This window comes from Zootoca vivipara, chromosome 5 (genome assembly GCF_963506605.1).
Source record: "Zootoca vivipara chromosome 5, rZooViv1.1, whole genome shotgun sequence".
NCBI lineage: Eukaryota > Metazoa > Chordata > Lepidosauria > Squamata > Lacertidae > Zootoca > Zootoca vivipara.
In genome coordinates, this window is record NC_083280.1 from 2,308,705 (window position 1) to 2,379,060 (window position 70,356).

General features: G+C 48.8%; 2 protein-coding genes across 7 annotated transcripts in view; both read left to right on the forward strand.

The window, feature by feature from the left end:
• The window catches only part of OSTN (osteocrin), a 17,973-nt gene extending 15,804 nt beyond the window's left edge, over window positions 1-2,169 (forward strand). For all 4 annotated transcript variants that reach the window (XM_060274263.1, XM_035134080.2, XM_060274262.1 and 1 more), the window contains exon 5: window positions 639-2,169. In XM_060274263.1, the coding sequence (XP_060130246.1) occupies window positions 639-751 (113 nt within the window). In that variant the 3' untranslated portion in view covers window positions 752-2,169. The remainder of the gene's footprint in view (window positions 1-638) is intronic.
• A 9,412-nt stretch (window positions 2,170-11,581) lies between these two features.
• CCDC50 (coiled-coil domain containing 50) lies at window positions 11,582-58,882 on the forward strand. 3 transcript variants are annotated; one of them, XM_035133032.2, is made up of 12 exons: window positions 11,583-12,056; window positions 27,377-27,439; window positions 27,712-27,841; window positions 29,571-29,661; window positions 31,350-31,467; window positions 34,763-35,560; window positions 39,019-39,137; window positions 42,404-42,448; window positions 45,281-45,385; window positions 46,438-46,517; window positions 47,219-47,319; window positions 49,799-58,743. In XM_035133032.2, exons 1-12 carry the CDS (start codon window positions 12,008-12,010, stop codon window positions 49,816-49,818), a joined length of 1,719 nt encoding a protein of 572 aa, XP_034988923.2. In that variant the 5' UTR covers window positions 11,583-12,007; the 3' UTR covers window positions 49,819-58,743. The 3 variants fall into 3 exon arrangements, with proteins under 3 accessions (XP_034988924.2, XP_034988923.2, XP_034988925.2); XM_035133033.2 differs by lacking the exon at window positions 47,219-47,319 and having other exon boundaries at window positions 11,582-12,056; window positions 49,799-58,882; XM_035133034.2 differs by lacking the exon at window positions 34,763-35,560 and having other exon boundaries at window positions 11,592-12,056; window positions 49,799-58,742.
• Window positions 58,883-70,356: the final 11,474 nt, after the last annotated feature.

Below are 70,356 nucleotides of genomic sequence, written 5' to 3' on the forward strand. Positions count from 1 at the left end.
AGCGCCTAGGGCCTGGCAAGGGGGGAGGCTCTCACACACCTTCCCTTCTTTGCCCTGGGGAGGGGACTCATAGAATCATAGAAGTGTAGAGTTGGAGGGGACCCCAAGTGTCATCTAGTCCAACCCCCTGCGATGCGGGAATCTCAGCTAAAGCATCCATGACAGATGGCCATCCATATTGCAGGGCACACCCACAGCCAAGAGGGGGCCTCAAACTTCCTTATTCCAGCTTGAAAAGCTCTAACTAGGAGGGCTTTACAATGGGGACATCTTGGTTGACCCCCATGAGAACAGAATGGTGGACCAGATGTGCCTTGGGCCTGATGAGAGCATCAGAAGAGCCTGGCTGGATCAGGCCCATCATCCAACCAGTCCAGGATCCTGTTCTCAGCAGTGGTCGACCTGGGCACCAGAGCCCTCTTTGAGTATTTTTGGTTTCTCGCAAGGGGACAATGACAATAAAGACAATAAAGATATCTTATCTTATTATCTTATCTTATCTTATCTTATCTTATCTCTTCTTGCCTCTTGTGGCTTCCAGCAACAGCTGTTCAAGCTGTTCAGAAGCTCTTTGATCCAACTACAAGGCTCCTCTTATGGGTTTCTTCCCCCCCTCCCCCATGATTTTTCCCCTACAGGTTTGCCCGCCCTTGTGGACGCCCTCCTCAGAACATCTCCCACTGCAAAAGGCACTTCCGCGAGTCCCACCACCACGCCCAGTGACTTTGCAATTCAGAAACAGGCCTCTTAAAAGAAAAAACAGAAGAAACATGCCTCCAGTTCTCGTTATAGCAGGATCTGCCCACTAGGCCAGACTTCCTTCCAGCTGACGCTCTGCTCTCCTGAATAAGGGAACAGAAAGTGTTTTGGTTTTTTTGTCTGCGTGTTTGTTTATATGTATATAACAATTTCATCTGCATGCCACTTTTTTTATTAAAAAATAACGACTTTGGGGAGTCTGTCAACCTAATAAGGGCTATTAGAATGCTGTGCAGCAAAATAGCAAGGTGGTGTTGTTGACTCTCGAGCAGCATTAATAAGTGACGCTTCTTATTTCCACACACACACACACACACACACACAAATCCCCTTTTCACCTGGTTCCTGGTTCTCCATCTCAGGTCAGCTCAGGACCTCTGCTAAAGTTAGCACCCATCCCCATCATTACGATCCGAGTGCAACTTCTTGGCTGGCATTTCCTACCTAAAGTTCTCCCCTTCTGGGTCCTGCTGATGGGGATTTTCTCATGTGGAGCCAGCCAAAAATGCTTCTGAGCAGCAATGGCAGGCCATCACGTGAAGAGGAGCCTGCTGGATCAGGCCAAGAGCTCCTTGAGTCCAGCATTGTCTTCTCCCAGGGGCCAACCAGATGCCTGTGGGGAACCTGCAAGCAGGATCTGACCCCAAGAGCCCTCTCTCCTCCTGCGGTTTCCAGCAGCTGGTACCCAGATGCCATCAATAGCTCTCTCCTCCCCCATGAATTCATCTCATCCTATTTTAAATTGATCCAAGTTGGTGACCATATCACTGCCTTGTGGGGGAGAGAGAGAGAGAAACTGCCCCCACAGCAAGACTGCAGCCTCTCTCGCTAGCTCTCAGCCATGTTCTCATTCTCCGCTTCCCCTCCCCTCTCCTTAGAATCATAGAATTGTAGCGTTGGGAGGGGGACCCACCCGGTCATCTAGTCCAACCCCCTGCAGTGCAGGAATCGCAGATAACTCACTCCTTAAAGCTGCCTTATGTGGGCACACAGACCATCACTGATTCTTCCAACTCTGAAGGGTCTCTTTTGGTTCGACGCTGGAGACTGAAGCTTGGGGCCTTCTGCATGCAGAGCAGGTGTCCTGTGACTCTTCTTTCCAAATGGTGGCATAATGCCGCACCAGTTTCCTCAGCTTAGAAGTATTGCTTCCTGAAACATCGTATTTTCTCTTGGTCTGCCTTCATTATTTTAACCACTGAAATCTTACATGTTACAAATGGAAAAAGAAACTGGGTGTTTGGGGAACGATAATTCTCTGTCCTTGTTACTGAGTCTCTCTCTCTCCCTCTCTCTACGAGAATAGCTCTATATTTTCCTGACTTATGTGCTTGGAGATGGTCCTTGTTCTAGAGCGATGGAAGAGCTGGATAAACTCCGTCATGTTGAAATAAAGTATAATGTGTCATATGTGGCTGGCTATCCTTCTTCCTTCTCCATATTAGCTATGTTTATAACACAACATCATTTAGGACAGGGGTGTCCAAACTTTTTTCAACGAGGGCCAGATTGGATGAAGTGAACATGCATGAGGGCTGAACATTTGAAGAGAAGAGTTTGGATTTGATATCCCGCTTTATCACTACCCGAAGGAGTCTCAAAGCGGCTAACAATCTCCTTTCCCCTCCTCCCCCAGAACAAACACTCTGTGAGGTGAGTGAGGCTGAGAGACTTCAAAGAAGGGTGACTAGCCCAAGGTCACCCAGCAGCTGCATGTGGAGGAGCGGAGACACGAACCCGGTTCCCCAGATTACGAGTCTACTGCTCTTAACCACTACACCACACTGGCTCTCATTTTGCCTGACATTATTTGATTGTTCCCCCAAAGTGGTTGACCTTTTCCCCTTTTTTTAGGATTGAAGTTCTTGAGCATTTTTTAGGATTGTTCCCCCAAAGTTGTTGAGCTTTTTTTTAGGACAGTGCAGGGTCTCCACAATCCTTGCGAAATGCCTTTTGGAATAGCGAAAACTATTTCAAAGAGCGGAAACCACGGGCAGGAGTGAGAGAGGAACAACGGGTGGCTCCTGAGGAAGGGTGCAGCAAGAGCAGTGGCGCCCAAGCGGCCAATCACGCAGCGCCAGCGCCGGAGACGCAACAATCACAGCCTGCCCTGCCTGCCTCTAACCTTCCTTGGCGGAGCGTTGGAGAGCGAGCAGAGCAGCAGGCAAGTGCTCGGGGGGCCACAACAGATTGATTCTTCCAAATTGCCTGTGGGACCGGTTTAAACCAGGCCCCGGGCCACAAGTAATAATAATAATAATACTGTAATAATAATTTATTATTTATACCCTGCCCATCTGTCTGGGTTTCCCCAGCCACTCTGGGCAGCTTCCAACAGAAAAATAAAATAAAATAATTGATTAAACATTAAAAGCATCCCCTGGGCCGGACTTTGGACATGCCTGACTTAGGACAACAGTCCTGGGAGGGAAGGCAACAATTCAGCAAAGCAAAGGGTCCAGCTGTTAGGATTCCTGCTCCGTGTTTGCAGTCATGAGATTGTTGTCTATCACATGACGGGGTGTGTTTTCATTCCACAGTGTGGGAAGTGATGGAGACCGGCTGTTTGTGTTACTGTGTTCCGCATGGGCGTAGGCAGGGGGGCAGGAGGGGGCAATTGCCCCCCCTAGAAGCAAAAGGCTGAGCGGGGGGAATCATCTAGTCCAGGCATGTCCAACAGGTAGATCCCTGGACGTCTGCGGTAGATCACTGGTAGATCACTTGCTCCCCCCAAAGAAGCTGAACAACTGTGGCTGCATTAAAAAAAAGATCAACATCTTTGCCCTGCACCCCTAAAATGACCTGAACCACAAAAAACAGGGCTTTCCTTCCTTAAAAAAAAAAGCTCAACGTCGCTTTCTTCCCTAAAGAAGCTCTTTTACAAATTTTATGTGAACCCCCCAAAACAGGGCTTTCCTTCTTTAAAAAAAAAGCTCCACAACTTTGACCTGAACCCCAAAAAGGGGGTAGATCACTGCCACTTTTTAAACTCTGTGAGTAGATCGCAGTCTCTTGGAAGTTGGCCACCCCTGATTCTAGTCTGTTCAATCCAATGCCTAAGCCAATACCACTCACATGCTGTAACCAATAAAGTTGTGGCCTTTTCCCACCCATTAACTTAAATACATTGTGTCCTTGTGTCTTTATTTCCTCAAGTAGGTGGCGGGTTCTCGAGTCACAAGCAGGGTTCAAGCACAAGAGCATCTTCTCCCCTCTTGCAGTTTCCAGCCACTGGTACCCAGAAGCATTCCAGCAGCCACTGGTCGCCTTCTCTTCCGTGAATTTCTCCAGTCGTCTTTCACAACCATCTGTTTGCGTGGCTGTCGCTGCCTCTTGCAGGAGCAGCTTCCCATAGCTGAACAGGGCTCCGCATCTTGAGAACAGATGTTCCAAGCTCCTTGCATGGGGAGCGTTTTGCAGGACACCCGCCACTCGCATCATAATATGGCTCCAGGAGTTGTGGCGCAACAGAAGAATTAGAAAAAAAGAAGAATTAGGGAGGGGGAGAGAGAAGAACGCCTGGCATTGCAACCTTTCTTTGGGTTTCATTCTGCCTTCAAGGTGGGCCAGGGAATCAAGTCTCAGGGGCGGTCCTGAGATATTTAAAGAAAATGCTCGTGGTTCGCCACAAAACCTATGGAGAATAGTTGATCTTGGGAGCCATCGAGAGGGGAAATCATTCTGAGGTGTCCCAGCTGGTTGTCTTCCACAACCACACACACAACACAATACAACAAAACACAGGCAGAAGATGGAGGCTTCCCCTCCAGCTGGATCTGTGTCTCTTTCCTTCTGGGTGACATCTTCAGGAGGCCTTTGATGGTTCAGCAGAGCCGGGAGCTACACTCCAAGAATTATTGCCTGAATAAAATTCAAAGTCCTCCAGGCTCTCTGGAACATGAGAAGACCAACTCTCCCCTCCTGTGGTTTCCAACCACTGGGTTTCAGGAGCATGGCTGCCTCCGACTGTGGAGGAAGAGAAGAGACCATAGATGTTTTGGATGCCAGCTTCCTTCCGCCCCAGCCAGGACAGTTCTCATTCAAAACATCTGAAGGGCACCAGGTTGGCAAAGGTTGCCACAGATCACACTAGAATTCAGATGACAAAGCACTTGACAGATATGACCGACTGATTTTGTGACAATGTTGCTCAAGATGATTCTCAAATGAAGTAGTATCTCAAATAAAGTAGACCCTGAAGTGTAAACATCCTTTATTTTTATGACCATGGCAAAAACAACCACCCACAAATCCCAATAAATCACCTTCAAAAACTGATTTAGCTTTTATTCACTCCCACATCTCTGGTGGCACCCAGTTCCATAGGATGCTATTTTCTTAGCCTCTGACTTTAAACTGCATGTATTTCACTTTGCCAGGGGATGCTCCTCCAACCCAATCTCTTTAGATCTGGCATCGCTGTGCTCAGCTGCTGTGCTCAAACATGTAATCTGAACTGCATGGCACTTGTGGGCTGCCAATATCTCTCTCCCTAACCCCGGTGCCATCCTAGCTAATTTGCCATAGGGATTTCCCCCCAACTTATAAAAGGAGGTGACAATAATCTGCCAAAGGTAATAAAGCAGGCATCTGTGTGAAGCCAGCCAAGAGCCCATTGATTGGTTTTGAAATGTATCACAGCGAAACAGAATACTCTTTATCATTAGAAAGGCTGGAGAGCAGCTCTCAAATGACAAAGGCTTGACTGTTCGGAGCAGAAACAAAAGAAAACAGACAACACTTGGGCTGATTGTAATCTGACCGAGGTGCATTTCGGAAACGGTGAACACAGTTTAACACCCCTGCCAATGTTGAGAGTGGATATTCCCATCATGCCCTTCTGTGTGAACTTCTCTGGAATAGCTGGCAGAAACCTTAGCCCCAACCAACACGGAGAATGTAGAACTCAGATATCTGCTCTGAAATTCAGGTTCTGATACATTTTGGAAGCTCAAATGAATATCTGAAGAAGTATATCTGAAGAATATCTGAAGAATATCTGAATATCTCAAATGGTATCTGAAGAAGTGTGCATGCACACGAAAGCTCATACCAAAATATAAACTTAGTTGGTCTTTAAGGTGCTACTGAAGGATTTTTTTATTTTGGAAGCTGTGAGGTTTCACATCCATAAATGGTCATTTGCACCTTTGATAGCTAAGCTGTTTCTGAGAAATTTCAGGGCCCTCTGTATTGTTCCAGGCCATCCCAACCTCTGTGAGATGAGATGCGCCAGTAAGCCCAATAGGAAAGACGGCTCTGTAGGTAAGCCACTGGCCTGTTCCAGCAAGCTCTTCCTATGCTCTGCCCTCTTCTAAGAGTCAAACTGTTTCCCTGCTTCTGGGGCATTTAAAGACTTTTGAACATGTTGGTGTGTTAATAAACTAGGAGAGATTCCAAAGGAAGAAACAGCCCAGTTAGAAAGCAAGATCTCTAAAGAAGAAATTCTTGAGGCCATAAAACAAGGTAAGAATGGAAAAGCCCCTGGACCAGATGGTCTGCCAATGAGATGCTATAAGAAAATGTGTGAACAGATAGTAGGACACATTAAGGATGTAATGAACAACATAATGGCTTTGGGACAAATACCAAGGTCATGGGAAGAGGCCTTTATCACCCTGATCCCAAAACAAGGCACAGATCTAACCAATGTCAAAAACTATAGACCTATGTCCTTGTTGAACGAGGACTACAAGCTGTTCGCAAAAATACTGGCCCAGAGGTTGAAAAGCACCCATAATAAACAAATTCATACAGACCAGGCAGGATTTTGCCAGGCCATCAACTGAAAGATAACATGAGAAATATAATCAACATACTACAGGCATCCCCAAACTTTGGCCCTCCAGATGTTTTGGACTACAATTCCCATCATCCCTGACCACTGGTCCTCTTAGCTAGGGATCATGGGAGTTGTAGACCAAAACATCTGGAGGGCCGCAGTTTGGGGAGCGTCCACTGTATATCCATTCCTGTAAAATGCTTCTGGTTTTTTAACAAAGGTTATTATTAACATTTTTTTATAACCTTACATTGCCAACAGATATGATAAAACGTACCCTCTACTTCTTTACATTTCCAACACTTGTTTTCTTTTCTTTTATACATTTTTCTAATTTGTTGTTGTTGTTTAGTCGTTTAGTCGTGTCCGACTCTTCGTGACCCCATGGACCATAGCACGCCAGGCACTCCTGTCTTGCACTGCCTCCCGCAGTTTGGTCAAACTCATGTTCGTAGCTTCGAGAACACTGTCCAACCATCTCGTCCTCTGTCGTCCCCTTCTCCTAGTGCCCTCCATCTTTCCCAACATCAGGGTCTTTTCCAGGGAGTCTTCTCTTCTCATGAGGTGGCCAAAGTATTGGAGCCTCAGCTTCACGATCTGTCCTTCCAGTGAGCACTCAGGGCTGATTTCCTTCAGAATGGATAGGTTTGATCTTCTTGCAGTCCATGGGACTCTCAAGAGTCTCCTCCAGCACCATAATTCAAAAGCATCAATTCTTCGGCGATCAGCCTTCTTTATGGTCCAGCTCTCACTTCCATACATCACTACTGGGAAAACCATAGCTTTAACTATACGGACCTTTGTAGGCAAGTTGATGTCTCTGCTTTTTAAGATGCTGTCTAGGTTTGTCATTGCTTTTCTCCCAAGAAGCAGGCGTCTTTTAATTTTGTGACTGCTGTCACCATCTGCAGTGATCAAGGAGCCCAAGAAAGTAAAATCTCTCACTGCCTCCATTTCTTCCCCTTCTATTCGCCAGGAGGTGATGGGACCAGTGGCCATGATCTTGGTTTTTTTGATGTTGAGCTTCAGACCATATTTTGCGCTCTCCTCTTTCACCCTCATTAAAAGGTTCTTTAATTCCTCCTCACTTTTCTAATTTAACTGGTGTTAATTACCATCTGTACATCATTTTTATATAATTCTCTTTAAGTGCAGTACAGGCCGTAAATTTCATATCATTTCCCCATAATCTTTCCCAATCTGTCATCTGAACGTTATGTTCCACATCTCCAGCATTTATCCGATTCAGTCTTATACATCTTAGCAAGCCTACTCAGAGTTAAATACCATCTGTGAATCATTTTCAGGTAGTTCTCCTTCAAAGAATAACACGCTGTAAATTTAAAGTCACTTTTCCAGAATTTCCCCCAATAGTTAGCTGATTTCTAACTTTGTATAGTTTTGCTTGTATGATTTTATGCAGAACTGGGTTTTTTTTAAAAAAAAACCAAAAAAAAAAAACCGAACGGTGGTATATATATAGATTTGAGTTCTGGAGCTTCCCACTCCCTTTCCTTCAATTCATGAAATTGAATTAAATTAATTTATGAGATTCCTGCACTGCAAGTGACTTGGGGTCGCTCCCAACTCTACAATGCTATCATTCTTTGAAATTAGTAAATATATCCCTACCCCGGCCCCCCCAAAAGGCAACTCACGAGTCCGTGTGAAATGCAACAGGCAAGGCGTCAACCAAACCTCCCTAGGTCTCTTAGTAAGCAAATGAGCAACATGCACGACAATATTAGCACTTTGTATGCAGAAAATGGCAAAGATGGATCTATTCTAAGTAACATGGGGATGTTGAGCTGCAGAAGCCATGGCTGTAAGAGGTAGCAAGTTATAATTAAGATGCATTGGAATTTAGAGACTCAATTTTGCAGAGGCTTGAGAACGATGCATAAAAATTTGGCCTGCATGAGGAATAAACATTGTCCGACCTTTAATTTAAAAATAATGATGTTTAACTTGACAAGGCATCCTGACTGATAATTAAAGTGAAGGAAAGACCCCAAACAGATTTTGGCTATTTGGTCAGAATCATAGAATGATAGAGTCGGAAGGGACCCCCAAGGGCCATCTAGCTCAACCCCCTAAAATGCAGGAATCTCAGCTCCAACATGCATGTTCCTTAGGGATGTTGCTTTGAAAGCTTAGCCTTGCAGAGAGACTTCCCCCGCTTAACCTGCCTGCCTGCAATTGAGCAGAAACCCACATAAAGGCTGCATGACTCTCTTCTTGTGACCTGGTAAAAGCTTGCCTCCTCCCACCAGCCTGCGAATCCAGCTCCTTGGGGAAATGAATTTTGAGAAGTTCTGCGCAGGCCTGGAGGAGGAGGAGGAGGCAATATAGAATTATAGAACTGTAGAGTCGGAAGGGACCCAATGGTCATCTGGTCCAACCCCCTGCCATGCAGGTGTCTCGGCTAAAGCATCTCTGACCAGCGCGGTCTTTAGCATATGCGCTGCCGGGGTACAAAGATCCGCCCAGCGATCTCAAATTTAGTTTAGCCCCCAAATTAACTTTTATTATGCTTATGTCAGACACCACACTTAAGCCTTGTTTACGAAAGAAGGGAGGGAAACGAAACAAACTTTTTTATTTGCTCATTTCTTTACAATACACTTATACTTAAGTATACAACACCACCACACTTAAACTTATAAGTATTGTTTAGGCACCAACTCAGGAGAAACATCAGTCGTGTCAAAGGTGTCGCCGACTCACCACGCTGCCTCAAAGCATCTCAATACAATACGTAACATAATATTTTGATGTACGAGTTAATGTCGTGTGCACAGCGCCGTTGAGAATGACAAGCGCCACCGCTGGCGCACCACATCTTTGGTAAATGAGTGCACAAAGTCGAAAGTCCTTTAGTGAAAAGTAGGTATACATTTCGGTAATACCTAGGTATATACGTATTTTGTTTTTCTAGCTTGATCAAAATTATTTATTATTTCATAACAGGTAGATAGTTAAGAGCTTAGGTGGCTTCAGTGGCGGGCGCTGGGCGCGCCCCCCCCGGAAATCAGCGCCTGGGTGCCCCACACCCCTTGCACCCCTGTCCCTGATCGATGGCCATCCAACCTCTGCTTAGAAACCTCCAAGGAAGGAGAGTCCGCCACCTTGGATGGTAGCTCTGGGATGGTAGCTCTGGGAGAGAATCCTGCCTGTAACCCTGGACAACTGCTGCCCACCTGTGGCCAATACTGAGGCAGGTGACCCAAATTTCTAACTCACAAGTTTTTCCTCCTTCAGGTTTTTCTCCCTGTCATACGACTAGAACGGGGGACACCAACGCAGCCAAATGTTGGGAGATTCAGGGCAGATCAAAGAAAGGACACTTTCATACGGCGCAGAGTTAAACTGTGGAACTCCCTCCCACAAGATGAAATGAAGGCCACCAACCAGGATGGCTTAAAAAGAGGAATAGACAAATTCAGGGAGGAGGAGAGGGCTATTAGCCAGCCTGGCTCTGCCTCCACAGTTGGAGGCAGCAGCGGTGCTTCTGAATCCCAGGTGCTGAAAACTATGGGAGGGGAGGGTGGTCCTGTGTTCGGATCCTGAATGCTGGTTTCCTTTTGGGGCATCTGGTTGGCCCCTGTGAGAACAGGATGCTGGACTAGGCAGGCAGCCATTGGCCTGATCCATCAGTTCTTCTCTCTTTTGCTGTTTTCTCCTCAGGGTCTGTTCCTTTTTGGGCTCCAGGGCAGGGAGAAGATGCCTTTTGGCAGGAAGGTGTCAGGTTGTGTGAAACAGCCCCACATTTTTACTTCCGTTGCAGCCCAGGGCTATTATAAGGCCAGCAAGTTGTGGCCAACGCAGACGGAGAACCTGCCATCTCAACTCCTTAAGAGCAGCCCCAGAAACCACAAAAGCCTCCTCCTGTCATTTGGCAAACCACCTAATCATGCCCTTGGTTTGGCTTATTATGGGGTTACCAGGATAGCAGAGGCTGCGATGAAGAAGACTCCTGGGCGGAGGGAGAGGAGCTCCCTTTCCCAATGCTCTCTTCACATACGGCTCCAAGTCTTTTCCCAGGTGGGATTACAAAGTTGGTTGGGTAGGTGGGGAAACCTCTGGGAAGGAGGGAGGGCATCCCCACGACAGCCAGCGCCACCAGCCTGGAGGGCTTTGAAAGAGGGCAAATTCATGGAGGAGGAGAGGGCTATGGGTGGCTCCCAGCCAGCGTTGCTCTGCCCTGCCTCCCCTGCTTTTGAATCCCAGTTGCTGGAAACACTAGGAGGGCAGAGCGTCCCTCTCTCTCTTTCTTTGATAAATATATTTGGTTTTCCAAATTAAATTTTTACAATTACATATTCAACATACATCATAAAAACAAGATTCCAAAGAAACTTCTGGACTTCCCTCCTTCACTTTCTGGGTCCTATTGTTAATCATTTCCTCCGGCATCTTTTATAAAAAATCTTTTACATCCCCATTATATCCAAAATTCACCATTAAACTACCAAGTGTTATTCCAATCCTACTAATGATTTTAACTGTTTACAATGATTTTTGAAATACAATAAATTTTGGTCACACGCACCCCCTGACCCTGCAGTGTGGGTGCTGAGCCCCCACAACAAAATTTTTATGGGTGCTCAGGCACCCAGAGAACCCCTATAGCTGGCGCCCTTGCCACTGGGGCATCTAGTTGGCCACAGTGGGAACAGGATGCTGGAATAGATGGGGGCATGGGAATCTATGGGGGGGGCAGAACACCAGCTAGTTATTTTTAATGATTTATTGGATAGCAACCCCCCCCCAAAGGATATCAGGAGGTGATTGTTGTGGGGGAGACCTTCAGAGCTGAAACAGGTGTGCCACTTTGGACTGGAGATGCAAAGAAACGCCCCTTCCCCAGGGATCAGAGTGCAAATCTTGCGGCGCGCACTGAAGCGGCTGAGAAAACGCACGGGCGGTTTTTAGGGAAAAAAAGAAAAAGAAAAACAACCCACAATAATGGAAGCTCTCAAACTACACTTCCCAGAATTCCGCGGGGAAGGCTGAGCAGGAGGAGGCGGAGAAAGGGAAAGTGGCGCTACCCACTTTCTTCGGGTTCGAGCGTTGCTATTTTCTTTCTTTTTTGCAACCTTTGCAGCGGAGCCGAGGAGGTTGCGCGCGCGCGGACGGGCTGCTGGCTCCCCCGAAGCTCCTGGGCGGGGAGAGTCGGAGGCCACGATCCCCACCGCCGGGCTTCCCCCGGGCTTGCCTGGGAGTAAGCTGCCCCTTCCAGTGGGCGGGCAGGGCGCGAGCGGGGGCGCGCAGGACACCTCCTCCCCCCCGAAGGGAAAAAAAAGCTCCGGCGTCTTGCTGCCGGGGGATCGGGCCCTCCGGCTCGCGCAGCGAGGCGGCGGAGGGCCGGGTGGGGGCTCGGCCCCTTCCCCGGCGGGGGCGGCGGCCACAGCAGCTGGGGGGGGGGGGCGCCGGGAAGAGGATCCGCCGCCGCCCGAAGCCAACATGGCTGAGATCAGCATCGACCAGTCCAAGCTGCCGGGAGTCAAGGAAGGTAGGCGGGGAAGAAGGGGCGGCCGGGGGGGGGGACCCCTTGGCAAGACTCGAGGGGGGGTCGTTGGGGCGGAAGGGAGACCCTTTTGCGAGACGGGGGGGGGAGAGGGAGAGGAGACCCCTTTGCCAGACACCGGGAATTTGGGGGGGGGGGTCCGAGGGAAGGAAGGGGACACCCTTGGAAGACTTGGGGAGGGGGCGTTGGGTGGGAGGGAGACTCTTTTGCAAGAGACCCGGGGGGGGGGAGGTCCGAGGGAAGGAAGGAGACCTTTCTGCAAGACGGGGGGGGCGATGGGGAGAAAGGAGACCCTTTTGCGAGACTTGGGGAGGGGTCGTTGGGTCTCCCCCTTCTGCGAGATAGGAGTGCGTGAGAGGGAGACTTTTGCAAGACGGGGGGGCGGCGGCGGCGTGGGGGAGACCCTTTTGCGACCCTCGAAGATGGGGAGGGAGGGAGACCCCTTTGCGAGACTGGGGCGAGGGGAGGGAGGTCTCTTTGCAAGACCCTGGGCGGGGCGGGAGGGAGGAGACCCCTTTGCGAGACTCGGGGGGGGCGTTTCCTTTTGGGGGGGCGGCCGAGAATGCCTGCAGCGCGAAGGTGCCTTTGCGTGGCCTCCGCGGCGCCCCCTTTACGGATCTCGGGGGTCTAAACCTTTCTCCCTTCTGCGGGGGAGGCGCTGGGGGGGGGGGTTCTACCGCCGGTGGGTCTCTCTGCAGGATGCACCCCCGTAGAGCAGAAGGCCTGGAGGGCCGGATCGGGGCTCTGGCGGGCCGGGTCTGCCTGGCGCCGCGCCCCGTGGCGAAAGGCGGGGAACACGGGGAGCCCCTTTCACACGTGCCACGGATCTCCCGGGCAGTTGGAGACCTGGGAAGCTTCCCCCGATTTGGGTCGCTCTAGTCCTGTGCTGCCTGCTCTGGCCGGCAGCAGCGGCTCTCTCCGGAGCTCCCTCCACCCCAGCCCTGCCGCCAGAGGCTGGGGTGCCCTGGCCCCCCAAATAAAGCCAGATTCTAGTCCTCATGAATCTGGACAAAGGGTTGATCTGCGTAGGAAGCTGCTTTCCCCTGGCCTGTCTTGGGTGCCCTTGGGGCATTCAACCCGGCACCTCCTTCTGCATGCTAAGCAGCTGCTGTAACCGCTGAGCTGGGTGTGCCTGGGGGGTAAAGGGCAGAAGGCCCCACTGACCCCCTGCCGCCCCAAGCTGCTACTTTTCTCCATGCAGGGATTTTTCTGCGTTCGTTTCTGCCCATAAGGCCCACTTCCTTTGTGCCTCGGGGCAGAAGGGAAGAGCCCTTCCCCTCCACTCCAGACAAAAAGGGGCGGGGGACAAAAGAATGGTAGAATCGTATAATTAGAAGGGATCCAAAGGGTCCTCTAGTCCACCCCCTGCAGAGGATGCATCTTTTAAAACTGGACTTGACCTCAGATTCAACCCCCCCCCATTTATATCCCAGTCTCTTTTCCTCCAAGGAGCTCAGGGTGACATAATAATAATAATAATAATAATAATAATAATAATAATAATAATAATACATGGTTCTCTCCCTCCTCATTTAATTGCTGCACAACAACCCTGTGAGGTAGGTCAGGCTGAGAGACGGTGACTGGCCCAAGCTCTCCCAGTGAGCTTCATGGCCAGTGGGGATTTGAACCTTGGTCCTAGTCCAACGCTCTAACCACTACACCACACTCTGGCTCTTTAAGTACTTGATTTTTTTTTAAAAAAAATAAACTTGTGTGGATCTCTCAAATTAATTGTAGCACATTTTTATTGATAAAAACATATCTGACTAACCTTTCAGACCTTGCAGCTGTGCTTTTAGCTCCTTTCTGGCTTTTATAGTTTATCATTTTATTCTCTGCGTTATCCTCCCTTTTTTGCGAGCTGCCTCTTCGCTTTGGGTTGGGAAATAGGGTTTAAATGCAGGGGTTTGTTTTTTTAAGGTGTGTGGATTTTTTTTCTATCACGGAATCATAAAATTGTAGAGCTGGCAGGGATCCCCAGGGGTCATCCATCCCACCCCCTGCAAAACAGGAAATGTTGGAGCCTATCTCCTGGCTCGGGTGAGCCGCCCTCTGTCCTGCTTCTGGCCTGGGGCTGTCACAGAGGAGCAAATAAAGGCTTTTCTACTCTTCCAAATACTCTGGGATGGGATGTGTGTTATTCTTTATTATTATCATTTATTAAATAATATATATACCGCCCTGCACCTGGAAGCAGGTGTTGGCAATGCGGTGTTTGTGGGCACAACCTCCCCCCCCCCACGGTGCCCACAGATCCTTTGACCCACAACCCCCTTTAACACCCTGCTTGCTCAAGAAATAAGGGTAATTATTTTTTCTCCCTTGAACAGGAAGAAAGGGCTAAAGGAGGAGGCTGGAAAAAACGAACCTCTTTTCAGGTCCATGTGCGCAGGTTCTACCCAGATCTCTTAGGAAAGTGAAGCATTTGTGTTCTCTCTGCGCCTCTTTCTCTGCGTGGAAGAGCTGATCCCGAGGAGGGATTAGGGAAGGATCCAGGGGGGTGGCACCCTCAGCCGGTGCTCCAAAACCCAGATGCGCCCACAGCCCCCCACCCCAAGTTGGCCACTCCTGTTGCAAGGAAGCATATACCCAGGAACCCGTGATGTAGGTTGGCCGCACTGCCGTGCCAGAGCTTAGTGTTAGAAATTAGCCGGGTGCCAGGTGTGTTTTGCTACTGGAACGGGTCCAGCTGCGACTACGGCGACATATCTGGGCACCAGGTTGGCGACCACAGTTTAAAAAACCTCTGCCTTCGACCGTAGTTAATACCATTTCCACTGTGTGTCTCGCCTTCTTGCACGCTGGGAGAAGTGAATTGTTGCAAGAGCAAGCTACAGTTAGGCGATGAGATCGTAGGATCATGGAATTGCAGGATTTTAGCGTCGGGAGGGACCCCCCAGGGTCAGCTAGTCCAACCCCCTAGCGAACAGACATTCCGTTGTGGCGACTGAGAGCTAGATTTAAGGTGCCAGTTGGTATCTAGCTTATATATCTTGAGTTTCTAACATGGCTCAGAAATGAGCCCTGCCGAGTTGCCCTGGCTTTACTCCAAGGTAAACGTGGGCAGGATCGCAGCCTTTACCAAATCAAGCTCAAATTATGATCCAAGAGGGACATTTTCTCTCCCCACCCCAAGCACCTGGCATTGTTATTTCAGTTTGTGCGAACTGGTGAAATGAGGTGCTTTGTTGGTGATCACTGTAGAAATGAATGTGCATTGATGAGTTCCGGTTAATTGCTTTGGAGTTCAAGGTTGGGGCAGAGTCTCTGGCATAAATTTTGTTGCCACAGGACAAATGGACTCGACCCTTTTGTGGGTGACGAGGGCTGAATTTGTGGTGGATGTTGCGGAGAGTTTTCTAATGTCCATTTCTAATGTCACACAAAGGGGTTTTCCGCCCGGCAGACCCTGCTGTGGCACAATCCTTGATGCGACTCACTTCCACGTGGCACATTTTTCAAATAAGAACATCGGAGGTCCCTGTTGGATTGGGCCAATGGCCCAAACATCTAGTCCAGCTCTTGCAATGGCCGACCAGATGCCTCAAAGGGAAACCCGCAAGCAGGATTTGAACTCAAGAACAACTCTCCAGCAAGTGGCATTCAGAAGCATTGCTGCCTGTAACCCTGGAGGCAGAGCAGTCCTCTTTTAAAGGCTTCCAAGTTGGTGGCCATCACTGCCTCCTGCGGGAGGGAGTTCCACAGATCAACGAAATTTGCCAGGTGCATTTTGCACCTGCCTATGGGCCATTTGTAACCAAGTGAAGATGCCCCTGATGTGTCCATGGATCTGGGCTCTCCGGACACACTAGCAACACATCCTGCTTTGCCTTTTGAGTGGCAATTTGAAGGATGGAAGTTAGTGGGGATGGTAAGTTTAATGACTCATGGGAGCTCATTTTTTGATGACAAACATGCCTGGTAATAGTAATAATAATAATAATAATAATAATAATAATTTGCCAGGCAATGTGTTCTGGTTTCATGCACCTTCGTTTGTAACGGTTTCGGCCCAATAAATAAAAATAATGGTGTTCATAGAATTGTAACGTTACTTGGAAGGGACCCCCGAGGGTCATCTAGTCCAACCCCCTGCAAGGCAGGATTCTCAGCTAAAGCATCCAAGATAGATGGCCACCCAAGCTCTGCCTAAAAGCCTCCAAGAAAGGAGAGTCTGCCACCTCTCAAGGGAGACTGCTAGGTTCCCACGCAGTTGGTGTTGCTGGGGAGCAGGGACCAAAACAGTGAGCAGCGACTGAAGAAATCCCTGGTTGAAATACCACGTCACCGTGAGCGCATCTGGTGGCCATAAAGGCAAGTCAGTTTCAGGTCTCCATCCCTCCCGCCATAGCCGCAATATGGCGGCAACCCTGCTGGCCTGCACTGCAGGGTTGTTGTGGATGAATGGGAAGGTGGCCTTTAAATGCTTTGAGCCCCCTGCAGATTTCTGTATTATTTTTTCCACTTGTTTGTAATAGCTTTTATACGGGTTTATTATGTGGATGCAGGTAATTTTATTCTGAACCCTCTCAAAAAATCTGGTCCATGCAATTTGCATGGGGAACTGGAGAAAGCCTAGAGATTCTACTAGAAGGGAAATGAAAGTGTTTGCTCTGCATGGTCAAATGGAGTCCCTGTTGCCCTTTTTGGTTTGCAAGACAGACCACTTCTCTGGGTCTTCCTTTTCAGCCCCACCAAACTCTCTGGCAGTTGGGATAGCTCAGTCTGTAGAGCACGAGAAAAATTAAACTCAGGGTCGTGGGTTCTAGCCCCATGTTGGGCAAAAGATTCCTGCATTGCAGGGGGTTGGACTGGATGACCCTTGGGGTCCCTTCCAACTCTACAATCCTATGATTCTATGAAATACGCCCTAGATGAGGAAGTTGAAGTAAACGGTGTGCATCCCTTGTGGCAGTTGTGGATGTTGTTGATTAATAGAAAGAACTGAGGATCTGGGTTAAAAAACGACTCTTTGTTCTTGAAAGGTTAGTTTTTAACTCCAGACAAATATTCTAACTGCAGCCTCATCCCTATTTACTCAGAAGTATCCTGTGCTGTTTGTGTTGGGGCTAGGTTAAGTGTGGGCTGGAGGGGGGCAGCCTCCCTCCAGAGCAATCTTCTATATTAAAATAACTTCTCAAAAGGAAGCCTCGTTGTTTTCCAGCTTGAAAAGAAGATTGGACAAATTCGTGGAGGGAGAGAGGGCTACGAATGGCTGCTGGCCACAATGGCAGCAATGCTTCTAAATGCCAGTTGCTGGAAACAGCAGGGAGGGAAGAGGGCTCTTGTGTTCGAATCCTGCAAGAGCAGAGTGCTGGACTAGGTGGGCCATTGGCCTGATCCAAGCAGGCTTTTGTTGCACCCCGGGAACAGAATTGCAACCTTCATTTTGCTTGCGGACCAAGAGGAGAGTTAGGCCTTTTGTTTGCAATTTTCCTCCCCACAGCCAGCCTCCTGAAAGAGACTTGAAGCCTCCGGATTTTCTTTTCAGGCCAGAGATTGCAGGAGGGGGGGGGCTTGCCTATTATCCTCTGGTGCTTCTCTTTCAAAGGCCGGCTGTTGTCTGCCCTGAAAGCGGGGAGGGGGCTTGCGCAGAGGGACCCCTGGGACTCCCCCAGGGAGCGTGCAGAGCTCAGGCCGCTCCTTGATCTTAACCTCCTGTACATCACTATCCTGCCTTGCTACAAAGAACCAGGGACTCCCTTTCATGCTGCGATGATCGAGAGAGATGTCTTCTCGCTGTTGCTGAGCTGTGGGAAAAGGGCCAAGGGGCGGGGCGGGTTGCCTTTGAAGGTGGGATGGGGAGAGGGAGGCAGGATGGATTTCCCCACTGCTGGGGGGCGGCGGCTGGCGGCTTGGATTTCCACCTGCACAAAAATGGCATTTGAGGTGCCCGTATGTTAAAGCCAAAGTGTGTAAAGGGAAGCATCTCAGCTGAGATCTTTTTTAAAAAAACAGGAGAAAGGATAGGGTTAGGCTAAAATAATGCGTGGCATGCAATAAGTGGACACACAAAGTTTTTCTCCCCTTGGCCTGACATTAGCACTTGTGGACATTCGGTTGAAGCTGAATATCAGCATATTCAGGACAAGCAACGAGAAGCCCTTCTTTATGCATCACATTGTTAAACTGTGGAACTCCCTCCTGCGGGAGGCAGCGATGGGCTCCAAGCTAGAGGGTTTTTGAAGGAGGGTTAGATCCGCGGAGGAGGGGGCTTTCGATGGCTACTGCGGCTGTTACTCTGCCTCCACAATCAGAGGCAGAAGTGCTTCTGAAGACCAGATGCTGGAAACTAAGGGGGCGGGTGAGAGGGCTCTTGCGTTCGAATCCTGCTTGCAGGTTTGCCCCAGGGCATCTGCTTGATTGCTGCAAGAACAGGATGCTGGACTAGAGGGGCCATTGGCCTGATCCAGCAGACTCTTCTTACGTTCTTATATTAAGGGTGAATGTCCCCAATGGGGGAAATGCAAGAGCAATTCAGAATTCACTGTATTGCAGCATTCAGCTCAGAAAGAGAGTAGATTTCTCTCTCTCTCTCTCTCTCTCTCTCTCTCACACACACACACACACACACACATGAGCTCTAGAAACTCCCTTTCTCCTCCTGCCAGAACACTTTCCCAGATCTCCCTTAGTTATTTACCTAGCCACTCCCAGCAGCAGAAGTGCGGTATTGGTGAAACTGCCTTTGCAATTGCGAGAGGAAGAGAGAGCGAACCAGGAAAGGGCACTTTCCCTGGACGGAGGTTTGCACACAGGTGGTGCTTCTGCATTTTGCAGCAGCTGTGTGAATGGGTGCATGTGCTGCCTGGCCAGCTGGCCTGCTGCTGGTCCCCTTCTTTGCTTTCTCTCGAACCCGCTTCCTGCTCAAAAGCACCTGCAGTAAAACTCAGCCAGGGCAACAGCTCACCAAGCGCCCAGAAGCTGGCTAGGGCTGCTTTTAAAAGTGGTGGTTCTGGGGGAGGCTTCCACAAAGCCACCGCTTTTTGCAATTTAGTGATGGTCAGTCGTCTCAGGATTGGGTTCCATTGAGGGCAAGCAAAGCTGATGTAGGCAGCTCGGGCAAAGACATTTAACACAAGAGGGCAGATGAATCTCAGCTGGAGTTGTGATCAAAGTTTCGCTTCCATCGAAGCGAGTTTGGGGGTTCTCTGCAGCGAGATGCTCTCAAAGTTTTGCTCATTCCTGAATTCTTGGCCCTGGATCAAGCCCGTGTCTTTGCCTCGCTTTAATCAGTGGTTCTCAAAGTGGGTGGTACCATCCCCCTAGGGAGGGCAGTGGGGTTACCTGGGAGGGTGCTAAGAGGCATGGGGCAGCAAGGGGGCACTGGAGGTGCAAATGGCATAGCAGACCTAGAAAAACCGTTACCACTGCATCAAGTTTGTCGATTTTGTTGAATTAAACTGAATAGCTTGAATTGGACTTGGAATAAATGTGCCATGAATTGTTACTGTTCTGAATAATATATTGTGTTATTACTTTCCTTAGTGGGTTGTGCAAACCACTATTTTGAATTGTGCTTTTTATAGGATCAAGAGGGCTGAATTTTTGAACTTATGGAAAACTCTCCTCCAGAATAGCAACTGCCTTGTGCCATTTTTATGGGGCTGGGGGAAGTGACTGGCTCAGGTGTTCTCATGGATTGAAATTGTGCGTTTGTTTCGCAAAAAATATGCACTAGTTGATTGTAGGAAAAAAGCAGTTTACAGAAAGATAAAAGGAAGAAAAATATATCGAGAGAGATTTTCAGCATCGGTTTGAAACGTAACAGAAAGTTTAAATGCTAAATCCATACCAACTTTCTAAGCACCTGGTTTTTAGCAGGCGCTGAAGAGAGTACCATAAATGCAGCTGCCTGCTTGGTATCAAGGGGCAGGGAGTTCCAAAGTGCACAAAAAAACCAGCTGAGTTTCTACAAACCGAGACAGTGCATGAAACCTCTGCAAGGCGAAAAGGCAGTGCAACCTGGGCTGTGGGTCTGGCCGTCTTGGGGACGGAGGGGGCCGCATCTGTTGACACGTCAAGAGCCATTGAATCGGAGCGTGGAGAACGGGGCACCGTCGCCAGGGCAACCTGCACACGCTGGCTGCGGCCAATCCTGGCCGATTGTCTGTGGCGCGGCGCCAGCCCTCTTTCCCTGCCTTTGGGTAAAGGTCACTCAAGTCATTCTTAATGGGGCTGAAAGACGGGGCAGCGACTGCTGCCTTTGGTTGGGTTATTGTTGTGTTTGCTCGTTCTTCTTAGCCGTCCTTTGGCTGGGAGGTCTGTGACGTCTGCCAGAGCACGAAGACCTCCTTTGTCCAGGCTCTTGAAGATGGCATGGGGTGGGGGGTTCGCCCGGGGGCGGGCGGGCAGGGAAAGCAAGCTCCCTCCCCCAGCCGTTTGCAAGCTTGCATTGCCGTTCCCTCTTTGCTTCATGCTCAGAAACTTCCCCACCCGCAAAGGATTGCCAAACCTTGGAAGACCTTTAATCTCCATTATCTGGACGGCTGGTATTTGAGGCTTTGGCAAAGCGCCCTTCTTGGGTGCGCTGAAATACAGGGCCAGATTTAGGTCTGATGCGTCCCTAAGCTCCTGAAGGTCATGGGGCCCTTGATACGTCCAGCTGTCCTTTGTCAACAACAAATGGTCGCTGTTTTTTGTGTTGAATAGATGCTAGATGGTCATTGATGGACCTCATAGGTATCTCAAGCCATTTGCACATGCAGAATGTAGGCACCCTATATATAGAAAGGAGCAAACCAGGGATATTTGAGGGAGTAGGCTAGCAGGCGGGGCCCATGACTTACATCATAGGAGCCCACACAACACAAAACACTGTTTCTGCATGTAGCTTTTATTTGATTTGTTGTTTATCTTATATTTTGGAAATGTACATCCAGGTTGTTTTTCCTTTAATTTTTTTTGGGGCCCCCAAGAGAGTGGGGCCCTCAGCTAGAGCTTGTTTAGCTTATACATAAATCTGGCACTATGTCTATATGGTATGGTTTTATTTCTCATACAAATATTGCGGCACATGGGAGCTCAGCTTCCTGCATGGCAGAGGGTTGGACTAGATGGCCCCTGGGGGCCCCCTTCCAACTCTGCTATTCTTTGGCAGAGCAGTACTGAACCTGGGACTTTTCCGAAACATAGCCCACCCTGAACTTCTTTTTTCCATCCCATTCTCTTTGCTTTCGATGCTCCCAATTGTTCTCAGCCAGCTGAGGATTTAGCGGCCGGCTCTCTCCCGAATCCCAAAAAGGGGCCACCAAGCAACTCAAGGATGTTCCTGACCACTCCTTTTAAAAAATGCTATTGATTTTTCAACAGGCGTAAGAAAAAGAGGTCAGAAAAGGCCAATCTCTAGGCGGGCTGTCTCTGAATCAAGTGACTCAGTTTCTCAATATTTCTTCTTTTAAGTTCTCAAACCTCTTAACCCGGCTCAAGGTTGTCATCTGAACTAGCCAGATGTTTACTTGAGAATCGATCACAGTCAGTCCATCCTTTGGAAAACAAGTCTTGCCCCCAAATGGCAACTAGACATTCCGTTTTGGCAACTGCAACCTTGCTTTAAGGAGCCACTGGGCCCCCAGCTTTGTATATCTGAGTTTCTATCCCTGGCCACAGCTAGCTGGGTTTCATGGAGGAGAAGACACTCAATGGCTGCTAGGCAGGGTGGCTGTGCTCTGCCGCCACAGCTGGAAACTGCAGGAGGGGAGAGGGGGTCTCCGGTTCAAATCCTGCTTGAGGATTTCCCACTGAGTCATCACTTTGGCCACTGGGAGAACAGGATGCTGGCTCCCCTTATGGCCTTGGGTTATGGCAACTTTCCGCAACCTGGGATGGCCAGGAGCACCTGGAACGCACCAAGTTGGGGTGCGTGATTTGGGATAAAGATGTTTCAGGGGCTCCTCCACAACATCCTGTGGTCCGTTGCTGGAATGTTGGTGCCTGTTTCTAAGCGCTCCTCTGTTTTGAAGAACTGGAGCTTAAAATTAACAGGCATTTCCTGCAGGCACATTTTTTCCTTTTGGTAAATATCCAGACCGGAGTCAAGCCGAGAGCCTTGAGCCGCACATTCCCTTCACCGAGTGAAGCCACAAATCCATGACTCTTGTTTTTGCTTTGGCTGTTCCCAGAAAGCACCCCAGGTCCCTGTATTCCCTGCATTTCATCTCCCGCAAGGTTTATTCTTTTCTGGGCCTGCCAATAACATGTTTTGTTGAGGCAAGCCCTGCGTTGTTTCACCTCTTTTTAGCTACTGTTGATTTTAGTGATCTTTGGAGTGTTTTTACGCCCCTCTTTTTGTCATGATGAGTATTTAAATATTTTGCTTTCCATTTTTGTGAATGGCTGGGAGGTTTTCTCGCATTCAAGCCTGTGTTTCAGGGGGTTGGGCTGGATGACCCTCGGGGTCCCTTCCAGCTGTTCTTCTTCAGTCACACCAGAGGGGACAAGGAGCCACTGGCAACCCTCTCCCCTCCACGGTCTTTTAATCTAGCCAAGCCTAGTCTCCAAATATGCCGACTCTGGGAGGTGGCTGGGAAGCACTGTGGCCGACCCGACTTTCTAGACTGCTTCCAAGAGTGCATCTGGAAATGAAATCAGCGCACATCTGATACCCTAGTTTTCAAGTTGCAAAAGTGGCTTTAAAAATGGACGAAGGAGTAAAGAGCACGTTTTGCTGAATTGGCATTATAAAAGGATGGTTTCCACATCACTGTTAAAACTTAAGACCCAGACGACTGAAAGGCAACATGATAGAAGTAGATAGAGGAAAAATTTCCTCATGCTCTCCTGACACCATAACTGACACCATACCTTGTAGACATCTAACGGAGCTGAATGTTGGGACATATTTTCAAAAAAGGACTTCTTCATGCAGCACGGTTAATCTACGGAACTCCCTCCCGCAGGAGGCAGGGATGGCCACCAACTTGGATGGCTTGAAAAGAGGATGAGACAAATTTGTGGGGAAGGCGAGGGCTACCAGGAAGAATGACTCTGGCCTGCCCTCCAAAAGCTGGAGGTAGTGATGCTTCTGAATCCCAGTTGCCAGGAATGGCAAGGCAGGAGAGTGTTGGTCTGGTGCTCAAATCCTGATGGCTGGTTTCCCACAGGCGTCTGGTTGTGAGAACAGGACGCTGGCCTGGACGGGTCCCTCCTCCCCCTTCCCCAAAAGCAACAAACAGTCCCTGGTGCCTCCTTGCACATCCTTCTGCGCTGCTTCTCCCCAGGGAGGGAGGAGCGTAAGCAGCCAAGGAAGGGGCGTGTGCAGGGAAGAGGAGGACAAAAGGCCTGGAAGGGCATGAGAGAAGGCAAAGGGCAGGAGGAGAAAGAAAAAGCTGCAGCTCTCTCTCCTTCCTGCCTCTTGCCTGCCTGTCACCCCACAGGCCTTTTTCTCCTTAAAGATGTGCGAGGGGGCTTCTCGGAGATCCGCACTTTGCAAAGTTCATGCCAGCTCTTGATAGCAGCTGCCAAGGGGGTGGGGGGGGTGGGCTCTGCACTGCCGCTGTGAAGCAGGAATAGGGAAGGCATCCGATTAGGCAAAATAACAGCCCTTGCCCTTGCATCACAGGAGAGATCTGTAGCCGGGGCTATAAATTCTCTGCCCAGACACGCCTCTGTGCCGTTCTTCATCAAGCATCAGTTTGCAGATTTCCTGCAGGCTCTGTCTCCCAGTGCACAGATTCTCCTGTTGTTTGTGCATCCTTTGCCTGTTGATCTTGTTGCCGCAAAAGGCTGTAGCTCAGAGGGGGACCATCTACATTGCAGGCAGAACGTCCCAGATTCAGATCCCAGGAGCCTCTTCAGGCAGAGAAACCCGGGAAGAACGGTTGCTGGTCAGAATAGAAAATAATGAACTGGACAGACATAAGAGGAGACGGTTGGATCAGGCCAGTGGTTCACCTAGTCTGGCATCCTGTTCTCACAGTGGCCAGCCTTATGGGAAACCCACAAACAGGGTTCGGGCACAACAGCAATTCTCTCCCCTCCTGCAGTTTCCAGCAAAGAGTACTCAGAAACATCACGGCCTCCGGGGTTCGAAATTAGCAGGGCGCCAGGTGCATTTTGCGCCTAAAGGTTCTCCATTTGTGAGCACCTCCAAAAGTCTGGGTGCACCTGGCTGGCACTTGAGGATTAATGAAATCTATGTGATTTGAAGCCTCAAAGTATATGTCAAGGATAGGTAATATGTTAAGGAGTTTAACAATGAAGAGTAGAGTGTTTTGAAAACTGAAGTGTGGTACAGCGGTACCTCGGTTCTCGAACGCAATCCGTTCCGGAAGACTGTTCGAGTTCCGAAACGTTCGAAATCCGAGGTGCAAAGGGCTGCCTGCAAATTCAGTGGAGAAAATTGAGAAACACGCAGCGGAAGCCGTTCAACTTCCGAGGTGCGTTTGAAAGGGGAAGCATTTACTGGATTTTTTGGTGTTCGGGTTCCAAAACGTTCGTCAATGAAGACGTTCGAGAACCGAGGTACCACTGTGCCAATATTTTTATTGTCAAAACCAAATTAAACATGTATTAACGATTTCTGCTAAAAGTGTGTCACTCATGTGAATTGGAGATTAAATCACGCTCATCAAAATAATAAATAAAAGGTTTGCTGACAAACCCCCCAAGTGATGGCGACTAGACATTCTGTTTTGCCACTCACAACTTCAGGTCTCAGGAGCCATTTGGCTCCTAGCTTTACTATCCCAGTTTCTTTCTTTCCCCCCCTTTTCCCTTTTAAAATGCTTTATTGAACTTTAAAAAGAAAACGATCCCAGTTTCTAACACTGTCTGCCTCCGACTGTGGAGGTAGAGCATAGTCGTCAGTATCCCTCTCCGCCTCCATGAATTTGTCTTTTGAAGCCATCCAGTTGCTGGTCATCACCGTCTCCTGTGGGAGGGAGTTCCACAGTTTAACTGCATGAATCTTCCAACGCCCGGTTTCATTAGACGTCAGCCTGTTCTAGTGTTAGGAGACAAGGTTGAAAAAGTTTTCGTTCTCCACTTTCTCCAGACCATTTGGAGACTCTCGCAGATCCTGTTCTGGTGCTTTAATTTTTAAGGGACAATTACAGACATCCTAGGACGTAAGCCCCAAAGCCAATGTCTGGAAGCTGCCCGTCTGGTCACCAGATCCAGGATTGCAAAAATGTGGGCAACTTCCTTTTGGTGCGCCATCGCTGGTGTGGCGTTTCATTCAAGCTGTTCCTTCTCTTGGCCTCCTGTGTGTTTGTTTTCATTTTATTTTCAAAATACGGGGGGGGGGGGGGAACCCAGTGGAACGCTTCTCTTTGAAGCTGCGTGAGGCATCGGATCCCCTGGGGTGCCTTTTCTTCTTTTTTTGATAACAATTTATTAATTTTCAAAAAAGATAACATCAAAAGTAAGCATAAAAACAACAATATGTAATGAAAAAGGGGGAAAACCCCATCATAATCAAAAAAATTAAACCATAATTTTTGCTTGACTTCCCTCCCCTCCCCCTCTTGGTTTCATACTTGTTCACGCACGTCCTTATAACCTTATAATCTTAATAATCCAATTTTTAAACCTTGTTCATCTTAATACAAGTGAGTTTTAACCTGGTTTGCCTTTTCAAAACTGCCCATGGACAGAAGGCAGTCTACAAAATCTGAGGGGGACATTTAAAATCACAGAATTGCAGAGTTGGAAGGGGTCCCCAAGGGTCATCTAGTCCAACCCCCTGCAGTGCTGGAATCACAGCTAAATAACCCCTGACAATTGGCCACCCAACCTCTGCTTTAAACCCTCCAAGCAAGGGGAGGCCACCACTGTCTGAGGGCCTTTCTACTACTGCTGGACAGCTCTTACCCTCAGAAAGTCCTTCCTGGTGTTTAGCCAGAATCTCCTTTCTTATAACTTACAGATTCATAGAATCGTAGATTTTGAAGGGACCCCAGAGGTCATCTAGTCCAACCTCCTGCAATCCCAATCAACCAACTTGAAGCTATGGGTTCGAGTCCTACCCTCCGGAGCAGGAGAAAACAAGCTTGCTCCCTCTTCCATGGGACAGCCCTTGAGATATTTGAAGATGGCTATCGTATCTCCTCTCAGCCTCCTCTTTTCCAGGCTAAACATCCCTAGCTCCCTCAACCGTTCCTCATCTGGCCTCCCCTGCACACCTTCCAGCTTGCCGATACCCTTCTTAAACTGCGACACTTTTTGGTGGTGGTTCCGTTTTCAAGAGATGAGCCTTGGTCTAAATATGTGCCAAGGGCAAATCGGTGCTCCTTTTGCTTAGATTTCAGTCACTCAAGAATCAACTTTTGCCCCTGGTTCCTCGAAATGGCTCTGCATGTTCCGCTTTGCGACTTCCTTGCGGTGTTTGTGGGAAGTGGAGATTTGTGCATTGCAAGGGGACACTGCCTGTTCCCTCTTTCTGCAGTTCCTACTTCCTTGTGTCTTGGTTTTTTGTGTTTTTTTGAATAAATTTTTATTAGGTTTTACAATTTAATATTCAACACATTTGACGCATAAAAAACAAACAAAAAACAGCGAAATTCCCCCCACCCCGTGACTTCCCTCAACTTCCCCTTCTGGTTCTTTAAATATATGCTACTTTTGCTTAATTTTATCTTACTTTCTATGATTTTTATTTTTTTGCTAAACGCTCTTATATTGTTATCATTTTTATACCAAATTTTCTTTCAAATTACACCTTACACTTAATTAATTTCCATATTGTTGTTTCTTAACCGTGAGCTTATTTTCTTAATTGTAAACATTTACTCAAACCCTACTTGTGAATCCAATTCTTTACACTGTTTCTGTAGCTACAGCATAAATGCTTCCCAGTCTTTTTAAAAGTCTCTATTGCCATTGTCTCCGTAAGTTTCGCCATTTCTGCGTATTCCATAAGTTTAACTTGCCGTTCTTCCTTCGCTGGTATCTTATCGTCCTTCCATTTTTAGGGCTAGTAATACCCTAGCCACTTTTATGGCAGACGTAATTGAATTCTTCCGCTCTTTTGGCAATTCCTGTCCTATAACACCTAGCAAGAAAGCTTCTGGCTTTTTAAGAAAAGTTATCTTAAACATCTTCTTCAGTTTATTATAAATCATTTCCCAATAGTTTTTGATTACTTTGCAGCTCCACCACCTATGATAAAACCTTCTAACTCTTTACATTTCCAGCACTTACTAGAGTTTGTTGTGTACAGTTTTGTAAGTCTAACAGGAGTCATAGACCATTGTCTTCCTTGTGCCTTTGGAAGACGTTCTGGGCTCTGGGACGATAACCGAGGCTTCGGTCAGAAGGGTTGGCCTCCTCCCTCACTTTCTCCGTTCTCTCTTTTCTTTCAGTGTGCCGAGATTTTGCCGTCCTCGAGGATCACACTCTGGCCCACAGCCTGCAAGAACAGGAAAGTACGTCTTGCCTGGCGGGTGAAGCTGGGTTCCGCAATGTGCATTTAACTGTTACCGTTCTGAATGTCCTCGTGTTTTGGTCTTCCTTGGTGGGCCACGCAGACTGCTTTTCTGGGGTGCGGTTGGGGGCACAAGGTGTGGAAACCACAAGGATTTCCTCCACCCTTCGGAAGGGGCTAGCAAGAGAGTGGGGTCCCCCTTGGGCCGCAGCCAAGAGGGTGTTTTGGTCCCGCAGCCGAATTAAATATGCCCGATCCTGTGCCCTCTTGCAGTTGAGCATCATTTGGCAACCAATGTGCAGCGCAACCGCCTGGTGCAGTATGACTTGCAGATGGCCAAGCAGCTGCAGGAAGAGGAGGACCGCAAGGCCCGAGCCCGGATCCAGGAGCGGCACAAAGACCTGTGAGTGTGCGGGATGGGGGGGGGCGTCTTGCCTCTGGGCTGCCCCCTCCCTGGTTTAGCTGGGCAGAACCAAGCGGGGCCCGTTGCTCTGCCTCCACTCGCTCCCCACTGCCCCGAAAACTCTGCCGCAGTTCGGCTTTCCCAACCTGGTGCCCTCCAGACTGCAATTCCCATCTGTGCCTATTTAGTTCAGAGAAAAGGGGTGACATGATAGAAGTTTATAAAAGCATTTATGTCACAGATAAAGAGGATAGTTAACACTAGAACTTGTGGACATAGAATTGTGGAGTTTGCAGAGATGCCAACGGTCATCTAGATCAAGGCCCCCCAAACTTGGGTCTCCAGCTGTTTTGGACTACAACTCCCATCATCCACTGCTTCTATGTAGGGATGATGGGAGTTGTAGTCCAAAAACAGTTGGAGAGCCAAATTTGGGGGATCCTGATCCAGTCCAACCCCCTGCAACATAGAAATCTCATCTGAATGAGAAGATTCCACCTAAACATTAGGAAGAACTTCCTGACAGTAAGAGCTGTTCGGCAGTGGAATTTGCTGCCAAGGAGTGTGGTGGAGTCTCCTTCTTTGGAGGTCTTTAAGCAGAGGCTTGACAGGCATATGTCAAGAATGCTTTGATGGTGTTTCCTGCTTGGCAGGGGGTTGGACTGGATGGCCCTTGTGGTCTCTTCCAACTCTATGATTCTATGAATCTCTTCTTGTGAAAGTTAACGTTTGACAATTCAGGGCAGGGAAGAGAAAGTCCTTCACGCAGCACGTAGTTAAACTGTGGAACTCCCTTCTACAGGAATCAGGGATGGCCACCAACTTGGATGGCTTTAAAAGAGGATTAGATGAATTCCTGGAGGAGGAGAGGGTTATCGATGGCTACTAGCCAGTGATGCTTCTGAAAGAGGTTCACATAAAGTGAAATGATCTCTCTAACTCGGCCTTCCCCAACCTGGTGCTCTTCAGGCATTGCATGGGGCAGGGGTGCTGATGGGCACAACAGAAGAAGCGCTTCCTGGATCTGGCCAACAGCCCCTCCAGTCCAGCCTCTGTTCTCACAGCAGCCAACCAGATGTTTGTGGTGGACCAGCAAACAGGATTCGAACACAAGAGCAATACTCCTGCCTCCTGGGGATTCCAGCAACTCGAATTCAGAAGCATCGCTGCCTCCAACTCCACTCCATAGTTTAACTATAAGCCAAAACAGTGTTTCGCGACGTTTTTCCGACCGTGGCCCCCTTCCAACCTTGTTTCCTTCCTATTTTGTCCATAGATAGAACAGGTTTTATTTACAGTCAAACCTCGGTTGTCGAACGTAATCCGTTCTAGAAGCCTGTTCGACTTCCGAAATGTTAGACAACCGAGGCACGGCTTCCGATGGGTTGCAACCGAGGTTTGACTGTATCATTTTGGTATAAATTGTATTATTTCACTTGTGCCCCCCTTAGAATATCCTGGGGGCCCAGGAGGCCATATGACCCCTGGCTGAGAAACACTGCGCTAAGGGTTCAAAAGTTGCACTGGAAGAAAAAGTTGCATGAGTTGTTTTTTTCCGTTTATGTTTTGAGAGTGTTCCCCGTCTTGGTCGCTCATCTCTCATTGTGAAGCTGGGGTCCTGGGTTGCATTTTCTCCCTGCCTCCCCCCCCCTCTATTCTCTCTTCCCACGGATGCCCGCCCCTAACCCCTCTCCCCCTCTGCCACCCCCTCCCCTTTGTCTCTTCCCAGGGAAAGGCAGGACTGCGAGATAGCTCAGGAAATTCAAGTCAAGCTAGTCATTGAAGCAGAACAGCGGCGTCGGCAGGAAGAAGACGATGAGGTCAGCCCTTTGGTGTGGTGGGCAGGGAGGAAAGCGATTGATCTCGGGCCAAATCTCACGTCTTTAAAGGAAGGGGGGGAGAACCATCACCAGAACACAGAACTTGATTTTTGACTTGTAGCCATGCATGCCGAAAGCAAGGCTGCCAGAAACATGCCCCCAGTAACAAATATTTCTAGGTGCAGGGAGAGTTAGGGGTGCATTAAGCTGCGTTGGCAACAGCAGGAACCAGCAAATCGAAAGCAAATTTCATTTTATTGCAGAGTTGGAGGGGATCTAAAGGGTCATTGAGTCCAACCCTCCCTCTCAAGGTTTCAGATGCTCCTGGGAAGTCCGATCAACAACTCCTTGTTTCTTGTTACATTGCGTTAGCGATTCTTTATATGCTGCCTTTCAGCTAAAAAATCCCCCAAGAATAAACAGATGCAATAATGCAAACAATAGAAATTCAAAGCACTTCAATGGTAACACGTGTGTAGGAACTAGCTTATTTTTAGTTGCTATTTTGTCAGAATTGTTTTATCACATAAAGGTAAAGGGACCCCTGACCGACTCTGGGGTTGTGGCGCTCATCTCGCTCTATAGGCCGAGGGAGCCAGCGTTTGTCCGCAGACAACTTCCAGGTCGTGTGGCCAGCATGACTAAGCCACTTCTGGGGAACCAGATTGGCGCACCAGAAATGCCGTTTGCCTTCCCGCCAGAGCGGTACCTATTTATCTACTTGCACTTGATGCGCTTTCGAACTGCTAGGTTGGCAGGAGCTGGGACCGAGCAACGGGAGCTCACCCCGTCACATGGATTTGAACCGCCGACCTTCTGATCGGCAAGCCCTAGGCTCTGTGGTTTAGACCACAGCGCCACCCGCGTCCCTGTTTTATCACTTATAAAGGCCTTATTGATTTGTTAATCATTTGATAAGTCCCATGCTGCAGTTGTGGTGTCTAACTTATTGTTTTAGTTGTAGGTTTGTTAATAGAGCTTTATAGATTGCAGTTATTTTGCTGCCGATTTGTTAAAAATATATATAGTATTATTTACACTTCACTCGCCACGTTCTGCTGTGTTACTGTTATCCGATGTGTGTAATCTGCTTTGGGGTTTGTTTGATTGAAAAGCGGCGTTAGAAATAGAATCCACCCGTCCCTTAAAAGCCAAACACACCCGTGCTCCGTTCCAAAAAGACAAAATAATAATAATGATGATGATTTATATCCCGCCCATCTGGGCAGCTCCCACAGAATATTAAAAACACGATAAAAGATCAAACATTAAAAACTTCCCCAAACAGGGCTGCCTTCAGATGTCAGATAGTTGCTTATTTCCTTGACATCTGATGGGAGGGCATTCCACAGGGCGGGCGCCACCACTGAGAAGGCCCTCTGCCTGGTTCCCTGTAACTTGGCTTCTCACAGGGAGGGAACCGCCAGAAGGCCCTTGGAGTTGGACCTCAGTGTCCGGGCAGAACGATGGGGGTGGAGACGCTTCTTCAGGTCTTCTGGACTGAGGCCGTTTAAGGTTTTAAAGGTCAGCACCAACACTTTGAATTGGGCTTGAAAACGTCCTGTGAGCCAATGTAGGTCTTTCAGGACCAGTGTTCTATGGTCCCGGCGGCCACTCCCAGCCACCAAAGAACTGGCAAGAACGTTATCTGCGAAAATGCCAGGGTTTGACATCTCTCCTTTCTTTAGGACATTGCTCGGATCCTGCAGCAGAAGGAACTCCAGGAGGAGAAGCGCCGAAAGAAGCCCCACCCAGAGCCCTTGCAGAAGAGCACCTACGATGAGGGATACTACCCGGAAAGCAGAGGTAAGCGGGGCGTCCCGGGGGGGCTCTAGAACCAGGTGGTTTTGGGGTCCTCTGCGCAGACCCAGAAGGCTCTGCATTGCATCTTCGCCTTCTGGCCTTCCAGCCCGGGAGGTTTCGTGTCTGCTTGCGGGTCGCAGCAGATGCCAGAGTTGCTTCTGCCAGGTCTGAACGACTCTCTGAACTCTGCCGAGTTTCCGAAACCTCCGTTGTGCCTGTGGACCTGCTGTTGCTGCTGCCGGGGCTTCACTTTTGGTTTAGCACAGAGATGCTCCCTCCCTTTTCTCCCCTCCTCTTTCTGAGCTGAGCTTTGCTTTGAGAAGCACAGGGGGTCATCTTGGGGGCTGAGGGATATGCTGCAGGTGGGATGTGGGGCCCTCGCGCAGCCCCCAACCCCGCCGCTGTGGGGGTTCAAACCATAAGGGGGAGCCCCTCATAGCGTGGAGTTGGAAGGGACCCCCAAGGGTCCTCTAGCCTAACCCCACCCCACAACGCAGACCTTGGCACTGATGCTGCCCTGGCGAGGGGTGTTCTCCCACTTTTTTCTGGGAAAGCGCTGGAGGTTTCTGGCGTGACAAAAAATGAATCCTTGTTGGAGGAGGACGGATGCAATGAGAGCCGGACGGATCCTGAATCGGGGACGCTTGCGGGACTGCCTTTCTGATCACTGTCAAATGTGTAATCTCTGGAAAGATTATTGCTTCAGACAAGAAATTGCAGAGGCTTCTCTCTTCCGAAATGCTTTGCGATCAAATGCGCCGTGACCTGGAGGATTTCCATGGGCACCAAATTGCCGATTTGCTTTCTGGTTGCTGGTGGCGGTGCCTCTGCCTTGCCCTCGTTTGCACATCTGCACAAACCTCTTTTTCTTCAGCTTGCATGTGTCGGGAAAGCAGAAGGTTCTTGTCTCTTTCTGCTTGTTGATGCTCAAAAAACTAAGAGGAGCCTGCTGGATCAGGCCAGAGGGAGCCCCTCTTGTCCAGCATCCTGTTCTCACTGTGGCTAGTCAGATACAACAATGCAATGGGAGCACAAGAGTGATCTCTCCTCCTCCGTGAATTTCTCTCATCCTCTTTTATGGCCATCACTGCCTCCTGCAGGAGGGAATCCTAGAATTGCAGAGTTGGGCGTAGGGCCGGGCGATATCTGGTTTTCAACATCGCAACAGATCACCAGCTAAACATCGCAATGTATTGATACGTCACAACGACTGGAATAAGGATGGAGCTGTGCAGACGCATCGTCTGGCTTCACGGTTTTTCCTGCATCGTGAATTTTGCCGACGCCTGCTCTTGTGATTTGCAGCCCCCTTCACAAGACGGGGGAGAGATGAGCTGGCCGAGGTAATGGGCTGCAGGAATCGAGAGGAGCCTTGGCAGGCCTGACGGTTTTTCTCACATTGCGATTTTTGCATTGCACAAAATCAGGAAACTGATATCACAATACACTGGTACCTTGGTTCTCAAACTTAACCCATTCCGGAAGTCTGTTCCAAAACCAAAGCGTTCCAAAACCAAGGCACGCTTTCCCATAGAAAGTAATGCAAATTGGATTAATCCGTTCCAAACTTTTAGAACAACTCTTAAAACAGCAATTTAATATGAATTTTACTATCTAACGAGACCATTGATCCATAAAACGAAAGTGATAAACATTGTTGCAGCCACACAATCAATCCATCAGTAGCTGAACTGGGTTCCACACAGTTACAAAAACAAAACGAAAGAGCTGCAAAAATAAAATGCAAAATAAATAGCAAACACAAACAGTGTAACGCTCAAAATGGTAGTGTGGCACTCAGAACGGAACACTTCCTTCTGGGTTTGCAGTGTTTGGGTTCCAAGTTGTTTGAGTACCAAGGCGTTTGAGAACCAAGGTACCCTTGTATGGGCTTCAAACCAGTTTTGGATGATATATCAATATATTGCCCAGCCCTGTTGGGTGGGATCCCATAGTTTGTGGTGGGTTTTCCCACCCAAGTGGAGGAAGAAGGGCAAACACCCCCCCTCCTATTTTCTCTAGATCTGTGCTTATTCTTAACAAGGCAGTTTTACCCCTCCAAATATTCCTCTGGCAGAAGCATCTTTTGCATGCAAACTAATAATGCTTCCTAGAGTGGACTCAAAATATCACATTGGCCTGCTAACCCAATATGTCCACCTTTGGCTTGCGTCGCCGGTCCTGAAAGACCTACATTGGCTCCCAGTACGTTTCCGAGCACAGTTCAAAGTGTTGGTGCTGACATTGAAAGCCCTAAACGGCCTTGGTCCAGTATACCTGAAGGAGCGTTTCCACCCCCATCGTTCTGCCCGGACACTGAGGTCCAGCACCGAGGGCCTTCTGGCGGTTACAGTGAACCAGGCAGAGGGCCTTCTCGGTGGTGGCACCCACCCTGTGGAACGCCCTCCCACCAGAGGTCAACGAGAATAACAATTACCAAACCTTTAGAAGGCATCTGAAGGCAGCCCTGTTTAGGGAGGCTTTTAGGTTTTAATAGATTATTTTATTTCATTTTTCTGTTGGAAGCCGCCCAGAGTGGCTGCGAAACCCAGCCAGATGGGCGGGGTACAAATAATAAATTATTATTATTATTATTATTATTTATTATCACCGACCTCTCCCGCCACCGGAGATGGAGATCCCTTTAGCAGGAGTCGCTGGAGACTGAGCCTGTGAGCAGGGCTTGAATGATGGCCCCTCTCCCTGGGGAAGGGGGCCTGGGGTGCCCTTTGAGCTGCTGTGGAGGCCCGGTCGTGAGCCAGAAAGGGCGGCGGGGAGCCTGGTTTTCACCTGCTGCTTTCCAGCATGCTGGGCAGCCCCCAAACACCACCCCTCTCAGAGATCCAGAGCCCCGACTCGCGGGAAGAGACTGCAGCTCAGGGTTAGAGCAGTTGTGTCTCCACCTGAAAGCAAATGGAACCATGAAATGGCAGAGTTGGAAGAGCCCTACTTGTCCCCGCAAAGCAAGAGGCAGTGGGTGACGTGGAAGACCCCCCTCTCTGCTTGAGATCTTGCCAGTCAGAGTAAACAGTATGGGGCTTAGTGGACCAACGATCTGACTCTGTGACAGGCAGCTTCCAATTCCCCCTCTACTGCATTAGCTTTGCTTCCAATTCTGCATGCTTTTCCTCACCCGCCTCTGAGCCTCCTGGCCTTTCCTTTCCTTTCCTTTGCTGCTGCTGCTGCTCCTTCTGATGCCTCCCCCTCCCCGTTTGCATGCCATTACGTGGGCCGTTAACCCGTTTGTCACTAACCCATCTCCCTTGTTTGTCTCACCCCCACCCCACCCCTTGCTCAGACCACTCGTGCGGGAGCCCCCGGGAGCAGGCTAGGCCTCGCCGAGCCCAGAGCGGCGAGAGGGAGCCCCAGAGGCTGAGGGAACCCCGACGGGCCCCCCCTCTATTTTCCGAGGGGCTGGACTTGGAAGTCCTGGGGAGCTCCTCGGAAGCGAGGCAGGCTGGAGGCGGCCGGAGGGACGGCAGGGAGAGGCAGGACAGGAAACGGGGCGGCCGGGAGAGGCCTCAGAAGCCTCCTTCGGACATGGAGGAGGAAAGCCGCCGGGATGGAGACCGCCGGGAAAGGAAGCCATCCAGCCAGGAAAGACATTGGCGGCCCTCTTCGCTCGCGCTGGACGGGGAGGTCGAGCCCCCTGCAGGTAGCGGCATGGGGTGGAGAGAAAGGAGGCCAGGGAGCCGAGAGGGTCGCCGCAGGACACCCCCTCTTCTCCTGGACTGGGAAGACGAAAGGGTGCGCCTAGACAGCGGTGGCAGACCCCGTAAGCCCCGAGAGAGGCGGTCCCCTTGCTCAGAGAGGTCCCCGCGGCCAACACACCTGAGCGCCGACAGGGAGGAAAGGCACCGGCTCGGCCACAGCTGTTCCCCAGACCCGGGTCGCCAGAGGCGACCACCACGCGAGGGCCGGGAGTCGCCCAAGCCCCCCTCCCGTGACCCCAAGCTGCAGGACCCGGAAGCACCAGCGCCCCGGAGAGGCGGCAGGAGGGACGGAGAAAGAGAACATCGCAACAGGGCAAGCGCCTTGCCCTCCTCGCACTGCGGGGAGGACGTGGGAGCCGATGCCCGGCACCGTAAGGATCCAGGTAACAAGGCGTCTGCGGTGGGGCACTGATTTCTGGTGAAGGCATCCCTGCAAAATCTCTCTTCCTCTGGTTCTGTTGGAATTTAATTCAGTTAAATTTACGCAAGCTTGCTTCTAATTTTAGACTATTGCTGTTTTAACTTTTCCAAAGTTTATTGCTGTTGGTTGGTGATGTTATGACTTTCATCTTCTTTTTTGTAAACTGCTCTGAGATGCCGTTTGCTTGTTTTTTTAACCATCTCGCAGTGTGTACATTTTGCGAAATAAATAAAACGGTTCCTGCTTAGGCATACACCGGGTAGAGAATCCCAGCATCGTTTGCCTGAAAGTCTCTAGCTTCAGGTAGGAACACGTTCAGTGCAAATTAGGAGTGCGGCTTCCATTTCTGTGGGTTGGTTTTTTAAAAAAACAAACCACCAGAGTCTAATTCTGGTCCTGTTAGTAATGTTCTGTATATTTCATATGTCCTGGAGAACTGTCAGATTCCAACTGAAGGAACCTTCCGTCATTCGGATATATATATATATAATTTTTTTGGGACTCCTCTCTGTTTGGCTTTCCTGGTTTATTTTCCCTCTAAGCTGAAACGGAGGGCAGTCTTGAGCCTGAAAACAAAGGCCGTTCTGTCAGACTGGGACAGAAGATGCAATAGGCCTAATTTTTCCACACAGGAGGAAAAAATTAGGCGTTCTTGGCTTCCATGCCGACGCCAGATTTGCTGCAGGCCAAGCGCTAACAGATTGCAAACGAACTTAGAACGGTTATACTTAGGAAAATCGTATTCCTGCCGTGATGCTTTTCCTGGTTGCCCAGGGACATTTTAATCGGCCGCTATATCTTGAAAACGGCTCTGCTTTGGAAGGTTTTGCAACATTAGCACCAAGGAGTTTTCTGCTGCCTAATGCCCCCTCTCCTCCTCCTCCTCCTCCTCCTCCTCTGTTGCTCTTCCATCATGTGTATTGTGTTGAAACTCAGACAGCTGCTTCCCAAATGATAAAAACACACAGGCCCTTGCCCAAAGCAGCTGGCGGTCGTGAAATGGCACGGAATCGAAGACTCGGAGCCTGCCCCTCACAGCAAAATAATGCCGGTTTTCCAAGTAATACTTTGGAGCAGGCATGGAAGCAGTATTGTCCTTTTGGCGGCTGTTATGCTGGGATCCTGTTCAGCATTGCAAGGGATCGTGGAGCCAGTAAGCTGGAAGTTCGTAAAAGAATTCATGGCATGGAGAAGCTGGGCGGAGAAAGCTTTTTCTTCCTCCCTGCAATGGATGTGCAAGTTGGCCATTAAAAATATTTTTTAAATCCTCAGAATAGGCTTGGTGGCAATGCTTAGCCGCCTTCTTCAGCCTTCCAGCTGCGTTGAAAGGGTTTGATTGGAGTTGCAATCTGAACATCTGGAGGGCACCAGGTTGGGGAAGGCTATGACTTGTGCAGGGCTTTCCTGAATACCCAGCTTCTCTCTGTATTTGCTGGAACAATGACCCTGCAAGGTAGGTTGGCAAAAAGAACAACAAAATGTCAGGCATTTAACACTTCCTACGCAGGGCTGCCTTCAGATGTCTTCTAAAAGTCAAATAGTTGCTTATTTCCTTGACATCTGACGGGAGGGAGTTCTACAGGGCAGCCAATATTTCCACAGGGTGGATACTCTTCTGGCCCCCATGTTGGCAGGTGCGTGGCGGGGGGACTGATCTTTGCAATTTTCCACACAAACAACACGCACGCTGTTTCAGTGATACTTCCCATTTCGGTTTTGCGGTGTTTGCCGTGGCTGAAAATAGCTCCGGTCTATCTGTGAGCAGATGCTCGCTTCCTCTTCCTGCTGCTGCTAATCATAGCTGGCTCCCTGTTGCGACCCAAGACTTTGCCAAGGCTGTGCGGGAGGAGCGCGGAAGCCCCGTTCGTCGAGTTACTTTCCGGGGGGGACTTATTTAACCGAGGCAAGTCTGTGCAGTCCTTCTGCACCCCAGATGCTTCTGGAGGTTGGAGCGAACCCCTCCATCCTGCCTGGACCATTTTTAAAATTATCTTCCACCCCAGGCACTTGCAGCCTGAGAGCATTAGAGCGTCTGTGGCCCATCCTGTTTTCACAGTAACTGACCAGATGCTACCAAGGGAAACCCGGAAACAGGATCTGAGCGCGAGAGCCCTCTCTCCCTTCTTGCCTTTTCTAGCAGCTGAGATTCAGTGCTGCTTCCGACTGTGGAAGCAGGTCAGAGCCATCGTAGCTAGGAGCTCTTCATAGCCCTCTCCTCCGTGAATTTGTCTCAAGGGGTGAGGAGAGACTCCAAAGTGCACAGAAGACCCCCTGGCTGCCCCACATGTTTTGAGTACTATAACTTTGTGGTGGGCGACTTGCAATTGTGTACATGCAATCCTAGAATTGGGACCACAAAGGCCATTTAGTCCAACCCCAGGCAATGCAGGACTCTCTTGCCCAGCATGGGCCTTGAACCCATGACCCTGAGATTAAGAGTCTCATGCTCTACCAAGTGAGCTATCTGGAAGCTTCTCAACTGGGCAGAAAGTCACCCAGGAAGTAGCCTCCTGCTGAGTCAGGCTGGCCTATGCAGTTCAGTATTGTCAACACAGGCAGGTAGCCATTGCTCTCCTGGGAACAACAAACAACAACAACAACTTTATTATTTATACCCTGCCCATCTGGCCGGGTTTCCCCAGCCACTGTGGGTGACTTCCAACAAAAGATTAAAAATACAATAAAACGTCAGACATTCAAAACCTCCCAATACAAGGCTGCCTTCAGATGTCTTCTAAAAGTCAGGTGGATGTTTATTTCTTTGGCATCTGATGGGAGGGCGTTCCACGGGGCAGGCGCCACCACCGAGAAGGCCCTGTGCCTGGTTCCCTGTAACCTCGCTTCTCGCAGGGAGGGAACTGCCCAAAGGCCCTCGGAGCTGGACCTCAGTGTCCGGGCTGAACGATGGGGTTGGAGACGCTCCTTCAAGGATACTGGGCCTTTGAGGCCGGTTTTAGGCCAGAGGTGCTTCCAGCCTTTCCTGGAGATGCCATTGGAGCCTTCTGCATGCAAGGCATGGGCTCTGCCGCTGAGATCACGGCCCTTCCCTGACTTCTGGACCACCAGGGTGGGATGGCGTAGGACAGCTACGGAGGAGGTGTGTTCCACGGAGAGATTTGCAGGTGGGCAAGGCCTCTGCCTGCATCCCTGGGGAGAAATGCTCTGAACTGGAATAGATGGACCAACATCAAGCAGTCATTGTGTTTGTCTTCTAGGGCTCTGCGCAGCCCCTTTTTGCAGCCTCCGGCCCCCCAAAGCAGGAAAGGACACACAGAACACCAGCAGATCCACGCAGCCTGCGTAATTCGCGTTACCTTGGTGCAGAACGTCTTTTTAATTTGCGTGGGTGGCTCCGAATTTAACTGGCACATTATTACTTCTCCTTCTGTGAATGAGAAATGTGGCTTCTCGTCTTTTAAGGAACGAAAACGCGGGGGGCGAAAGATGCCACTTACCACAAAGGCCGCCCGGCAGATCCCCAGGACCAGGAGCTCTACGATGCAGAGATCGCCCGGAAGCTGCAGGAGGAGGAGCTGTTGGTGAGTGGGAAGGATCCCAGAGACACAGAGAGAGTGTTTGTGGGGGGGGGGTGTAAGGGACTCTGAGTTGGGAGCCCTGAGCAGCATTCAGTAGCAACAAGCAGTGCTGGGTACCATGAAGTGTTTCACTGTCATGCAGAAGCAACAAAAGCAAAGGCTCTTCTGTGATAAGAATAATATTGGAGAAAACTGGGTATTGAAACTTGCTTAATCTAAATCATATATCCCAGTTTTACAGCGGCCCTTTAAAGTACGCTTCATGCAGAGTATACGCAGTCAGAAGTTGACCTGGCTAAGAAAACACCACCAAGAGTGTAGGGTACTATTTCCCTTATATGAAACCCCTTACTAGCTGCACACTTGTAAAAGTATGCAGATGAAAATACAAACGGTTGGGTTTCTTTAACTGAAAAACAAACTGACTCTAAGGAGACTTTAAACTAAAGATAAATGCTTTCTCTCTTAGCAACATTCCAACCTTCAACCCATTCCAAACCTCCCACAAACTCCCACATAACTCCCATTAAACTACCCCAGAATTAACAGCAAACTAGCTCTATAACTAAGCAACTCTCATACTAAGATTCAACTGGGAATCTCTTAAACTGAGAACAACTGAGAGAGTGATCTACTTAGAGATGAATCAAACTGAAAGATCTAACTAAGAGATACAGAAGGCTTTCTGGCAGAGTCTTATATACAAGAAGCAGAGCCCACGCCTGTGAGCAATTAACAGAAACACCGGCACCTGTTTCTCTTAAACAGACAGTATTTACATTAGACCGGCTCTAAAGTAACTTGACTATTCAAAAAATCCAACATCTTCTAGGTTGCATCAGCAGAGGTCTAGTGTCCAGGTCAAGGGAAGTCAGAGTCCCACTCTATTCTGCCTTGGTCAGACCACATTTAGGGTCCTGTGTCCAGTTCTGGGCACCACAATTCAAGAAGGATGTTGACAAGCTGGAAGGTGGGCAGAGGAGGGCTACCAAGATGATCAAGGTTCTGGAAACCAAGCCTGATGATGAATGGTTGAAGGAGTTGGGTATGTTTAGCCTGGAAAGGAGAAGGCTCCAGAAATGATACGATTGTTGTTGTCATTTAGTCGTGTCCGACTCTTCGTGACCCCATGGACCATAGCACGCCAGGCACTCCTGTCTTGCACTGCCTCCCGCAGTTTGGTCAAACTCATGTTCGTAGCTTCGAGAACACTGTCCAACCATCTTGTCCTCTGTCGTCCCCTTCTCCTAGTGCCCTCAATCTTTCCCAACATCAGGGTCTTTTCCAAGGATTCTTCTCTTCTCATGAGGTGGCCAAAGTATTGGAGCCTCAGCTTCACGATCTGTCCTTCCAGGGAGCACTCAGGGCTGATTCCCTTCAGAATGGATAGGTTTGATCTTCTTGCAGTCCATGGGACTCTCAAGAGTCTCCTCCAGCACCACAACCTTCTTCAAATATCTAAGCAGCTTGCACATGGAAGGTGGAGCAAGTTTGTTTCCTGCTGCTCTGGAGGGTAATCAGAGGGTTCACATGACAAGGAAGGAGACCGTGTGGGTCACCTAGTCCAACCCCTGCAATGCCAGACTCACAGATAACAGTAGAAATTGGAGTTCTTGGTAAAGTCCAGAAGTAAACGAAAAGTTGCAAGAACTCGGGCCAGAAAGGATAATTTCAAAAAATATTCACAAAGTTTTATTCAGGATAACTTCCAGTAAATATCAACATCAGGACAAGGCCCTGTTTCGATGATTCTTCATCAGCTGGAATGTAAAAGTTAACATAAATGTTTGTAATGAGAAATTATTCAACTCTTAAGATATAAAGTTTTAACACATAAAAAGGACAGAGACTGTATTCAAATAAACATTACTGATATATCTTTGAGTGACCAACCTAACTTCAACCTTATAGTCTGCTTTCTAAATAAAGATTTAAACTGCTTGTAGCGTACAAAAGGCTTGTCTAAACTTAAATAAGAAATCCTCTTACAAAATATAACAATCCTTGTTACAGGAATACTTGTAGTTTTCTACAAACAGAGTTATAATACTAGTAAAAACAAAGGTAGCTTACCGAGGTTTCTTAGGTCTAAGTGTACCAAGTATGTTTGCTTTGCTAACTCAAATTGTTTGCAGCACTTAAATGATAGAGGAAACGAGGTTGCAGCAAAATTAAAGAGACAGTATAGCATTTAGGACTACAAGTGTTGAGATAATTTAAAGGCATATGGACATAACTAGGTTCAATGTTGTTACAAAGTACAAATTCGATTATAGGAATGATGTGAAGTCTAAACTATTGTTCAAGCCCCCTGGATGTAAAGTGTTGAAAAGATGAATAAATTTGGACTCCTGTTGGAGAAGGAGTCTGTCAATGTTCATACGTTGAAAGCGGGTTTGCGGCAATGTCCAGATTACAAAGAATGAGAAGTCATCTTCTGTATGTTTGTGTTGAGTATAGTGTTCAACTAGTGGCGCCTCCAAAATGTGATTACGGATTCTGGAGCGGTGTTCACTTATTCTAAGTTTGATGGGTCTAGAGCATTTTCCAATGTACATTTTTTGGCAAGGGCAGATCCATGCATATATGTGTTACAGTTGCTAAAATGTTTGATGGTGAACTTAAACTTGGAGTGTTGATCAAAGAACTCCTTTACCTGTAAGGAATATTTGCATACATTGCATCTACCACATTTGAAGTGACCTCGGGGAAAATCTTCTCTCGTTGTAGTTTTTGGAAGTATATCTGATTTCACCAAAAGATCTTTAAACGATTGTGTCTTTTTAAGTCCGAAAAGAGGTGGTTTTTGACATCCAGGAATGTTGGACAGTAAATGCCAGTGTTTGTAGATGATGGCTTTAATCTCCGGTGTGCGGGATGTGTACTGTAAAGTGGAAATGATGCGACTATTATTCATCTTGTCTGGACGTGATTTGAATAAATCTTGCCTGTTTATCTTTTCCGTTCTTCTTAACGCTTCACTCAGTCTTTTCTGTGAGTATCCACGTTGGACAAGGGAAGCAGTCATCTTCCTAGCAGAGAAGTCAAAGTCTTGGTGTAATGACGAGTTTCTTTTTAGTCGTAAATATTGGCCGTACGGAAGGTTCTTGATTAAATGGGGATAAACCATCCCTGACTGGCCAAATTCTGTTGAGAAACCTCCAGTAAGTCCTAAACGGTTTCAGCTGGAAAGAATCCCAGCTAACCAACCATGCCTAGGTTGCTTGTCTTACAAAAAGTCTTTGCTTTTCCTCTTGTCTCCTCTTTAGGCCAGCCACGTGGACAAGAGAGCCGCGCAGGTCGCCCAGGACGAGGTAGGCATTTGCATATGCAAATAAGGGAATGGGGAGTGTCTGCCTTTGGAGCTGAGGAACCAACTGGCTTTCTGAGATCTTTGCTTCTTAGTGGAGCTACGACTCCAGACTCTTTCCAGCTGATCCCCCTCCTTTCCCCCCCCCTTTGTGTTCAAGCTCAGGCTTGCAAATATCTCTGTGTATGGAGCCTGCCAAAAGCTCTTCCCTTTCCTTCCTGCCATTGGCTGCCTCTCTGCACCCCCCCCCCAAGAAGCTGGCCTCGCTTAGAGCCAGACCCAAACCCCTCCTTCCCCCATGCAGGGAAGGGATCCTGGCAGACCCCTCCTGTGTTGTCGTGGTGCTAGGATACTGTTTCTTGACCTGCCACCTTTCAGCCAAAAAGGCTCCCAGGAGTAAATATGCGTGCAGATACAAAACGATACGAATGATGAGAATTGAACAGTTATGCAAAAGCGAGCAGTGAAAGAGATTATTATTTATTTATTTATACCCTGCCCATCTGGCTGGGTTTCCCCGGCCACTCTGGGCGGCTTCCAACAAATATCAAAATACATTAAAATATCACAGATTAAAAACTTCCCTAAACAGGGCTGCCTTTCGGTGTTTTCTAAATGTCAGGTAGTTGTTTATCTCCTTGACCTCCGATGGAAGGGCATTCCACAGGGCGGGTGCCACTACTGAGAAGGCCCTCTGCCTGGTTCCCTATAGCTTTGCTTCTCGCAATGAGGGAACCACCAGAAGGCCCTCGGCACTGGATCTCAGTGTCCGGGCAGAACGATGGGGGTGGAGACGCTCCTTCAGGTATACCGGACCGAGGCCGTTTAGGGCTTTAAAGGTCAGCACCAACACTTTGAATTGTGCTCAGAAACGTACTGGGAGCCAATGCACGTCTTTCAGGACCGGTGTTATGTGGTCTCGGCAGCCGCTCCCGGTCACCAGTCTAGCTGCCGCATTCTTGATTAATTGCAGTTTCCGGGTCACCTTCAAAGGCAGCCCCACGTAGAGCACATTGCAGTAGTCCAAGTGGGAGATAACTAGAGCATGCACCACTCCGGTGAGACAGTCTGCGGGCAGGTAGGGTCTCAGCCTGCATACCAGGTGGAGCTGATAGACAGCCGCCCTGGACACAGAATTAACCTGTGCCTCCATGGACAGCTGTGAGTCCAAAATGATGAAAGCATTTCAACAGTATTAAAAAAAAACACCTGAATGCACCATGCTGCTGCCAAAAGGTGAAGAACATTCCCCGCAAAAAATGTGAAGATGAGAATGTTGGAGCCACGTCTTTGCCTTACGAGGGTCTCTGGCAGGGGGAGAAGGGCAAGGCAGGTGGAAAAGCGGGGAGCCTTTGATGAAGGCCTGCAGCCTTCCATGTAGCTTCGCCGCTCCCCAAGAGACTTCATTTTGGGGGTGCGGGGAAGACAGCCTATTTTCCTGCATGCTGGAGAGGCGCCCGGGAGAGTTTTCTGGCCGAGGGAAAGTGCATGGAGGGGAGAGTGGTGGGGCGGATGCAAGTCTAGGGCCGGGTGGGGAAGCACAGCCCTAAAAACGCACCTGGCTGCAATCAACGCATCAGAAAGACGTGGGTCTTCTCCGTGCTCCAATTGCCAGGACGGTGAATCCCTGCTTACTACTTTTGGTCTCAGTTTGGACCCATTTTTTGGGGGGCAACTTGCATGTAAACAGGGGGTCCCTGTCCCGCTCCCCCAAGCAGTTCAGATTCTAGACCAGGGGTCGGCAAGGTTTACTGGCCATGGGCCGGATCAGTCCCACAGAGATCGGAAATCGCTTCTGCGCATGCCCAGATGCCGAAAATTGTGCCTGCGCGGAAGCGATTTTTGGCATCTGGACATGTGCAGATGCAATTTCCGGCATCTGCGCATGCGCAGACGCAGTTTCTGGTGCCGCTCAGCAGGTCCCCGCTCCGCGCTGTGTTGGTTCAGCGCAGCGGGCGGGGGACTCGCTGAGCGGGCGGCTCAGTTTGGGAGAGGTTCATGGGTCGGCAAAACGGTCTTCGTGGGCCACATCTGGCCCATGGGCCACCTGTTGCCGACCCCTGTCCTAGACCCCTTTGAGCACAAATGTGTTGCTTTCAGCTAGCCAGTCAGGGGAGAAGGGGGTGACCTACGGACGTGGTTGGAGTCCTGCTCTTGCATCACCCTCACACCCCGAGGCCAACGCTGCAACTTGTCCCCAGGTGTGGGAGGCCGGCCGTGTTTGCGGCTGAAGGACTGGCCTCTGTTCTTTTCAGAGGCTGCAGCAGTTGCCCATTCGAGTTGTGCCCTGTAGCCACATGTACTTAAACTGTGGAACTCGCTGCCACAGGGGGCGGCGACGGCCCCTCAGATGGCTTTGAAAGACAAATTCACGGCGGGTAAAGAGGCCAACGTGCTCTGCCTCCACGAGTGCTTCTGAGTGCCAGTTGTTGGAAACGGTTGAATCATACAGTTGGAAGTCACTCCGAGGGTCATCTAGTCCAACCCCCTGCAATGCAGGATTCTAAATTGAAGCATCTTTGACGAAAGGTTTTCTGCAGGAGGGGAGAGTGCAGTGGTGCTCAGGTCCTGCTTGTGGGGTTTCCTTGTGGGCATCTGGTCGGCCTCTGTGAGAAGGAGCCCAGCTGCCTGGCCTCTTCTTAGTTCCTTGTGATTCCTAAATGGAGCCTCCATGGGCAAAGCCAGCCTACCTTAATCACGGTGGAGAACAAGAGTGGGAGAAGGCTCTTCCACTCACATCTTGCTGGAGGGTTTTGGCTGGTCTAGATGGGCCCCTCTTGGGCTTGATCCAGCTGCTGAGCTCCTTGTAACGTTCTTATCCTGCTGTTTCTGCTAGGAAATAGCTCGCCTGTTGCTGGCGGAGGAGAAGAAGGCTTACAAGAAAGCCAAAGAACGGGAAAAGTCTTCTCTGGAGAAGAAGAGGCAGGAGCCAGACCGGAAGGTGGGTCTTGGGTCTTGAGTTGGCTTTGTCTCTCTGTGCCGGGCGAAACTCTGACGTTGATTGATTTAATCTGCCCAGGGCGACCCAAAGCAACTTACAACCACACCAAGAGACAAAAAAAAACCCCTGCACAGGTACATTGAAACCAAGAGGAAAGAGAAATCCGTCAAAAGCATCCTGAAGGCCAGGGGAATTACAGCGGTACTTTGGTTCTCAAGGTTAATCCGTTCCGGAGGTCCGTTCCAAAAACAAAGCGTTCCAAAACCAAGGCGTGCTTTCCCATAGAAAGTAATGCAAAACGGATTAATCCGTTCCAGACTTTTAAAAACAACCCCTAAAGCAGCAATTTAACACAAATTTTACTATCTAACGAGACCATTGATCCATAAAAATGAAAGCAATAAACAACGTACTGCAGTCGCACAATCAATCAATCAGTAGCTGAACTGGGTTCTACACCGTCACAAAAATGAAACAAAAAGAGCCACAAAAACACAAAATAAATAGCAAAAACAGACAGACCTCAGCGTAACACTCAAATTGGAAGTGTAACACTCAAAACGGAGCATGTTCAGCTTCCGGAAAAAGTTTGCAAACCGGAACACTGACTTCCGGGTTTGCAGTGTTTGGGTTCCAAGTTTGTTTGTTTTTTGTTTTTAAGAGGGAAAATATCTGTTTATTGAAACTTTATAAAAATTTAAAATATCCATATAAACTCCAATTATAGAATTTGCAAAGGTAACACTTCAACTACAAAAATATACCTTTTGTCTATGTCAAGTGGATTACTTATAAAATTGGAATTGCTTTAAGAAGTCACTGTCAGGTTTACAAATTCAGTGTTTGGGTTCCAGGTTGTTTGAGTACCAAGGTGTTTGAGAAGCAAGGGACCACTGCAGCCTGGTCCTCTTTAAAAGGCACCCCAGTTGGTGGCCCTCGCTGGCTCATGGGGCAGGGAATTCCACAGGTTGACTCTGCGCCACGTGAAGAAGGACTTTATTTTGTTGTGTTTCAGTCTGAGCTGACCGTCCTTCTCTCTCTCCTCTCCCCAGCACGACACACACGAACTGGTGCGCCCGAGGTCAAGGGAAGGTCACGAAGGTCACCGGTCCAGAAGCGACAAGCCAACGAGGTGAGAGGGATCCCCGATCCAGGGGTTGAGCCTCTGCATCTCTTTAAGGGGTTGGGCATTGCAGTTCTGTGATTCAATTATCCATCTCCCTGCACATAGAAAACTAGTATGTCGGGTAGAAGGGAGTCCCTGGCACCTAGTTTCTAAGTGCAGGGAGGAAGGTCAAGGTAGCTGAGATTCTACCTGCAGTGCACATCAGATGGCAGGTAGCTCATCTCAGCAAAAACTTGTCCTGCTTCCCTCTCAAGCTGTGCCACCAGATTGCCAGCCCTTTGGCTCACAATATTGTGTCGTGCGCAACCGCTAGCTCTTTGTTGGCATCGGGTGAATGTTTCGCAGTGGGTGCAGAGTGCTTAGGAAACCTTTCTGTGCGTGGGGTTATGTCCCATTTTACAGATGGAGGGACTGAGGCTGAAATTGATTTTTAACAGTCCTGTTTGTTTCATAAAGTTTCCACGCCACTTGATTGTAAAGGGCGGGGGGGGAGAGCAGAGACCCTCAAAGCAGTTTAGAAAGAGAATAAATCAGTAAGATAACCCAAAAACAAGTATTTAAACCACTAAAAAGTGGATGGGAGGGGGAGAACCATCTGTAAGCGGACCCTTTGGGGGAAAGGCTTTGTAGCGTCAACCGTCGGGGGGGGGGGAACAGGTTGGCCAGTGGGTCCTTTTTCCAATCCTTTTTTCCAAACTCTTTCCCAGGCCTCCCCCTCCGCCCTCCGAGGATCTCGACCTTCTTTGTAACCTTACAAGCCAGCATAACTTGGCACATCAAACACCCAGACCAGAGCCTTCTCATAAAGGTGAGGGGGGGGGGCAGCGTCCCCACCAACTCAATGGAATAATGGCACTCATGTTCGGTCTCCAACTTGCTTATTTCGGGGGTGCTATTGGCCCATCTAGATTTAACATCTGATAGCCTTTCAAATGTGTTGTGGGGGTGGGGGGCTGAGGGTGATTAATTTGTTTCTCTCCTTGTTTTTATTATGTATTTTTTTAGGGGGGGGGTTCTTGTAAGTTTATGCTGTGAACCGCCCTGAGATCTACAGATGAAGTGCAGTGTTGTTGTTGTTGTTGTTTAGTCGTGTCTGACTCCTCGTGACCCCATGGACCATAGCATGCCAGGCACTCCTGTCTTGCACTGCCTCCCGCAGTTTGGTCAAACTCATGTTTGTAGCTTCGAGAACACTGTCCAACCATCTCGTCCTCTGTCGTCCCCTTCTCCTAGTGCCCTCAATCTTCCCCAACATCAGGGTCTTTTCCAGGGAGTCTTCTCTTCTCATGAGGTGGCCAAAGTATTGGAGCCTCAGCTTCACGATCTGTCCTTCCATTGAGCACTCAGGGCTGATTTCCTTCAGAATGGAGAGGTTTGGTCTTCTTGCGGTCCATGGGACTCTCAAGAGTCTCCTCCAGCAGTAGACAAATGTAATTAATCAAAATAATAGGCCAGCGTCCTGTGGCCAACCTGATGCCCTAATGGGAAACCAGGGAGCAGAGCAGAAACAAAGGAGGACACAGATGATGATGATGATTATTATTATTATTATTATTATTATTATTATTTTATATTTTTATTTATTTATTTATAGCAACTGGAATCCAGATGCATTGCTGGCTTTTGACTGTAATACTGTGATGTTGAATTCCTTGCTTTATACTTGATGTTGCAAACGTACTTCTAAAATTTGCAGAATACAGAGCATTCTTAGGCTTTTGATCCAGTCTGGGAATCTGCCAACCATATTGCTGCTACAACATAATAGCAAGGCATGCTCTCCATCATTCCACGTTGTTCTGTGGACCGCCCTGAGACCACCAGGTGTAGGGCGGTATAATAATAGTAATAATAGTAATAATAGTAATAATAGTAATATTAATAATCCTGACTAGTAGTCTTCAATAGCCCTCTCCTCCTCCACGAATCTGCCCAATCCTCTTTTAAAGCCATCCAAGTAGGTGGCCATCCCTGGCAACTCCAGTGGGAGGGAGTTCCACAGTCTATCTGCCTGAAGAAGCACTTTATTTTCTCTGTCCTGAATCGCCCCGCTTCCTTGGATGCCCACGAGTTCCAGAGCGATATGAGAGGGGGAGAAAACCTTTTCTCTGTCCGTTTTCTCCCAGCCCAGCCTGTTTACCTAAATGCCTATTGTTTTGCCTCTCGCTCTGCTTTTCTCCGAGCTGAAAAGTCCCAAACGCTGCAGCTTTTCTTCAGCTGGAGTCTCTCCATCCCCTTGGCCTTTGGGCTGCCCTTTTCTGAACCTTTCCCGGCTCAGCAATGTTTTTTTGGGGGGGGGGGATGAAGTGACCAGAACTGCATGCGGTCAGAAATGGTGGAGATAACTAAAAGTCTGCGCTGATGGAAATGTTGATCTTTCTCAAGGGAGAGACAACCAGAGTCTCCTCCCCACAACCCCCCCCCCAAAAAACCGGGCAGATCTCTTCATCACAAGCCAGAGTGAAGGGCCGCTGCAACACCAGCAGTTCCTCTCTCCCTCTTCCCCAGGACAGGGATTCATCTCACTCAGCATTGTCCACTCTGACTGGCAGCAGCTCCCCAAGAGTTTGGCTCTACTGGGTGAAAGCAGCTGTTGAACTCCAGGATCTTCAGAGCCTGAGCTCAGCCTCCGAGCTGCATCCCTTCCCCGTAACCTTTCCCAAGGAATAAGCCACAGCTGTTTCCTTTCTGCAGGGGTTTTGCAGAGAGGCACAGAGGTCCCGCTGCAAAATTAAAAGTGTCGGCCTCTCGAGAAAGCCACTGACATGGGGCATCTCACCCAGAAGCAGGAAAGGGAGATGGGGTTCGAACCAGCCCTATGTGTTTGTGTGGCAGGCAGGCTTGTGAGCTACCAGTTGTAGTTCCCTCATTGTGTTTCATGCAAATGTAGGGGACACACACACACACAAGCAGGCAGCTGTGGAAAGTCTGTGGTCTTTTAAACAGGAAGGACAGGCAGAAAGGCCCGATTTAAACTTGCCGATCCGCTAACCTAATTTATTTATAGAAATAGTCACATACTGCTGTTTCATATAGATATCAAAGCAGTTAAATACAAAGGTACAGAAGAAGCTATGCAAAAAGTTAAAAACAGACGCCAGTTAACTTAGATGTAAGGCGTTTTAAGAACCTCAACATGTTCTTGCGTTCTTTTTTAAAACATGTTGATGTACAGCACCAAAATAATAGCATCTTTGTTTTCCACAAGAGCTGAAAAGTTTGTTGCTCTTCCCAAGACAGCAAGGGGAGTGAAAGCAACTGAATATTTCTCTTTCTTTCATTTGCAGGTTACCACTATAAGCAGTAGGACGAACGAGGCAATATTTTTTTTGCTGATACTGACTCTCTTCTGTAGCAAACTTTGCTGGAATCCTTCCTGGAGATCTCCTGGGTTCCTTCCAGCCTCCCAGGATCTCCCGGGGGACGACCTCCTTCCTGAGCATCGCAGACATCGTCCACAAACAGTGCCTCTTCTTCAGTCCTTGTCGATCTCCCTCCGGTCTCCTGGGCAGGGCAGTTAAATCTTGCTTTCGTGGGGTACCTTTTTCACAGCCCATCTCGCCCGTTGCGCATTTCGGATTTGGGATCTCGTAGCACCATCTTCCAGCCGCCGCTATCCCAACGAGGATCTCGTGGGCCTGGGAAGAGGGCAGCCAAAACAAGCCTAGGATCGTAGGGCTGGGAGGGATCCTCAAAGGTCATCCAGCCCAACCCGCTGCAATGCAGGAACCACAGCTTAAAAAAATCCCTGACAGAGGCCTGTCCAACCTCTGCTTAGAAAACTCCCATAAAGGAAAGCTCACCGCCTTCATGATAAAGGGAAAAGCTATGGTGTTTGGGGCTGTTTCTTTCAATGGGGTGGAAATGCCTGCTGCTTTGCAGAGACAGTGGGGCAGAGAGGTTTTCCCCTCCCTCTCTCGTAATTCTAGAACCCAGATGCCTCTGACTGAAATTCGGGAGATTTCAGGGCAGGCAAAGAGGAAGCAATTACAGTGGTACCTTGGTTCTTGAGCTCAATCCGTTCTGGAAGTCCATTCAACTTCCAAAACGTTTGAAAACCAAGGCATGGCTTCGGATTGGCCCCGGAAACAATGCCGACAGCCGAAACGGACATTCAGCTCCCAAAAACCGTTCGCTAACCAGAACACTTACTTCCGGGTTTGCGGCGTTCAGGAGACGATTTGTCCGTCAACTCAGCCGTTCGGGAACCAAGGTACCACTGTATTCACACAGCACGTATTTAAAATGTAGCATCCGCTCTCCCCGTATCTAGCGGTGACCACAAACTTAGATGGCTTTCAAAGAGGGGTCGACATAATGCAGGAGATGCTCTGAGTACCATTTGCTGGGAATTGCAGATTTGAAGAGGGCCACAGCACTCCTGGCTGGCTTGCAAGCTACCCATAGGTGCATCTGGCTGGCCAGTGTGAGAAGACGATGCTGGATTTTTTGGGGGGGAGATCCCGTTGGCCTGATCCAGAGGAGATGCTCTTGCACCCTTGTTGCCTCCTGGTAAGGCCGCAATTTGCCAACAAGATGTTCTTTGGCTCTTTCTCTCCCTCCCTTCCTCCTTAGCGTGAATGCAAACAGGAGGCGAAGCAGGAGTCTAGTTAATTCCACGACATGGACTTGAGAAGGTGGTGTTGATGGTCTTTTTAAAAGCCACACCATTGCGATGCTTAAGGCAACTTTACTTGGGCATGGCAAAGATCGAGTCTCCTGGTGTATAAGTTGCAGCATTCCCTCACCTTAACTTCACACATGTGTAGGAATTAAGTCCTACCAGGCTGGCTCCAGGCTGAGTTTTTCCTGCACAAATGTTCTCGACAAATTCTGAATACCCTCATGGGAGATACAACCGCCAAACATACTTTCGGCATTACCCCGTTTCTTCTGAAACTCCTAACACAGGCATAGGCAAACTCGGCCCTCCAGTTGTTTTGGGACTACAATGTCCATCATCCCTGGCCACTGGTCCTGTTAGCTAGGGATGATGGGAGTTGTAGTCCCCAAACATCTGGAGGGCCGAGTTTGCCTATGCCTGGCCTAACAGGTTAGCTATTGGCCTTAGATTTACTTTCCTCTTATTTTACAGAAGTTTCAGCCTTCGTGGTTTCATACGTATTTCTGAAACAATGAGGTCTAGGAACTTTTAAAAAAAACTATAGCAGGCTGTTCAGAAGTGCCTTGGGCAGGAGGAGGGGGAGTCTAGGTTGCCCACTTTGCCCTAAGATGCCCCACCTAGAAGCCACTCTCCTACACCCTGGAAAAAACCCTCTAAAGGAATGGCTCTCCTCTCCTTCCCAAACTTGCGTCCCAGCCTAGATTTCACTGCCCTGCCCTCCCCTCCTGATCTTTTAGGTTTGTTTCCCTTTTTGGTCAGAAAGTGTTAACTCTCTCTTGCAGCAAATCGACCGGCACACACACACAGGGACTCCCCGTTCTGTTCTCCATCTCCCACCGTGCCATGTCCAGTGGTCTCGTTTTCTTTTTTTAAATATACTGTATGGTTTATTTTTATAACATAGAATAGTTGATGGTTGTTGGTTGGTTGTTTTTAAAACTGATGAAGCTGCCATTTCCCACTTCTCCCATCAAAACCTTGTATTTATTATTGCTCGGCGTTGAACGATGCCATTTCAGGTGCCAAAAGCTTGCCTGTGTTCACACACAACTGGGGGTCTCTCTTCCTCCATCGCTCCGTCTTGTCAGCCTCTCCCATGAAGCATCTTCGTGGGGGTGTCTCTGGTGGGGGCCTTTTCTCCCTTTCCCTTGCAGGGTGAGCAGAGGCCATGAGTCTGTTGACGCTCAGCAAAGGGAAAGGAAATGGAGAGATACCTAAACCTCTGGATGTTTCCCCCCTTGTTGGACATTGGGATCACGGCAGGAAGAAAGTGTTGTCCTCTTGTCCTCGGTCCCCAGATTACTTGCTGGTGCCCCCCCAAACATGTTGGGAAACTTTGGGGAGCTCCTGTCAAAGACTAGGTTTGGGGGCCCAAGACTTTCTCCTTAAGGGCACGGACATAACTGGGCTTCAAACACATTTGGGGCCAAGGTTCTTGCAAGGGTGGGTGCAGACAGTGGGGACCGTTGTGCAGGAAAATTTTTCCTGAGCTTTGCCTCCTTGAATTTGGCACTGTTCCCTATCCTCTGTTCCTTTCAGGGCAAGTTGTGCCGGAGTCCTGCCCAGTCGGTTGCTCCAAAATAGTTTTCCCTGGCATGCAGGTGAAACTGGTTTGTCCAAAGGGGTGTTCATCATCCACCACAATGGTTCCCAAACCTTTTGGGACCACTGCCTCCTTTGTTCCATAAACCCATCCCGGTGCTCTTATACCCTATTAAAAAGCCTTATTCAGAATAATGCTTTGCACTGCCCACTAAAGAAGGTAATAACACATTAAAGTTCAAAACAGTAACAATTGCACATTTATTAAATTCCAAACAAAACTAGTTTAACTAATTTTTTAAAAACCTATTTGAAGGTGGCTCTCCTATCTCCTCTCAGTCTCCTCTTTCCCAGGCTAAACATACCCATTCCTTCAACCATTCTTCATCAGGCTTTGTTTCCAGACCCTTGGTCATCTTGGTCACCTTCCGCTGCACACATTCTAGCTTGTCAATATCCTCCTTAAATTGTGGCGCCCAGAATTGGACACAGTATTCCAGGTGTTTGTCTGACCAAGGCAGAATAGAGTAGTACTTTGACTTCCCTTGATCTGGACACTCAACTTCTGTGGATGCAGCCTAGAATAGCGTTAGCTTTTTTTGCTGCTGCATCACGCTGTTAACTCATGTTCAGCTTGTGGTCCACCAAGACCCCGAGATCCTTTCCACATGCACTGCTGTCAAGCCAGGTGTCCCCTATCCTGTATACGGTATGTGGTTGCTGATCATTTGAAGCTGCCAGGTGAGCACAGCTCTTTTCCCCAGTGCAGGGACCTCCGAGGTCTTACCCCAGGGGCCAGCAAAGCTTTTGTGGCTTGGGCTGGTTCACGGTTCCACAGACGGCCACGGTGGGCCGGAGTGTGTTCACACGCACGCGTGCGCAAACGCTATTTCTGGCGCTCCTTCTGGCACAGAGGAGGCGTACACAGCTTCCCATTGGCTGCAGGAGCTTCCTGCAGCCAATGGGAAGCCGGCCAGCATCGTGGAAGGCGGTCCCTGCTTTGCTCCGCGCCAGTTTAGCGTTGGCACACAGGAGCCGACCGAGCGGGCGGCGGGAGTCCATGGGCTGGTTCAACGACCCCATGGGCCTTAGGTTGTTGACCCCTGTCCTACCCACTCCTGGGAGGAAAGACCTAGAAAGGAAAGTGCCCTTTGCAAAGGCTGCCCCCTTTGCAAATGCCATCCATGGGGCTCCCTGGGCAGATCCCAGGTCTCATTGCCAACGTGAGCTTACCTGGCTGCAGCTTGCAACTAGAGCAGGCACCACTACCACAGGGTAGGCATGGCTTCCCAGGGAGGCATCCCTTGTAGCATTGGGGTGCTTAGCTGCGATTGTAGGACCTCTGCGCCCATCCCTTAGGGAACTTTGCACACAGCTGTAGAGCTGTAGCTGGGAAGCTGGACCCTTTCATGTTGGGGGTGTTGCTTCCTGGTCTCAGTGGCTGATGCCCCTTAAATATATGTGGAGCACAGTGGGAGGCATTATGGGCACCTGAACCTCAGGAGGAGGCTCCGGCTGCAAAGCGCCTCCTGGCCCCACTTTGGTTGGAGGTGACCCCCACCTTGCACAATTAAAAGCACGCACACAAAAAACCCTGCCACTTACATTACTTAGCCTGAAGACAAGAGGCTCCCCCGTTAGCAAGCAGTGCCGCTGCCCGTTCGCTCCCCAGCATTACATGTAGAGCGGCTTGCAGCTTGCCTCTTCTGCAGCTCCCAGGTGGAATCTACACACATACGTATTTAAAAAACCGCTGTGAAAATGCTTTGTTTTAAAAACGCATTGAATTTTGCCTAGCTCTCTCGCCACCTAGTGCCACATTTGTATATTGCACTTTACAACACCTTTGAAGCATTTCATTTGCAGCTGCGTAGCGGAGTCTCCCCGAACAGGGGGTTCTGCCTCGGTGCCTCCTGTGTTTCCGTACTGTAGTACCTGTCCCCAAACTACCTTCTTTGGCAGAGGAATAACCAGCAGCTACTTCTCTTCAGCCGCCATTCTCCAGTGTAGCATGTGGAGGTTTGGCTTTGGAGATTCAAAGCTTGAGCCCAGCCTGTGCTGCCATTCCTTTCCAGGAACTCCAAGGTTGCCCGCCCCTAAGGTTGCTTCCACGCTGGGACTTTTTGGCTCGGCTGAGGCTTCCCTTTCCCCCCAGTCAGCTGGAAGAGAAATGGAAAGGGTGGCTTCTCGGCACACTTAAAAAGAGCAATACTTTTTCCTCACCCTCAACCGTTGGCAGCCTTGCACTAAAATAACGCTGCTTTGCTCTGCAAAGCCCTGACTACTTCACACAACTATTTAATTTGTTGCTTCCTGCGCCTTCAGGCAGGGTGGATTTTATTACTGGTTTCCCCTTTGCACACTCTTCCAGTGTGGTGTAGTGGTTAAGAGCGGTGGACTCGTAATCTGGGGAACCGGGTTCGCTTCCCCGCTCCTCCACATGCAGCTGCTGGGTGACCTTGGGCTAGTCACACTTCTCTGAAGTCTCTCAGCCCCACTCACCTCACAGAGGGTTTGTTGTGGGGGTGGAAGGGAAAGGAGAATGTTAGCCGCTTTGAGACTCCTTCGGGTGGTGATAAAGCGGGATATCAAATCCAAACACCACCTCCTCCTCCTCCTCCTCCTCCTCCTTTTCTTCTTCCAATGTCAGATGCCAGCCAACCAACCTTTTCAGACTGCAACTGAGCAATTTCACAAAAACTTGAGTGTGCAAAATCTTGGGCCTTTGCCGCTAGGGTAGAAGCAACCTCTTCTAGCATGAGCAGCTAGGCTTTCCTTCTAAATGGCACACTTAACAAGACAACCCCATCTGCAATAATCTGGCTTTGCTTTGTTTTGCCTGTCCTACTTCCCAGGTTTAAAGCTGCTTCCAGCTGGTTTTAGGGAATTCCTTCTAAATGTCTTGTGTTGCCTGCTTTTGGCACCCTGGATTCTGAATGTAAAGGGGGGCACCTCCTGCCCCCCTGAAACTATTGCACCTGTCTCTCTTTCCTAATAGATTTGTAAATTTATTGTTTTCTTTTGTAGCAGGGTTTGAGAAGTCAAATCGGAAATTCCCCTGGGACAGAGGAGGGCAAAATGGAATAATTTGGGAGGTTGTTTAATGCACACTCAGTGTTTTAGAAGACTGTCCAAAGCTGGACGGTTCCTGTGCATCAGGTTTTTGAAGTGCTGATTGCAAAATCTAGATCTCTTCAACAGATTTTGTCAAGGCAGTGAGCTGTCTTCCCGGTTCCCCCACAATTGCTGTGTTTTGCTTGGCAATGTAATGTGTGACCACCTTTCGTTTTGAATTAAAATCTTGATACTTCATAAATGTCCAAACCGATGTTGCACAGCGCCCGTAACCCAGAGGCGTGCGAGTACAAGACATCTGGATGTACAACCAGCCATTTTGCCTTTAAAAACTCTTATATTTTCAGCTTGGGTGGGGGAGCCGCTGGAGAGACAATGGCTTGGTGCATCTCTCTCCTCTCTGACCCAATGCCCACTGCTACAATTATTGCTCTTAAATGTAAAATCTGTTTGCGCAGTTGTGGAAGGTGTGATGAGTTTAGGCCAACGGGAGAAGCCGATGGAGGGTCGTTGCATTGTGTACAGAAACACCCCCACCCCTAAGGCATTTGGGTGGCTTAAGGTCAAGCACAAGGACTTTCTCGAAATTCTGCATGGTCCAAAGTTCATATGTGTGGTGAAGAAACCAGGATGTGCCTAAAACAACGGAACCCGATAAACTGTTTTATGTTTGCCTCTGTACTTCCAGTGCAGATTTCCATGGACTGAATGAAGCCTTTCCAGTTCAGCCAAGCACTACAGACCTTGGCATTTCTTCCCCATTTCTTTATGTTTTCTTCCTTGCTTTTTTCAGTCGAAAATTATTGTTCTCCTTGGTTTGTCCCACGGGGTTGCTTTCTGCGCAAGGCCCTCGCCGACTCCTGGCCTTTGCTGTCCTCCTTTGCCATTGCACAGGCGATGCAGTGACGTTCTTCCAATCTGTTAGAAGTAGCAAAAGCCAGCTGCGTCGGCCAGCCTTTTCCCAACCTGGCTGCCTTTCAGAATTTTTGCGCTACAGTTTCTGGCAGCCACTGCAGCCACGCTGGGAGTTGCCGTCCAAAACACCTGGGAGCGCGTCAGGTTGGCGGAAGTTGTGCTGGACTTCATATCTCCACTGTTCTCCTCTGCTGAGAGACTGGAAAGAGCGCTGGCATGCTGGGGCAGGATTCAAGGCTGTGTTTTCCTTTGGAGATGGCAGTGTTGGAATAAATAAAAGGATTGGCATTTATCTGCGGTGTGTGTGCATATGTTGCTGTGGCTCTGTCATGGGCAAGTGGGTCCGTTCACTTTCCACTCTTCAAGAACATGGGAAGGATGTTAACAAATGCCACGCAGCCAAATGGGTCTCTCTCATAGCTGCCAAGTTTTCCCTTTTCTCGCGAGGAAGCCTATTCAGCATAAGGGAAAATCCCTTTAAAAAGGGGATAACTTGGCAGCTATGGTCTCTCTTCCTTAAAGACCCCGCCGAGGGCCTAGAAGCTGCTTTTGGCTCCTGTCCTAGAGAGCATTCAAACATGGGGAACAGAGTGCTTGTTTTCCTTATAATAGAATCATAGAGATGGAAGGGACCCTAGGGGTCATCCAGTCCAACCCCCTGCTATGTAGAAGTCTCAGCTGAAGAACCCCTGACATTTGATCATCCAGCCTCTGCTTAAAAAACCTCCAAGGAAGGAGAGTCCACCGCCTTCTGAGGGAATCCATCCCACTGTCAAGTGGCTCTTGCCTTCAGAAAGTTCCTCCTGATGTTTAGCCGGAATCTCCTCCCTTGCCATTTGAGTCCATTGGTTTGGGAGCAGCGGAAAACAAGCTGGCTCCATCTTCCATAGGAGAGCTCTTTAGATATCTGAAGATGGCTATCCTATCACTTCTCAGTCTTCTTTATTCCAGGCTAAATATGCCCTCAACCATTCCTCATCGGGCATGGTTTCCAGACCCTCCTAAAATGGTGGTGCCCAAGAACACAGGACTCCAGGTGGGGTCTAGCCAAAACAGAATAGAGCAATACTATGACTTCCCTTGATTTGGACACTTAAGACTTGATTTGCCTTGAGAGAGTCTTTAAACCTCTTTTGCTGACCACCAACGTTATGCTTTCCATTTTTAAGTTCGGAATAGAGTAGTTGCTTTGGAAGACGATCATCAGGCATCCGCACAACATAATAACCAGTCCAACGAAGTGGATGTTGAAGAATCACTGGAGATCTTTGCTTCTTCCGGTACACTGCTATTAGTTCGCCTGTCTTCCCAAGTGATGTGTAACAATTTTTGGAGACACTGTTGATGGAGTCTTTCGAGGAGTTGGAGATGGCGTTTATAAGTGGTCCATGTTTCACAAGCATATAGTAAGGTTGGTAGAGCTTCGCCCCCCCCCAAAAAAGCTGGCAACCTTGCTTCCAGGGATGTGTGCTACCATTCCAAGTGGATCTAGGCACCAATGACACCCTTGAGAGCTTGGTGCAGGCAGGCAGGCAGGCCGTTTGAAGTGGGAGAAGCCCAGGACCTGCCCACTGCTCAGCGTGATATTCTCAAAAAGGCAAAGCAAAATAAATATATACGAGCTGCCACTAGGAGGCAACCGAGGATCTTAAACCTCTCTTATTTGCTCACTGCTATCAAGAATATTGATGGAAATTGGGCACAAATGCTCTGTGAAGGCTGTAAATCTAGGGGTCAGCTATCTTTTTCAGCCATGGGCAGGTCCACCGTCCCTCAGACCATGTGGTGGGCCGGACTATTTTTGGGGGGGGGGGGATTGAACAAATTCCTTTCCCCCACAAATTAGCCAGAGATGCATTTTAACTAAAAGGACACATTCTACTCGTGTAAAAACATGCTGATTCCCGGACCATCCGTGAGCCGGATTGAGAAGGTGATTGGGCCGCATCCGGCCCACGGTCCTAAGGTTGCCTACCCCTGCTGTAATCCATACAATAAAGGGGGATCGCAAGTTTGGAAACTTGCTTGATGGAGGCTCCTCTCGGACTCTGGATGAGGTTCCGCTCTCAGCTACCCCAGCGAAAGGCCGGTAACTCGGTCCAGACTTGGTCATCTTTCTTCTTTGGCGATCCCTCATAGCCGAGTAAGATTGTCTTCCATAAACACCGTTTCAACAGTGAGTCCATAAGTGACTGTGGAGGCCAATTCTGGATCCACGCCTCCTTCCACAGTGGGGACATTGGTTTCCGGGCGGGAGTTGATCACGGTGAGGGTTTGCCAAGCGTGCCTTCCTCCTCTTAGCACGTTTCTCCCTTACGTCCTGAGTTTGAGTTTCTTCAAAGCCCAGGACGCCTTTGGTAAAGGCTGTTCTCCAACTGGAGCGCTCGCAGGCCAGTGTTTCCCAGTTGTCAGTGTTTATAATACATTTTTTTAGATGTGCCTTGAGAGAGTCTTTAAACCTCTTTTGTTGACCACCAGCATTACGCTTTCCATTTTTAAGTTCGTGATAGAGTAGTTGCTTTTAAGACGATCATCAGGCATCCGCACAACATGACCAGCCCAACGAAATTGATGTTGAAACAGACTTGGTTCTGTCCATGTGAGGCCTCTGCCCAGGAGTGCTTTGATCAGCTAAGGATGCTTTGGGGAGCTGTGTGACTTTCCTAATGTTGGATATATCTCAGAATAACTATACAGCCAAAGGTGTTGTTTTTAAATAAAAAAGACATCATCAGTCTCTCTCCCCTTCTGTGCTTCTCTTCCCCCCCCCCAAAAAAAAACTGTGGAAGTTGTAACATAAAAACTATTTCAGTGTATCTGAAGAAGTGTGCATGCACACGAAAGCTCATACCAAAATAAAAAACTTAGTTGGTCTTTAAGGTGCTGCTGGAAGGAATTTTTTTATTTTGTTTCATAAAAACATAAAAATTGTAAAGGAAGTGTTGCCCAGGATTATCAAAATACAGTACTGAAGACCGCAGCCTTCGTTCATGTCTTTGGTCTCTGGTGTATTTTTTTCCCTGGCAGAGAGAAAGAAGAAAATGTTCATATTTTCTAACCTCGTGGTTCTCAAAGGTTTTTCTCTCGGCCACACTCGCAGAATAAAAATTTGCTCGCACCACACCGAATTTTTTTATTGATAAAAAATGCATTGGAAAACGAAACAATTAGCAGTGCTTGATTTATAGCATTGAACACAACTACTTTATAATATGATCGTGGTGCATCCAGAAAGTGTAAAACGATGCAGGAATCATTCCCAAAATGTGATTATAAACAAGCCTCTTCCATATGTATCTTAAGTACATATATAATAATAAAAATAAAAATAAATTTTTATTTATACCCCACCCTCCCCAGTCAAAAACCAGGCTCAGGGCAGCTCACACCAACAAAACCACAATAGAACATAAAAACAATTAAAATACAGATTAAAATACAGTATTAAAATTGCCTTCAGACGGCTCGGGGGTCGGATAACTCCATACCGTCCAACATTTCTCCAATGAAAATAGGGACGTCCAAAGGAAAAGCGGGACAGTCTGGGATCAAATCAGAAGCTGGGGTGGCTTCTGTAAATCAGGGATGTGCCTGGAAAATAGGGACACTTGGAGGGTCTGTGGGTGGGGGAATCCAAAAGAGCAGGGAATTGCTTTCCTCTTTCCTCTGGAACTGCTCCTAGGGAGCTTGCACACTGCTCCAGGTACACACCCACACCTAGAATATAATTATTAGAATAATTTATTATTTATACCCTGCCCATCTGGCTGGGTTTCCCCAGCCACTCTAAGCGGCTTCCAGCAAAATTTTAAAATACAAAAAGCAGCTGTCTGGGCCCTATGGCCCAGTTGCCTGTCCCCTTCTCTGGCTTATGGACCTATCTTGCAAAATGCAAGGAGGCTGTTTTAAAATGAGATTCAGAAGCAACACAAAAGGCGAGTGAGTGAGAACGTTAGAGATTTTATTCTAAACAGCAAGCAATATATACCTACCAAGCAAGCACTTCAATCTGCCACTTGGAAGCCCTCGAGAAGCGGCCAAGTGACTCCCCCAGGTAGCCTCAGTTTGCACCGCCCCACAGCCGATCAGTCTGTGCACCAGCTTCTCGGAAATTCTGCCCAAATCCATCCGATTTATAGATAGGTAGCCTGTGCGGCTTGCCCAACTGGCTCCCTGCAGATCATTCATTAGCCACCCCCTCCAAATGCCTCACTTTCTCGAAACAATGTCCAACATCAAAGAAAGAACTCATCACTCTCACTTCCTCCTAACTGATTAGTACATTAAAGGCTGTTCTCATGCCAGGGCCGGATTTAGGTTCCATGAGGCCCTCAGCTCCTGAAGGTCATGGGGCCCTTTCTATGTCCAGCTGTCCTTTGTCAACAACAAATGGTCACTGTTTTTTGTGTTGAATAGATGCTAGATGGTCATTGATTGACCTAGTAGGTATCTCAGGCCATTTGCACATGCAGAATGTAGGCACCCTGTATATAGAAAGGAGAAAACCAGGGATATTTGAGGGAGCAGGCTAGCAGGCGGGGCCCATGACTTACATCAGAGGAGCCTACACAACACAAAACACTGTTTCTGCATGTAGCTTTTATTTTATTTGTTGTTTATCTTATATTTTGGAAATGTACATCCAGTTGTTTTTTCCCTTTAATTTTCTGGGGGGGGGGGGGCAAGAGAGTGGGGCCCTAAGCTACAGCTTGTTTAACTTATATGTAATCCGGCACTGCTCATGCCATCAAAGAACTTAAGGGACAAGGAGAGGGGAGAGGCGGGGGGGGGGGCAACCATGTCAGATCACTAATTCCTCAATATACAATTTATCTTCTGGATAGATCGCTCATCCAGTACCTTCCTCTGATGGGTTGTGTGCCCCCATGTGTGTGAGACTTTTCCTGTACGGAAGTTGCCGTGCTCTTCCCTTTCCAAGCCCCTTCTGGTTCTAGGAGGCAATGGGGCAGGGGGAGGTAGGGGGGTTTCCTGCCCATCCCTTACCTGCACCGTCCCTTCTTCTTCCATCCAGCATCCCATGTTCCTTCCTCCACCTTGGACTGCCCTGACTCACTCTCCTCCCCCTGGCTCCTCCTTCGCAGGTGGCAAGACACCCCGGAAATTGCTGCTACCCTACCCTCTTCTGGGTGACTCCCTTGTTCCTCCGCCATAAACTCTTCAGAGCCCTGCCAGTCCCTGACATGGCTTCTTTCTGTTCCACCTGGTTATGCTCCCTATATCCAAGCCATCCTCCAAGACCAACTATTCCAGTTAGCCCATCTTGCATGAGTCTAGCGGGGACGCAGGTGGCGCTGTGGTCTAAACCACTGAGCCTCTTGAGTTTGCCATTCGGAAGGTCAGTGGTTTGAATCCCCACAACGGAGTGAGCTCCCGTTGCTTTGCCCCAGCTCCTGCCAACCTAGCAGTTTGAAAGCATACCAGTACAAGTAGGTACCACTGTGGCAGGAAGGTAAACAGCGTTTCTGTGCACTCTGATTTCCGTCACAGTGTCCTGTTGCGCCAGAAGTGGTTTAGTCCTGCTGGCCACATGACCTGGAAAGCTGTCTGTGGACAAACGCCGGCTCCCTCGGCCTGAAAGTGAGATGAGCGCCGCAACCCCACAGTTGCCTTTGACTGGACTTACCTGTCCAGGGGTCCTTTACCTTTCACCTTTACCTACCAGCATGGGTCTAGCACAGGCATCCCCAAACTCGGCCCTCCAGCTGTTTTGGGACTACAATTCCCATCATCCCTAGCTAACAGGACCAGTGGTCAGGGATGATGGGAATTGTAGTCCCAAAACAGCTGGAGGGCCGAGTTGGGGGATGCCTGGTCTAGCATCTCTCTGTGTGTCTTTGTCCCTTGCATTTTCACTTTCTGTGCTTTGGCCTCTCAGAATTGCTATCCTGGGCTCCTGCACTCAAAACGCCTACGGTAATTCTCTGTCGCCCACATTTACATTTTCATTTGGGGGCAGGGGGTTGGCATATGTTCCAAACTGGACCCTCCGCAGCTCCTGCCGGATTCTCACCCCCGCTGCAACCAGTTCAAAAGCTGCTCTGCCACCTTTTTCATTTTCAATAAAATGCATCCTGAACCAGATTTCTCCCACCACCCCCATCCCTACATGGAAGAGGGCCAGCTTCTCCCTAATGATTATGTGCATGTCATGAAACGAAGAGGAAAAGTTGGATTAAAAACCTAGCAGGTGTTGACACCACATTCTCAGGACACCTCCTTCCTCCCCCTCCTGTGACAGGAAGACACACAGGATTTGCAGGCTGTAAATCAATAGCAGTTTGTCCTCACCCGCTTGTAATATTGCAGATTTATTCCTGATGATTCATCGTTTCATTATGGAATTTACTACAGGGAACAAATTTTTCCATTCTCGGGATGAAGAGTCTGCAGACATGTCCCTGGTCTGTCTGTCTGTCTGTCTGTCTGTCTGTCTGTCTGTCTGTCTGTCTGTCTGTCTCTCTCTCTCTCTCTCTCTCTCTCTCTCACACACACACACACACACACAGGGTGGGGGGTGGGAATGACTGCCTGAAGACCTCTTTTTGTTGTTGTTGTTGTTGTTTAGTTGTTTAGTCATATCTGACTCTTCGTGACCCCATGGACCAGAGCACGCCAGGCACTCCTGTCTTCCACTGCCTCCCTCATGTTGGTAGCTTCGAGAACACTGTCCAACCATCTCGTCCTCTGTCGTCCCCTTCTCCTTGTGCCCTCCATCTTTCCCAACATCAGGGTCTTTTCCAGGGAGTCTTCTCTTCTCATGAGGTGGCCAAAGTATTGGAGCCTCAGCTTCACGATCTGTCCTTCCATTGAGCACTCAGGGCTGATTTCCTTCAGAATGGATAGGTTTGATCTTCTTGCAGTCCATGGGACTCTCAAGAGTCTCCTCCAGCACCATAATTCAAAAGCATCAATTCTTCGGCGATCAGCCTTCTTTATGGTCCAGCTCTCACTTCCATACATCACTACTGGGAAAACCATAGCTTGAACTATACTGTATGGACCTCTATGATGTGCTGCAAATTTGCAGAAAAAAACTGCTCTGGTGAAGGAAAACTGGGATGGAAGGAGCAATGTTCCTTTCATGTAGAACAGCGGTCAGCAAACTTTTTCAACTGGGGGCCGCCACTGTCCCTCAGACATTGTGGGGGGCCGAACTATATTTTGGAGGGAAAATGAATAAATTTGTATGCCCTGCAAATAACCCAGAGATGCATTTTAAATAAAAGAACACATTCTACTCATGTAAAGCTCTACCCTGCCCATCTGGCTGGGTTTCCCCAGCCACTCTGGGTGGCTTCCAACAAAAGATTAATAATACATTAAATAAACATGTGTTGTGAACACACAACAGCATCACCTGTAACTTTGCAAGAGATCTGGGAGCATCTCCCTCCGACTGTGCAATGCAGCTCTTTCCAATGTCTGGAAAACGTCCTGGGCCTCATCCACCATTGCAGCTGCCTGGATGCAAGACCTTTAGCTGCCCTTGGACTGGCACTGTTTTCGGTCTGAGTCGCTGGAGGACAAGCCAGTCTCCTAACGGATTGGAGTTGTGCGGGAGAACGGACAGGAGGGGTACACACACCCACACACGTCCTGTCCAATGACTTCTGATCCGTTACTGTGTGAGAGAGAGAGCAGAGCATCGCCGCTGCCTCCGGTAATAAGGAGATTTTTCACAGTGTCACTCCAGAAGTGGAAGGAGGTGTCAAATGAGCGGCTTGACAAATAGCCTTGCCGCAGAGTCCCTTACTTCGCCATTGTAAATAGAGGCCTTGTGCAGACAGCACAGTTAACTCCCCACTTAAGTTTCTCCTCTGCCTCCACCACGGATGTTTGACATTTCCAGGCTAATTGAATGGACCAGGTTTGTTCCAGGAGGAGGCAGAGGTTTGCTGTTTCAGCTCTGGGAAGTTCTGGTAGGGCTGGGCTTGAAATAGCAGAGCTGTTGGACAGATAAAAATTGTACCCTGTCTGAAATGATTTTGGAGGCTTTGACTATGATAGAGAAGAAAGAGGAAGGGAGGGCAAAAAGAGGTTACCATATCTGGTGGCCCAACTCTATTACTGTTATTGCCCCAACTCTATTCATTATTTTCATTGCCATGATCCTACACTTTGTCAATGGGAAACTCCCCACCAGAGTAGAAATCATATATCAAACAGAGATGGAAAGCTCTTCAATCTGAGCAGGCTGAAAGCGAAGAGTAAGGTTACCGTAACTTCCTTTGGGTTCGGTCAGTAAGCCAGTTACAAATCCACTGAATGGTAGCATTGTCTAGCCCACATTTTACCAGCTTCTTTACAAGAATATCATGGGGCACCTTGTCAAAGGCCTTGCTGAAATCAAGATAGGCTACATCCACAGCGTTCCCTTCATCTACCAGGCTTGTAATTCTGTCAAAAAATGAGATCAGATTAGTCTGACATGACCTATTTTTCAGAAACCCATGCTGACTTTTAGTGATCACAGAGTTTCTTTCTAGGTGCTCACAGACTGTTTGCTTAATGATCTGCTCTAGAATCTTTCCTGGTATTGATGTCAGGCTGACTGGGCAGTAATTGTTTGGGTCCTCTCTTTCCCCCCTTTTGAAAATAGGGACAACATTTGCCCTCCTCCAGTCTGCTGGGACTTCGCCTGTTCTCCAGGAATTTTCAAAGATTATTGCCAGTGGTTCTGAAATCACCTCTGCCAGTTCTTTTAATACTCTTGGATGTAGTTCATCTGGCCCTGGAGACTTGAATACATCTAAACTAGCCAAGCATTCTTGTACTACCTCCTTACTTGTTTGGGGCTGTGTTTCCCCTGCTGAATGATCGGCTCCATATTCTTCAGGCCGGGCATTGTTTTCTTTTTTGGAGAAGATTGAGGCAAAGAAGGCATTGAGGAGTTCTGCCCTTTCTCTGGCTGTTTGCTCCAGCCAGTCAGAACTTCCTGTTTCCTCCTGGGCTGGGACATAATTCCTCTTGCATGTGACCAGAGGTGGGCGTGACCTTACCTGTGCAGGTAACAAAACCACAAGGCACACATCCCCCCCTCCTCTCTTTTCTCTCTTCGACTTCCTCCTTCAACAGCTCTTTTTAGCTAGAGATGCTCTGTTGGCGTTCAGACAACCGAGGACAAAGGGACTATCTCCATATGGGATAGTTCCATATGTATATACTTTGCAACTAAGTCTGCCTTCAGGGATCCATCTGTGAACTGAATGTATAAGTAAACTTCTTTTATATACTTTACACAAGATTGTGGTGTGTTCATTCTTTTAAGAGGGATATAAGGGATCTTACCAGGAATCTAATATTGAGAGGTTTAAACAATGCCTGCAACCAGATAACCGCTGTGCATTTAAAAGGGGAATGTAAAACTGCTAAGTTATAGAACTTCCTAGTGCAAGTTAGGAAGGATATCATTAAACAATATCTCCTCTCCTGCCTCCCTGAACATTCCCACAGATGTAAGGAAAGGGTGGGCACCTCAGGCCTTTCCTCACAAGTGCTGACTGCAATGAGGGCATTTTTAAACAGGTCTTGCCCACAGCCCACAAAACATGGTCACTGCCTTCCCCTTAAACTATCCCAGATGGATTTTAACCCAGTGCGTGGTTCAGGCAGTGGCAGGGAGAGTTATGGCCAGGTGGGTATTTATGCCATAAGCTTGGCACCCGCTTGTCTCACGTGACAGCGGAGGAGTGTGCCTTTTGGGGGTGAAGGCGAACCGTTGGAAGGTTGCACCTTTTAATCACATCCCAGTTGATCGCAAACAGGCATGTAATTAAAATGGGGCAGCAGTAAATCTCAGCTAGGTGGTTCTGGGCTTTTAGCAGAGTGGGGAGGGTTGCTCCTTACCTATTGGCACAAATTTCATTTCTCATTAAGTGCGGTCGCAGAAAGCCTCCATGCTAAGTGAAGAGCTCCTAGCTCCAACCTTCTGATATATGGGCCTGATTATTTTCTGGGCACTTCTCCCCTTGAATATTATTATTATTAATGAGTTATATAAGCTCCTCGAGCAAATCATTCAAGGCAGGGAGGAGGCAGGCAGGCCTGTTTCTGACACCAGGTGCAATGAACACTTGAAAATTGCCACCCAAAATCAAGCCGAACTAGGATGGATGAGAAGACCACAGAAAAATCCCGATAATTATTATATAGTGCTTCCTCAAACTAGCGACCTCAGACTGCAACTCCCATGGAATTATGTGGAAAACACTGGGAAGGCCAAGAGTCGGGGAAGCATGCTTTTTTTGGGGGGGGGGGATATAGCTTTGCAGATAAAAAAAGGAAACATTTAAACTGCGCTTTCAGCTGCTGCTGTTGGCCAGAGCCCCTTGCAGCTCAAATTCGCTCTCTGCAGCTGCTCAGAAGATGTGGAAGGAGAAGGATCCTTTCTGAGCGAATGTTAGAGACCAGAATGTCTGAAATAATAATTTAGCTGTAAGAGAGAGGGGGCGGGAGAGGGAGCTCTCTGGCATTTACAGCCTGGTGTTAATTCAGAATTGCCTGTGTGGGAGAAAGCTCCTCTTTGCAAGCGCGAGAGGTCCCTCCAAAAACGTTCAGCTGAAACAATTAAGAGGCTGTTAGCATTTTATTTGGGACACTAAATAACTAAAGTCTATTCATTGTCATGGTTTTGAAAAATGACAGCTGCAGCCCAGGCAGATGAGGCTGGTGGGACTCTGAACAGAAGCCAATGGGCAGCGCAGACACATTCGTGGTTTGAAAGACCCCAAACCTTGGAGGACAGAGCTGAGTGGACCAACTGGGGAAATGAATTTACAGGCTTCTGTGTTACACAGAGCTCTTTGTCTGATAGCAAAGGGGGATCTCTTCTGTAGGCCCTCGCTCAGCTGACACAGAGTGTGCTCTTGTGCAGGGACGTCTTACGCTTATCTGGCGCACCCCCACTCCCACGTTTCCCTCTGGCCGGGCAGCAGCTGGTCAGCCCAGTAGAAAAGACGGCTCTGCTCTTGTGTATATTAGGGGAGAAATGATACTACATCGCTGGTGAATTTTTGTGGGGTTGGTTTTTTTTTAATGCAAAGTGCTGCAGAAATACAGAGAACTGAATTTAGGGGCAAAATAAAAAAATTCCTTCAGTAGCACCTTAAAGACCAACTAAGTTTATATTTTGGTATGAGCTTTCGTGTGCATGCACACTTCTTCAGATACACTAGAAACAGAAGTGTCAGACCCTTTCTAGTGTATCTGAGGAAGTGTGCATGCACACGAAAGCTCATACCAAAATATAAACTTAGTTGGTCTTTAAGGTGCTACTGAAGGAATTTTTTTATTTTGCTTCGACTCAGACCAACACGGCTACCTACCTGTAACCTGAATTTAGGGGGTTTTTTTTGGGGGGGGGAATCAGAAACAGTGACAAACCCAAAACTGAGAAATTAATTGACCCCTATTTTGGATGATCACTCATCCCATCCCTCCTTTGCTTTCTGAAAATTTTCCACTCAGAAGCCTTTTCTAAATGATGGGAAATTTAAAACCTTGAGCATCTGGATTCAAGGTTTGCAGGGTAGTCAGCCGCCCTGAGCCGTCCTCCAGCCTCTGAGCAGGCAGCTTGATCTAGGGCTGTGGGGTGGAGGAGAGCACAGCCCTTCTCTGCCAGGGGTTCATCTCCGCTGAGAGGCGGTGCTCACCCTTTTTGAGAAACAGCCACTCCGACAGCTTAATCAGACCCTGAAATGAATTGGAATGATGCAATTGCAAATCCCTTTGAGAGACTGGAGGGGTCAAAAAGGCTGAGGCGGAAACGTCTCTTGTCTGCAGCGCCCTGTTCCTAGCAGGCACTGCCTGGCACCACCCTGAGCTTGGTTCAGAGCTGAGTTCGGCTTCAGGCTTTGCAGACGCCAAAGCCCTCCAGAGGTGGGTGGAATTGGCAGGAGAGAGAAAAACCCTCTTGGGACATGAACGGTGCCTTTATAAGAACATAAGAAGATCCTGCTGGATCAGGCCAATGGCCCACCTAGTCCTGCATCCTGTTCTCACAGGGGCCAACCAGATGCCCCAAAGGGAAACCCACCAAATCAGGATTCGAACACAGGAGCCCTCTCGCCTCCTGTGGTTTCCAGCAACTGCTGTTCAGAAGCATCGCTGCCTTCAACTGTAGAGGCAGAACAGAACCATCCTGGCTAGTAACTGTCAGGAGTATGGGCAGGAGACAGGCTCTGGGACCTGTAGTGCTTTGCAGGACTGGGGCCTGCCTCAGCTTGTTCTGGAGAAGCAAGGAGTGGCCACTCAGGTGAGGCCACTTGATACCTCACTGCACCTGGTGGCAGGAGCTGGGAGGGATAAAAGCTCAGCATTTCCCTTCAGCTCTTGGCCACAGCAACACTATCCCTGCCTGGTTGCCTCTGGCCTCTTGCTCCTTGGACCCTTGCCTTGCCAACACTTTGATCCTCAACCCTTGGACCCATGCCTTGCCGATGCCTTGACCCTTGACCCTTGGACCTTCGCCTTGCTGATGCCTTGCTCCTCGACCCTTGGACCTTTGCCTTGCTGATGCCTTGCTCCTCGACCCTTGGACCTTTGCCTTGCCGACGCCTTGCTCCTTGACTCCCAGACCTTCGCCTCTGCCTTGCTCCTTGACCCTGCAACTGCCTGCTGCTGGACCCTCAGCCCTGCACCTGCTCCTGCTTTTACACAACCATCTTGCCTCTGGTCCTGACGTCCTCAGTCAGGGCTTCAACCGCCCACCGACCAGACCGTGACAGGAACCATTGAAAGCCTTCTCCTCCTTCATGGATTTGTCTGAGACGCTTGATCTCAAGGTGATGAGTTTGAGCCCCGTGTTGGCAAAAGCATTTACAGAGGGTTGGACTAGATGAATTTGGGGTGCGGCTGAAGGTCAAGGTGCTTGGAAGGGAATGATGGGACCTTCTGAAATGCCAAGCAGATTCTGCACAGGCCTTCAGGAATGCGGAATCAGGTGGGCCTTGGGTCTGATCCAGCTGCAGGCATTTTCCTATGGTCTTCAGTGTGGCCAGAGGCAAATGTGTGACTCACAGTAGGGGACACACCAGCAATGTGGCAGCCAGGGGTTTCCTCACACAGACATCATCCAAATATCTTTCCATCCAGGCCAGCAAAAGGGCACATCCAAGTCTGGCAAAAGCACTTGAGGAAGGTGCCAAAGAGGGTCGTGGTGAGGTCTGGGGTGTCCGCAGAGCTGGACAGAGAGGCCAGAGGCAAGGAGAGGGACATTTCCCCCCTGGGCCCATGGTTCCCGACTCTGGCTTGCATCCTGCCCATATTGCCACCAAGAGCCAGCAGAGAGGCTGAAATCTGCCTACAAAGAATCATAGAGATGGAAGGGACCCTAGGGGTCATCTGGTCCAACCCCCTGCAATGCAGGAATCTCAGCTAAAGCATCCCTGGCAGATGCTTGAAAACCTCCAGGGATGGAGAGTCCAGCACCTCCCAAGGGAGTCCAGCCCACGGTCAAACAGCTCTTACAATTAAAAAAAAATCCCCCTCATATTTAATTGGACTCTCCCTCCTTGTAATTGGAACCCACACATTGTGCTCCTGAGGTTCCTGAGCTGCAAATGTGCCTATAATTCTACCATATGGCAGCAGCCAGTCTTGTCTCCCCCAAAGCCTTAAATCCTCCTGGCCCAGAGCTCAAGTAATGGGCAAGGGCAGCAGTTTCTACAG

What these genes read in the sequence shown, in the direction of transcription:
- CCDC50 (XM_035133032.2), top strand. Translation starts at nt 12,008, where the DNA reads ATGGCTGAGATCAGCATCGACCAGTCCAAGCTGCCGGGAGTCAAGGAA. An exon ending in GCTGCCGGGAGTCAAGGAAG is followed by an intron (nt 12,057 to 27,376) that starts GTAGGCGGGGAA and finishes CTTTTCTTTCAG; the next exon opens with TGTGCCGAGATTTTGCCGTC. An exon ending in GGCAGGAGCCAGACCGGAAG is followed by an intron (nt 45,386 to 46,437) that starts GTGGGTCTTGGG and finishes TCCTCTCCCCAG; the next exon opens with CACGACACACACGAACTGGT.